Source organism: Panthera leo, chromosome E1 (genome assembly GCF_018350215.1).
Source record: "Panthera leo isolate Ple1 chromosome E1, P.leo_Ple1_pat1.1, whole genome shotgun sequence".
NCBI classification, from domain to species: domain Eukaryota; kingdom Metazoa; phylum Chordata; class Mammalia; order Carnivora; family Felidae; genus Panthera; species Panthera leo.
In genome coordinates, this window is record NC_056692.1 from 39,093,140 (window position 1) to 39,156,028 (window position 62,889).

At 49.4% G+C, this 62,889-nt stretch overlaps 1 protein-coding gene and 1 pseudogene across 1 annotated transcript; both read right to left on the minus strand.

Moving 5' to 3' along the window:
- Positions 1–23,192: 23,192 nt before the first annotated feature.
- On the minus strand, positions 23,193–35,954 carry CCR7 (C-C motif chemokine receptor 7). The gene is made up of 3 exons (XM_042915692.1): positions 35,862–35,954; positions 29,595–29,644; positions 23,193–26,654 (listed from the first exon to the last, which is right to left on the minus strand). The coding sequence occupies exons 1-3, from the start codon at positions 35,869–35,871 to the stop codon at positions 25,575–25,577; spliced, it is 1,140 nt and encodes a 379-aa protein (XP_042771626.1). The 5' UTR covers positions 35,872–35,954; the 3' UTR covers positions 23,193–25,574.
- An 11,072-nt stretch (positions 35,955–47,026) lies between these two features.
- Positions 47,027–47,887, minus strand: LOC122207005 (annotated as a pseudogene).
- Between the last annotated feature and the right edge of the window lie 15,002 nt (positions 47,888–62,889).

Sequence of the window (62,889 nt, forward strand, 5' to 3'; positions counted from 1 at the left end):
TTTAGTCGGTTAAGTGTTTGACTCTTGGTTTCAGCTCAGGTCATGATCTCACGGTTCATGAGTTCAAGCCCTGAGCCAGGCTCTGTGCTGACAGTATGGAGCTTGCTTGGGATTATCTCTTTCCCTCTCTTTTTATGCCTCTCTCTCTTTCTTTTTCAAAATAAATAAATAAAACTAAAAAGAGTTTTATTCATTCATTCATTCATTCATTCAAGCTATCTCTATGCCCAATGTGGGGCTCAAACTCACAACCTTGAGATCAAGAATTGCATACTCCACTGACTAAGCCAGCCAGGTGCCCCTAGATATTTTTCTATTTTAAAAACTTTTAAAATATTTATTCATTTATTGAAAGACAGAGAAAGAGAAATACAGAACAAGTGGGGGAGGGGCAGAGAGAGAGAGAGAGAGGAAGAGAGAATCTTAAGCAGGCTCCACACTCAGCATGGAGATCTCACACTTTGAGATCATGACCTGAGCTGAGATCAAGAGTCTGATGCTTAACTGACTGTGCCACCCAGGCACCCCTAGATTTTTTTTTTTAAATAAGCAATATTTTGACAATATTTTCTATGTGTTCTTTCATCATTGTTTTACGACCTTTGTGGCAGGTCATTCTGCTATCCAGTATTTGTTCTTATTCTTCCTTTGCTTGAAAGAAATCAATTTTGCCAAGTTAGAAATTAAATTTCACGGGTCCTCTTGCGGAGAGGTGGGGAAAGTGACCCAGTTCTGGCCAGTGAGAAAACACACATGTACTGAATGAAAAAAACGACCATTTTCTGGGTAAAAGGGACAGACTCAGCTGCCCTTTGGCCCTTCTCCCTTCCTCCTGCCTGGAACGTAGATAGCATGCCTAGACATGGAGTAGGAATCCTGTGAGCATGAAGACAAAAGCCACTTGCTAAGAAAGTGCAGCAGAAGGACAGAACGAGCCCTGGTCTGGGGCACATCACCTAGCTTTACACCAACCCAGGTCTGCTCACCTCTGCGTTTCCTGTTGGATAAGAAAAATATATCCCTTATTAGTTTAAGTTACCAATTGTTCAGATTTCTGTGGCTTCTCCCCCCTCCCACCCCCAGCAAATTCACCTTTCACTTGATCCAATCTTTAAACTCGGAGCTGCCTTCTGGAACACAGAGGTATTCAGATCCCTGAAAAGGTGTTCAGATCCTCTGGAACACAGAGGTATTGAGTGAATTGAGGGCTGTCATTAAGGGGGACAATGTTTTCCTCTCCCCATTCTCCCACCAGCCTATGAAACAGGAACTTACATCCTCTTGGAAGTATTGGGAAGAAACCTTTCGACTTTCTTGCCACCCCCTTCCTGGGTCCTCAGTGTGAGAGAAGCAGTGACCTCTTGGGTTGGTGGGGCAGGGAAAAGGTATCAAGTGTGCAATTGCTCAGCCTGTTCTTGGCTCTCGCTCTGGGACTGACCTGACTCCAAATGGCATGTTGCCCTCTCTGCTCCTGCGTCCTCCAGGCGCTGAGCACCAGGGCAGGCCCAGCCCCGGCCCGAGAGGACTTCAATAGTCCAGCTGCTCTGGTGTGAGTGGGTGGGTAGGGTCAAGTCAGGGGAGAAGGGAAAGGAAGCCCATTCGGGTCTTGGGTCTCAGCCACATCCTCCGATCCATCTGGACCAGAAATAAAGCCGACATTTTAATCCCTACTTGTCTCCTGTGACTATTTCTCAATTGGATCAGAACTTGGAAAATCGAGGGGTGTGATTAACTAGCACCCGCAAAACCCAACATCTGTTGCCTACGTAGCCCCAGTGGGAAAAGCCACAGTTAGATGAAAACAGTGGTTTCAAAGTTTGATAATTATTGGACAGTGCTTCTCTATACTTAATTGCGTATGTCTTTTGATCTCACTGTAGAACGTGTATCACTTTTTTTTTTTTCCCCAGAGTAAGAGGCTGGATTGAGAGCGACAAGCTTCTAGGTTATGCTACCACTTACTGGCTCTGCGGCTTGACTTTTCTGGGCTTCAGCTTTGTCAGTTATAAAACGAATGGGTTCGACTAGGTGATGGGTAGGAGCCAACCCAAGCGTTGATATTCTTTCATTCATTCACCGCAGTTTTATGGAGTACCTCACTGATATGTGTTGCACGTTGTGTCGGGAGGCTGGTTACCCAATATTGTACAAAAAAATTATGGCCCCACCATCTTGGGGTTTAGAATCTAGTAGGAGAGATAGACGTCAAATAAGCACATAGATAAGTGTGTAGTTATAAGTATCTCACTCTTAATTAATAAAATTTTAAGAAATAAGCACCTGGATCATACGCAGCACTCTTACTGGGTATCGCTTACCCACACTCAGGGAATGCCCTGCTGGTTGGTCCGACAGCCACACAAGGTGGTGTCACAAGTTTTGTAACTGTGTCAGAACCGCCGTGCTCAGGAAGACATGGCAGAGGAACTTCCAGAGGGCCAGGCTTTCAGATTAAAAAATGGTTAAACACTTTTTTTTTGAAAGTGACAAATTAATAACATGCTTGTTACAAAAATTCAAGCAGCACAGCAAAAAAATTGCAAAGAAAACCTCTTTCCTTCTCCCCCTCCAAACTCACTTGGAAATAGAAACAATGGGTAGATGTGTGCCCTTCCAGCAAGCTGCTCCCCAATTGTGTAGGCTCTAGGAAGGCAGGGATGGGACCCGCCTTATTCACTGCAGTATCCTAGTAGGTGCTCGGTAAATATTTGTTGAATGAGTTAACAAATAAGTAATAATTACACATAAAGGCTCAGACGTAGGTTTTGTAGAAGATCACAAAGAGGATCATGCCGTGCTTTATTTCATGTACCCTGGTTTTTTTGTTTTGTTTTGTTTTTACTCAAAAGTCCATAACGAACTTTCTTCCGTGTATCCATTTCTAATGTATGCACTGTCTTTGTTGTGGGTTGAATTGGGACCCCAAAAACGTATGTTGAAGTCTTAATCCCCGGTACCTGGGAATGTGACTTTATTTGGAAAGAGGATCTTGGCAAGGGGCGATTGAATGCAGATGAAGTCACACTTAATTAGGGTGACTGGTATCCTTATAAGAAGACGAGAGACAGAGATGCAGCGACGATGTCAAGTGATGACAGAGACAGAGGCCGGTGTGATGCAACCACAAGCCAAGGGGCACCAAGGATTGATGACCACCACTGGAAGCTAGGAAGAGGCGAAGAAGGATTCTGCTCAGAGTCCCAGAGGAAGCCTGGCCCTGCTGCCTCCTTGATTTTGGGTTTCTAGCTTTTAGAATTGTGAGACAATGAACTTCTCTTATTTTAAGCCACTTCGTTTGTGGTATTTGTTACAGCAAACCTAGGAAACCCAAGACACTCCTCTTGAAGGACATTTATGTTGCTTCTAATCTTGCATTATTATAATAGTGATGCTTGCTGCCATTTTCTGAGCAGTGTGGCTGGGGCCTGGCCTGTTTGGAGAGAGGAGCCCTAGAATTAATTCCTTTCTCCAGAAACTCCTTGGAACAATCATGGACTCCAGCCCGGGTGCCAGAGACTCAATTCATACTTGGCAGAGTTGCCAGATAAAATACAAGACGCCCGTGTCATATTTGAGACATACCTATTCTAAAAAGTTATTTGTTGCTTCCCTGAAATTCAAATTTAATGGGGGCATCTGTGTTTTTATTTGCTGAATCTGGCAACCCTAAATCTCGGGGCTGTGGGCCACCCACACTGTACCTGAAGGAACCCAAGGATCCCGATTTTCTGCAGGAATTCTGGAAGATCTCTGCCTGTCCTGGATCTCTGACTCTCCCCTGGCATCCTCAGTGTTCTCAGTGGAGCCCAGATGTCCTGTGGGGCCTGCCTCCCTCAGAACCAAGCTGAGTCTCCCTCCTGTCCACATCAAAGCAATCAGTGCTGCTTTGCTCTGCCCCACCTTTTTGGTGGCAGACTGTCCCCATCTCCCTCTGGCCTGCTCCCTCCCTTCCCCATTCACCCATGCTGTGGGAGCCTGTAACAGTGATGGCCAGGGTCTCCCAAACCTGCACTACATAACAAATCCCCCAGGGCTTGCTGAAAATGCTCTTCCAAGTTGAGTCAGCCTCAGAAATCTCCAGGGAAGCGTCCTGTCTCCAGCTTCCTCTAGACAGGTGGCTCTCTAAGTGTATACACTGGAGTATTTGTAGGATCAGATTTTTTTTTTTTTTTTTTTGGGTAGTTTGGTGACCAAATAACCTTAAGTAAGAAAATGGATTTAAACAGATTTGCACCTGCTCAAAGTTACTGCAGGAGTTTTCAAGATCTGCATAGAGGCAGAGGACGCAACTTTGCTCAAATCGACCGGACCACAGAACTCTTTTCCCAGGGAACATTTTGGGAAATGTCACTTTTAAGGATCCAGAGGAAAGTAGACATAACCAGATGGATATCAATATGATTTAGAGTCTAGAATTTATTTCGTTTTGGCATTTTGGGGGAATTCCTTCCCTTTTGGATATATCGTCAACTTAATGGAGACAAGTTTCATGGAGAGTAGATGACACAACTTAAAAACATGAAAGAACTTGTGTGCAAAGAATACTTTGAAACTTTGAAAAAACAGTCTGTGCTAAAGCTTTTAGGAGACTGATTAAAAATAAATGTCTAAATTCTTCGAAATGAGAAAAAAAAAAAAGAAATCTCTAGGGAGGGGACCTGGCCTAGTGTGGAGGCCCAAGGGAAGTCCCTGCAGGGAGGTGATGTCCAGGCTGAGGCTGAAGGTTCAGTAAGGGTTAGGCAGGTGAGGCTTTGGGGCAGGCCAGGGTCCGAGAGAGGCAAGATCACAAGCTCCTGCAGGGAGATGGGAGAGGCTGGCCTGTCTGAGACCGGGGAAGAGGCCGGTGTGGCTGGAGTGAGGAGGGCTGAGAAGAAAGGGGGGAGTTGAGCCTGAGAGAGATGAGGCCACCTCCGGCCAGGCCTTGTTGGCTTCTGCAAGTGTCTGGTTGCCCCATTCCCACACGACTGTCACCCTCCTTCCAAGTCTGGAATTCACTCATTAAGCCGGGCCTTTCTGCTAGGTGAGGTGGGAATCAGAGGCCATGAGCACCATGAACCTTAGCTCCATGGGGGCAGGGGACGCCCGCCCGCGGCCTATGAGAAATGGGTGTGGGAGTTTGCCGACACATTTAGAAAATCCCCACGTTAGACAAGTCATGTCGAAAATACTGTTTTTTGTTATTGAGAAGATACTATAAGTGTTCAAGTATGTGGTAGGCACACCACACGTCCTTGTGTATTCCCCTCCCTCTGAGTGTGGGCTGGACCTAGTGACTTGCTTCTAATGAATAAAACATGGCACACATGAGAGGATGTCACTTTTGAGGTCAGGCTATTCAGGACTGTGACTTTCATCCTGCTCGAACCCACTCTCTGTGACTCTTCTCTCTCACTCGCTCTGTTGAAGCCAGCTGCAGCCTTGGGGCTGCCCTATGGAGGAGCCCATGTGCCAAGGTGCCGAAGGAGCCCTCCGGCCAACTGGCGGTGAGGGAATCAAGGCCTCTGGCCCAGCAGCCCACGAGGAGCTGAATCCGGCCAACGACCGCGTGAGTGAGCTTTGGACGGTGCCTTCGTTGCGGCCCTCGAGAGACCCTGAGGTGGAGGACTCGGCTAAGCTGTACCTGGATTCACGACCTTCACCGTGACCTGCGGTTTAATAAAAGTTGGTGAAAGGCACTTCAGTTTTAGGGCAATTCGTAGCAGTAGGTGACTAATACAAAGTATGATTTGGAAAAGTACGACTGATTTGACAGCCATCCTTGTCACCATCCTAACGTATATATACATTCACGTAATTTGAACTCCTGGCGGGCAGGCTAATTTTGAAATCTCCTTTTTCCCCCCCATTTGTCAACAAGGGGGGCGATATCGTACATCAGGGTCTGTGGTCCGTGTATGTGTCTCCCGGGGTCCCACCAGAAAGCAGAAACCATACCAGTTACCTTCACAGAATTTATTTTATTATTCTTCTTTAAAATTAAAAAAATTTTATTTGTTTTTTGTTTATTTATTTATTTTGAGAGAGAGGGAGAGAAAGCACGAGCGGCAGAGGGGCAGACGGAGAGACAGAGAATCCCAAGCAGGCTCCATGCTGTCAGTGCAAAGCCTGACCTGAGCCAAAATCAAGATTCGAACACTCAACCAACTGAGCCACCCAGGTGCCCCTGTTATTATTATTTTTTTAAACCTTCACAGAATTTATGAAGAATCACATCACTTAATTCCATCACAGCCACGGTGTGAAAGTGAAAATCATCAATAACCAATAATCAAAATCACTCTCTGAAAATCTTCTAGATCATTAGGATCTGGGGCCTCAGAAACTCAAAAGCAGAGAATTCCTTCTTTATATTGTCGCTGTGTTTCAGCTTGTCTTTCATTTCCTTGGGGGCGGCGGAGGCTAAGAATCTATTTTGAACACCAGCAGAGATTTCTCTCCCTCTCCGTGTCTCTGATAAGCGTGGTTAGTTGAGTTAGCTAGTGGGGGGGGGGGGGGGTTGTGTGTTGGTGGTGACACAGCGGGTAGTAAAAGCATTCCCCATTCCTGTCACAGTTCTACAGCTGCAGTTTTCCAGGCCTGATTGCCCATTGTGTTGATGTCCCAGTTTACTAAACCACTTCCCTAGTCTGGTTCCCAGTTTTTGACCTTTAAAGAAAAGACTTCAGTGCACGCATTTATGCAGATAACACTGGGCTTCCGCTGGAATTATTTCCTTGGAATAAAGTCCCAGGAATGAGATTATTGGGTCAAAGGAAGAGAAACAGCTTCATGGGTGTTGCTGTGAGATGCTTTATTGCTTTCAAAGGAACTATGCCAACCAACGTCAACAGTTTAGAGCATGTGAAGGGATAGCTTCAGGGCAACAAGCAATTCACTCTTGGGAAATCAGTTCCCAGGCTCTTCCAAAACTACCTGAAAGGCCTCACAGACGAGGCAAATGGGGTGCAGTGTGGAGTCCTGGGCTGAGAAATAGGAGGTCTGGGGGCGCCTGGCCTGGGTGACTCGGTCAGTTAAGCGTCTGACCCGGCTCAGGTCATGATCTCGTGATTTGTGACTTTGAGGCCTGCGTCGGGCTCTGTGCTGACAGCTCGGAGCCTGCTTCAGATCCTCTGCGCCACCCCCCGCCACCCCCCACCGCCAATAAATAAACACGTAAAAAAACCTCTTAAGAAATAGGAAGTCTGAAGGTCTAATGCCGAGGGTACAGAGTAGTTAACAGTGTTGACTGTGGACAACGGGTCCTCAGTTCAAATTCTGACTTTGCCCCTTAATCTTTCTGAGACATGTGTTTTGTCACCTATAAAACAGGGATTATAGCAATACTGAGCCTTGCAGAGGTGAGGTGAGGATGAAATGGGTTATTACCTGCTGGGCGATTAGATCAGCACATGGGACATCACATGGTAAACACCGAGTAAATAGAACAATTGTTATTACCATTTCCATTATCTACTGACTGAGGCTCTATCCTCGTCTCTTGGCCTCATTTCTCCAGCGGCTGGTCATCTCTTCCTCCGGACTTCCACACGAGACCCCACCCAGGCCCTTCAGTTTTCCCTGCCGGTCGGGTCTCCTTGTCTCTGAGGCGAGAGTAGTCACCTTGGCTTTCAGGCGTTGAGTCCCAATGGTCTCTGGATGCCCCCTTGTGGCCAGCTGGCTTTCTCTTGCTCTCCTCCACTGAAGGGGAAAACCAGCCCTGCACTTGTGAGGGACCAGATGTGTGTGTATGGTGTGTGTGTGTGTGTGGTGGAGGAGGCTTCCATTTCTGCAGATAAAACAGGAAATAGCACGTCATGGCATCCTCCTTGCTAGCTAGAAAGGGGATGAGTCTCTATATGCTTATACCTACGCACGAATGGGAACTGCTTGTGCTGGCTTGCATGTGTGTACGTGAGCACTTGTGCGTACACTTGATATCACTCTTCTTGCCCCAGGGGTCTCATGGGATTCCATTGAGACTATCTGGTCTGAGAAACGAAAGCAATGTGCGGACATCATCAGGCCACTATTATGTATAAGAGCACCTATAACCACTCGGTTTATCCATTTGCTCAGGTGGACATTCAGTTCCACAGGTATTTACTGAGCGCCTACCACATGCCAGGTCTTCTGAGGTCTGGGGAGGCAACAGTGACAAAGACAGAATCTGTTTCTGCCCTCTCCCAATCTAGTGGGTGAGACACCCGTTGCAGTACAGGGAAGGGGTAGAGGCGCCAAGGAAGACTGCCTGGAGGAGGGGACACCTGAGCTGACCCGTGAAGCTGTGGGTGCTCTAGGCCCTCTGCAGCTTTGGGGCGGAGGGGTTTATACAAAGAACACTTGTGGGGGTTTTGAAGTGCCGATTTTAACCCCAGCTCACCGAGCTAGTCTTTTTCTTGGGGCCTGTTTCCTCCTGAGGTAAGCCAGTGGGCTGGCCATGATACCCACAGTTTCTGTCGACCTTGATGTTCTCTGATCTTTCATTCCATCAGCCTGAGGAATTCTCTTTCTTTCTACTTTTTGGTCATACGCCACCCCCTTCCCTGAAGAAATGAAAACCAGACTGAGTGAGAGAGGAACGGCAAAACACTGATACACTCACGTAGGACGCGTGCCTGCACATGTGCAGTGTGCATGTGCCCACGGGCACACGTGCGTGTGCATGTGCCCCTCCATTCCCACCTTGGCTCTGCCAGAACCCCCCGGGAGGGTCAGCAGTGATCTGACAAGAGAGAGGTGGAATGAAGGTGAGGCTTTCTCCTGGGCTCAGTGTGGAGGTGAGGGTCCAACAGACACGGCCCCTTCTACTTGGCCTGTTCGCTTAGCTTCCTGGAAACTGCTTCCAGGTCAGCCAAGTAAATACTCGCCGGGCAGGGTTTCTGCAGTGATCAGAGGTGACATATGGGCAGTGCCACCCCCCACCCACCCCCTGTTGTAGGACCTAGCAGGCTTTTGGAAAATAAGAACTAAAAAGCAGCTACATTTAACAATATCTAGGGTGGCTCACACACTTGGCCGTGCAGCGGAGAAAGGGTTGACTAGAACACCACCCTGACCCTCCCAGTGACAATAACCTCAGGGAGGATATCAGACAAGTGCCCAACTCACTATAGATGGCTCTGTTCTCTGGTTCCAGTTAGAATGAAGCTTATTAACTGGGTAACTTTGGCCAAGTTACTTAATCTTTCTAAGTGTTAGTTTTCTCATCTGTAAAATGGGGACTTAACAGCAACTCCCTCACAGAAGTGCTGGGAGCATGAACTGAGGTAATGAATGTGAAAGCACTTAATAGAGTTGCAGGCAGATAGTAGGTGCTCCATGCATTGGTAGCTGCTTGTATTGGTCACGACAGGCTAACTGGGTGTAACAAATAGGCCCAAGAATGTATAATGGCTGAGAGACGATTCGAGGTTTGGTTTTTGCTCCTAGGATGGTCTCGGGAGATACCAGGTTGGCCGTGGAGCTCATTGGGAGACCAGGTTGCTGCCAATTCCGCCATCTTCAACGTGTGGCTTCCAAGATTTCTTCGGCCATGGGCATCCAGGCAGTGGGTGGGGAAGAAAGTGTAGAGAAGGTACATCAGCCTCTTACCGCCTCGGCCCAGGGGCTCCACGTGTGCTCACATTCTATTGGTGAGTCTCGTGGCCTCATCTTAATGCCATGGGGGCCAGGAAATGTAGTTCTGGGCGGGCAGCCACTTCCCAGGGTCGACTCTGTGTACTACGGAAGGGGAGGCAGGACTCTCTGGGAAACAAAGATTTCTATTTCTGTTATTATTGCTCTTTCCATCCATAGCAGAGCGTAGTAAACATCGGGTGGGAGGTGAAAGCACAGGGGGAGCTTAGCAAAGGGGGTGATACATTCTGACTTCCGACATGTGTGTGTGTGTGTGTGTGTGTGTGTGTGTGTGGTGGTGGTGGTGGAATCTGAGGGGTCTTGAAGGAGAGGCAGGACAGCCACATAGGGGGAGGTGGAGAAAGCTCATGGAGGCCTAAGGGAATCACATGAACAGAGTCAAGAGGGAGGAAAGCTCAGGGAGGGGGAGGCGGAGGCGGGAAGGGGTGGAGAGGTGTGTTGGCAGCCCACGAGGAAGCCTGGAATGTCAAGATAAGGGGGTGGAAATGCAGAGTCACGCGTGGTCTTTCTGCAGTGGAGTCCAGGGGAGTAGGTGGTCATGGAGACAAAGGAGGGAGAGATGGGGGAGGAGGTGAGGAATTAGAAAGACAAAGGAGGTGGGGGAGGAAAGTCTGGGGTTCACAGAGGAGAGGCTGGAAGAAACAGAGGATAAGGGGGGAAGAGAAGGGGTCTTGGCCGACCACACCCTCAGGTCTCCCATTTGTCACCTGGCAGCCTCCCTTCTTGGAGGCCTGCCCACTTGGGGCCCAGCCCTCCACACCCTCCATGCAAGGGGAGGTTTTATCTCCTCTTTCTGCTTTGTTCTCTTTCCAGGAAGGAAGTGGCTCCAGATGCCGTGGGTGGGACATTCCTTGGCTCTGCTCACCGTTCCCAGATTTCTCCTGATTCCTGGTGACAGAGTTGGCACCTCTAACCAGTCTTGGAGAGGGGCAGAGCCTTGCTCAAGAACACCCTGCACCCCAGGAAATCCGAGTCTCGTTTTGAACCACCCTAGGTCTCTAGGTGCAAGACCTGTTTCCAGAGAGATGCCATGACAATTCTGTTCCACCCGGGCCTGCGAGGCACCTGCCACGTTCCCAGTGCTGTGTGGGGCACCAGGGAATTCGCACGGAGAAACCAGACAGGGTTTGCCCTGGGAGCTCGCAACAGACTGGGGCGAGGGGGAGTGGGGGATGAGCTATTCTTTGGAGAACTGTAAACCTGGTGGAGTAGACCCATGGGGAGCTACAGGAAGGGGAGTTCGCATTAAAGTGTTAGTTGGAGGAAGTGGCATTGGTAATGGGTCATGACAGAGACACGGGACTCGGACAGGTGAAGATGGCTGGGTGGGGATTTCAGGGGGAAGAAAGAGCCCAGCAAAGGTGGAGGGGAAGGGAAACGCAGGTCTCAGTGGGGGAACACAGACCAGTCCAGTTGAGCTGAAACCAAAGGGGTGATGGGGAGTCAGGGGGTATGGAGCAGGGTGGGGTTAGACAGAGGAGGGCTCGAATGTGAAGCTTGTGTTTCACCGAGAGGCAATGGGACCCTTGTGAGGTTTCTGAGCGGAGGAAGGACGAGGACATAACTGACAGCTTGCTCTTTGTGTGGAACACACCTTTCCAGCCGCCCTCACCCCGTGGTGAGACCGTCCACCTGCCTGCGGGTCAGGCCCCGAGCAGCGCTGACCACACTGAAGCGGCTAGAGGGCTTGCGCACGGGCAATTCGGCTTCCGGTCTCAAGAATCAAATCAGGCTCACATTTAAAGGACTGAGATCCTGGGGGAAGTATCAGCCCTGAGCGGAGAGGGAGCCAGAGAAGCCCGGGCTTGCCTCTTGGCTGCTGCAACCACCAGCTGTGGGACGTTCGGCACGTTGGTAAATCCCTCTGGGCCTCGGTTTCCTCAGAGTGACCTGAGCATAACAACACCTGTGGCTCACGGGTAAAATAAGATGGCCATCCTGGCTTACTTCAATAAATATTAGTTTTCTAAATATTGGGAATGGCACGGGTGGGGGAACTCTTCAGTACTGTGGCAGGCCAGCCTGGCAAAATGGCCCCTGCTCCTTTTCACCCTGTGCCTGCCCTGGTTGGGGGAGAGGAGGGTGCAGCTGGAACACCTGTGCCCTTCCCGGCCCCAGCTGGCTCCTCCCCTGGCTCTCCCACCTGGTAGGATGGGTAGGGCCCTGGGATCTGTGGCGTCCTGGGCGCTGTGACATCAGGCCAGCAGGAGCCCTCCAGCACCAGGGGCTGGGAATGAGACTACGTGGAGGAGGGGTGGCGGTGTCAGGATCTCTGGGCCCTATGCCCAATGCTGGCACAGCCACCAGGTCACCAGAGGGTGCCACTCAGGCTGGCTTGCCGGCTCCCTTTCCTTTTGTGAATTTTCTCCAGGAGGAGCGTTACAGAGAGGGGCTTCAGGATGGAGGTTCATTTTGCCAGTTTTTGTCCAAAGTCCATGAGGAGGGATGTGTTGGAGCTGTCCACCTCCTTTGGGTGGTCTCAGAGGCAGAGCAAACGGACTCATGATCCTGCCTCGCTAGACCTGGCTGGTCGTGGGGGAGTCCCCAGGTTAGACAGAACTTGGGTCTAATCCTGCCTCTGCCTCTTATTAGCTGGGTGACCTTGTGTGCATTATTAACCTCTTCCAGCCTCAATCTCCTTGACTATAAAATGAGAATAATAACAGTACCAACTCACAGCATTGGGAGAACCCAATGAGCTAATGGTTACACAGTCAGCACAGTGACCAATGCATATTAGGAGCCCCTGAAATACCAGTTTCCCTCCTTCCCTTCTTCTTACCTCTCTTCTTTCCATTCTGGGAAATTTCAAAGCTGCTTTGAAGGAAGAGCTCTGAGGCAGCCCCCTCCTCATAGAACCCCTCGAAATCCCAGGTCAGGAGACAGGGGCAAACTGGAAACTGGTGACTTCACCCCTAGGCACAGACCTCTGAGGTTTTGCCCTTGCAGGAGTGGCTGGCTGGAGTAGTGGGGGAGAGGAGTGGAAACGAGCTAGACCCCTGCTTTCCCAATCCTGAGACCAGGTCTCTTAAACTCTCACAGGCCACACGTCCCAACCCACCTCTGCCAGTAGCTAATTCACACTAAGATGTTAAGTGAATAAGTGAATCGATGATATTCACACCCTAGGGGCGTTGATAGCTGTTAAGGGCTTTCTGTTCAGCCAAACTGCCTTCTTAACCAACATGACTCCCCTCCCTGAACTCCGCTGGGGCTCTGGGGCTCGTCTGGAGTGCTGATTGCCTGCAGGGAGTGGAGGCCCAAGTTTTGGCTCTAGTCAACCGAGGAGGTTCAGAATAGAGCTAACCAGGGGACACAAGCCAAAGGGCAAGGGGTAGGCACACCTGGAGTGCTGGGTCACCTTTGTGACCATCAACTGTTGGAGAGTGGGCGAGCCGGAAGACTTTCAAAGGTTTGGTCAGACCAGACAACACCTTGCATGTGGCCCCCTGCCCACCACCGCTCCATGCTTCGAGACGGACAAAGTCTGGAAGGTGGAGAGAGTGGGGGGGATGAGAGGTAGGTTCGGGCATGGGGCTTCTGCCCATTGTCAGCACAGGCAGCCAGCACCCTCTGAGTCATGAGCACACCCACCTCACCTGACTTTTCTCTGGGGAAAGAAGGCAGTGGTGACTGAGGTGAGCTGGCCGCAGCCTCCCTGGGGCACAACACAACTCCCAGGAGACCTGGGCCTGGGCTGGGGAGTCAACTAGGGAGCTTGTCAAAACGCACATTCTGATTTCAGAGGTGTAAGGCCTGAACATCTGCGTTTCCTATAAGCTCCCAGGTGCTGCTGGTTCAGGACCACGCTTGAGTAGGAAAGATAGATAATGGGGAGTGGGGGTGCTGGGGACTCTCCAGGCCTGAGGCAAGTCCTTGCGGTGCTGGCTTGTGACCTCTGGTGTCTCCATTCTGACACCCTGCACAGCTAAGACCACATGGGGGTGGGTGGCCACAGTGCTGAGCTCGGCCACTCGACGGCTCTTCTCGATGCTGTTCCAGACTGACAGAGGAAAGCAGCTTCCCTTTGATGGGGACTAATAATAATAACAGCTGCCCACCACCAAGAACTAACCACGAGGAGACCATATCTCACTTATAAGCGGCAGAATTGGCCCTAAGATATTTTTGTTTGGGTCCGCGGGACTCTGGGTGTAGAGAAAGTGCAGGGACAGGACACAATTTTTTTTTTTTTTTTTTCCTTTGGCAGATATTTCCACTCAGGACCTCTCCGGACCTTTTGGGGGTCAGGGAACTTGTTAACAATTCCTTTGTCGGACCGTAGCATGGCGCTGAGCTGGGGGATCTGTGGGGGTGTGGTATATGGCCCCATCCTGCCTGAACTTAGCAACCCGGTGGGAAAGCTGACACCTCACAGAGGCTCAGACCATGTTAGAGGCAATGTCCCCCGCAGGGGAGGCACCTCAAACCGGCCGTGCTCATGAAGGAGGTCTCAGTGAGCTCAGGTAAACACCGAGTTTGTACCCCAGGAAGCTCCGGGTACAGGCACTTCAGTCTCTCCCCCTCTCTCTCAGGGCTGGGTTCCTGTCAAGGAGACAGAGAAAGTTTCCACTGTGTGGAACTTGCATGTGTGTGCAAGTGAGCGCCTGTGACACCACCCACATGGAAGTGCCCTGTTATCTTTTCTTTTTTGCAGAAAATCAGGTCAGTGGTTTGACTGTTGTCGTTAACCACATGATGCACTGAATAGGTAGCATGAATGGCCATGGCCTCCAAGCGCTGAGGGCAGAAGGGTGAGGCCAGGGTATGGGGCCACCGGGCCACGGGGGCCCCCAGAAAGCAACCACATGGCTACCAATCTGGGGGGGGCACGTTGCTGGCCGTGTCCCGTTTCCTCTCAACATTCCTCTCGCTCTGCTGGGGGCTTCGGCCGCCTGCCTGGGGTTGAAGCGTCCCGAGTGGACGCTGTTGAGTAATCGGGGAACCCGGCCTGCCGAGAGGCAGGCCATCAGTCGGTCCGTGGCCGGGCGCTCTGCAGGAGGGGTGGGCAGTGTGGAGAGCTCTGGGGTTGAAGCAGGGTGCAGTGGAGCTGTCCCCACAGGTAACAATAACAACAACAGCAGCAGCAGCAGCTGAGGGCTCTGGGGTGCAGAGCATTGTCACACGTTTCCTCACCCCACCCACGACACCCTTGGAAGGGGCAGGAGTAGGCGTTATTGTTATGTCCCAAGTTGCTGATGATGATGCTCAGAGAGAGAGAGTGTGAGGTCAAGGGCCTAGTTCAAAGGCATCCAAACTCCTGCCCTGGCTTCACACTCCCCTTCTGGGGCCCCTGAGGGTGCCTGGGCCATGCACCTGTTGCCTTTATAGGTGGTGGGAGGCAGAGGCCACAGCCGCCCTGGGCCAGGAGTCCAGGTGGGCTTAGCTGGGTCCTTTGGCTCTGGGTCTTTCCCAGGCTGTGGCCGTCTCAGGGCTTGACTTGGGAAGGACATGCCTCCCAGGCCCTAAGCCTGAATGGACAGGAGACAGAGAGCAGAGAATCGTCCCCCCACCCCTGCTCCATATAGTTCTCATCCTGGCTTTTAAGTTCCCCATTGCCTTGTCCACCAACCACAACCCCTCCAGCTCCCAAGTCCTTCTCTGCTCTGCTTTTGCTTTCGTGGCGGTTTCCTCAGAGGCTCAGACAATAGAGGCTGATGATCCAACCGCTGAGAGCACCACCTCCCCTCCCCCCTGCAGCCAGAAATCATCTGTTACCCATCGCTGGGGCCCAGGCTGCCAGACTGAGACCTTGTGCATCTCTCCTACTTCTTACTGGAAATGAGTCCCCCGTCCACCCCCGCCCCCCGCCCCCGTCCCCCACCCGGCCTCCCTGGGGAGGTTCGAGGACTCATCTCTCCCTCTCCTCCTCTGCTGGGCACCACTCCGCAGTGGGGAGGCAGGCAGAGGCTGGCGACTGCTGCCCCCAGAGACCCTTCCGGGAGAGGACCCTCATTGTGATGTCTCTGGGTCAGCTCAGCTGCCCTGGTCTGGACTCACACTCCGAGGAGCAGCTTGCCGTGAGGTTACGATGCTGACGTTGCACAGAAATGTGCTGGAAATTACAGAGTGCCTTGGAGGGAAAAACAAACTGGGGTTTCAGTTCCCATGGAAACGGCATCTATTTGTAGAGGAGCCTGCGTCAGCACCTGGACCCCGTGCTGGGGGGTGGGGGGTGGGGGCGGCCATAAGAGGGCAAGGTCATCTGTTTATGGTCTGAAACTCTTTCAGGACAGCACGTCTGAAAGGGCCCCCCTTACCTTTAGCCTTGACTAAGCTCTTCCCACACAGAGGCCCGTCTGCTGGGCATATCTCTGCAGCACAGGGGATTTTGGGTAGATTTTAAACTTATGAGTCAAGGGTGTGGGAAGACCCCAAATTCACCATTTATACATTTATTCCACAAATGTTTTTGACCTATTCTGTGCCAGGTACTGGGCTCGGCTGGCCAATCAGGAACTGGTCTGTATCAGCTCAGGTTGGTGGCTGAAGCCTCCTTTCCTGGAAGGAGCTGCAGTCATCAAGGAGCACGGTGGGCACCTGCTGAGGACTGACCACATGGTACAGGAGCACACAGGTGCACCCAAGCCACTGCCCTTGTTCTGCAACCAAAGCAAGAGACTTCTGTTCTCATGTGCCAAGGGGGGCTATTTCCCGCATCTTTTGGGGAAAAATTGCCCCTAAATGATCAAGCATGTACTCACATAAGAGGGGAGTATTCCAGTTACTGTGAAGGAAAGGGTGTCTTTTCCAAAGGTGTCGTTCAGGCTGAAGGGCTTTTTGTCTAGTGATTGCCAGGCCGAGGCCCTTGTTTTGTGTTAATTTCCCAGTTAGGTATCATTTAGCAAGCCAATACAAAAAGGCTTTATTTCCACACGACTTTACTGTCACAAAGAGCTCCTATCTTCCCTATGTCATTCAATGTAATTCTCCCAACAGCTGTAGGAAAGTTGTTGGAAAAACATCATGCCCATTTTCAGAGGGAGAAACAGAGGCTGTGGAGGGTAAGGCACTGGTCAAGGCTACACAGACAGTAAATGGTGAAACCAGAATGGGAATCGGGCACCAGATCCCTTGTTTTGCCCCACTCCTGCCTGTCAAGGGGTACCTGGTGACCAGACCGCCTCTACCCCTCCCTGGCTGACCTCCAACCTGCCTGAGGAATGGGAAAAGTCAGCTGTGTGTGAGAGAGACTGGGGGCGGGTGGGGAAGGACGCTCTGAATTTCGTCTCTTAGGGGCCGCATGGCAGAAAGACCACAGGCCCATCTTCCCCATCATTTCACTCATCAGTGCCTCAGTTTCCTTCTCCATAAATCGAGGGAGTGTGTGTGGGGATCTGAAGGATCTACACCCTTGTAAGAATTCTAATGAAATCAAGGTTCTTGGTGGTCATCACTCAGATGGCCGTTCCGCTCTTCGTGTGGGCGGGTGTAAGGGGGGCAGGGCCATGGCCCTCACTCTGCAACCAAAGCAAGTGACTTCTTCTCTCATGTGTCAAGGGAAATAGTTCCTTCATCTCTTAGGGGAAAAGAGGCACCCCTTGGAGCTGATTTGCTTCCCGGTTAACTCCTTGGTGTCTGGTAACACTGAACAGATTGCTGGGCCCTTAGGGTAGTGACAGAGTCTGGAACAACTTTAAGGAGGGAACATTAGGATTGGGGGCAGAAAGCAGAAAAGGAAGAAAATGTTCCAGGCCTCGAGGCCCTGCTTGGTTTGAGGGGGCGTGTGCAGTGGCATCAAAAGGGGCCTTAGGATGCTGAAGGTCTTTGAAGGGATGGTGGGTCATGGAATGTGTCTACCTGTCACGTCTGTGTCTGGCTAGGAAAGGAGGGGAGGGGAAGACAGGGAATAAACACGTCTGAACATCTGCCATTAATGAGGGGTCTGGAGTTTCTGAACCAAGGATCGGATTGCAAGGCCTGACAAGGAGACAAGATGTTGAAGCTTGGGAAGAATCCAGGAGGCGAGGCTGCGGGATCTGGGCGTACCTCATACCCCTCTGGTGTGGACATCGTTTTCTCCATTCCGAGGAGAAGGAAGCTGAGGCTGGGAAGTTGAGTGGCTTGCTCAAGGCCCTGGAGCTAGTGAGAAGAGGAGGTGGGGTTCCTGTGACTGCCTCTCCAGGGTGGGGTGGGGTTACTGTGCTTTCAGGGGCGGACAGTGCTGTTACTTTTTTGAGTCAAAGACCTTTTTTTCTTTTTTTTTTAAGTTTATTTATTTATTTTGAGAGAGAGAGTGTGTGTGTGTGTGTGAGCAGGGGAGGGGCAGAGAGAGAGAAAGAGGGAGAGAGAGAATCCCAGGCAGGTTCTGTGCCGTCAGTGCAGAGCCTGACGTGGGGCTCGAACTCACAAACCGTGAGATCATGACCTGAGCTGAAACCGGCTTACCCAACTGAGCCACCCAGGTGCCCCGAGTCCAAGGCCTTTTAAACTCGTATGGGACCACTGCTCTGGCTAACTTGCCTGGAGACTCCATTATTGTTCTTCTTGTTCTTTTTTGCTGTCTCTCTCCCTTCCACCCCATGTCCTGCTCCCTTCCCACTGATCCCTCCACTTCCCAATCTCTACTTTGCTTCTGGTCCCAGCTGCTGGCCTTGGGCTGATGAGAGAAGCCAGCTGTAGCTGTTGGGGAGGCTGGGGACAGGAGGAAATGCTTTCCCACCATGCCCCTTCCCCAAAGCTTTGTTCGGCTGTCTCTCAACGTTAAGGTGATTGAGCTGTACCAACAGGTGTGGGTGAACTGCAGGTGTCTGAGTGTTACTGGTGAGTGTCCATGGCCCCTCGGTCATGTGTGTGCTGCAGTGAGTGTGCATGGAGGATGAGGGGACTACTGCTCTATGTGGGAGTGTATGCACATATCTATACTTGTGTGTGTGTGTGCGCGTGTGGTGTATATAAATGCTTGTGTGTTTCTTAAACATATTGTGAATGTACATACTTTTGCGTGTACACCAGCAGGGTTCAGTGCAGAACTTGTACAGTCCAGTCCAGTGCAAAATGAGAACGCTGAGCCTCTTGCGCAAAAATTATTAAGAAGTTCAAGATAGAGACAGCTGAGCATTAAATCAAGTGTGGGCCCTTCTGAGCGCAGCTCTGTGGGACTGCACGGGTCTCAGGCCCGTGAAGCTGGTTGTGTATATGAGTGTGTGCAACTTGTATATGTGTATGTGCGTGCCGGTTGTGTGCAGGTGCGGTCTCGGGCATGAAATCGAAGCCTTTTGCTCACCGCCCCCAGGCCAGGCACCTCGGCAGCCGCTGGTGTCTATCAAAGGAAAGGTGTGTTTTATTTTTGGCACTTTTGGCGCCCTTTGCTGCCTGCTCCCATAGTGCCCCGGGAGGCTTTTGTTTTACTGCTTTGTTGGAAGGGTGACAAACACTTCCCTCCACCTGCTGCCACGGTGGCCCCACCAGAAACCACAGCTGGGGGTGGGGCAGCTTCCTCAGCCCCTCACCCACTCACTCTGTACCCCTTTCAGGCATCAGTGTGCCCAGAGCCCTGCCTGGCCGACCCCACCCAGGTGAGGAGCCACCACCGCATCAGAGCGGGAAGAAATGGTGGAAATCATTTGGTGCATCTCCCCCACCTCACAGTTAAGGAGATGAAGGCCCGGGGTGGGGGTGGGGGGAGCCACTCGCCGGTGTTGCCCAGTATGTCCGTGGCAGAGTCCAGACACTTGCCTCCTAGAGCCTGCAGCCCTGCAGGGCTGGCCTGTGGGGGAAGCTTGGGTGGGAAGCAGAGCCTGGAGGAGAGAAGGGGAGACCAAGCTTTCAAGGAGCAGCAAAGACCTGGTTGCCACAGGGCCCGTGGGGTCACATCCCCCTGGTGGATGGGGGCTGTATCTTTGTTATTTGGTTCTCCCTCCTCCCAGGTCAGAGCTTTGTGTCCAGCAGGTTTTGCCAAGTTTTGGCTGGCACATTTTGAGAATATTGGCACAAGGCCTGGCGCAAAGGAGGGGCTCCATGCATATTTGGTAATGACCGAGCAGCTATTTAGTTGGCTTGTGTAGTCAAGTGGCAAGAACACGGGCTTCGGAAGCCAGCTGGTCAAAGAACTGGTCAAGAACTAAGCCACTTAGTGAAGATTTATCACGTGGCAGCTGTGCGTTTTGGCCAAGTTACTTAACCTCTCTGAGCCTCAGATTCCCGGCTGTAAAATGGGACGCTAGCAGGGTTGCTTGAGGATTAAATGAGTTAAGGTTTGATGCTTAGTGCAGGTTTGATGCTAACACAATTGTGGTAAGGTTGTAGTTATTCTTATGGCTGTGTTACTTCAGGTAAGTCACACAGGCTTTCTGAACCTCAGCGTTTTCACCTGTTCTAAGAATTCAGCGGGAGGTGGTATACCCAGCAGTCCCTGGCACATCATAGGCACTCAGTAAATGTGAGCCTGTCTCCCCTCCTACGTGAGGTCTTTTCCACCTAGAGGCTCTGTGATTCCTGCAGTCACTTCTGTGATAGCCTCCCACCCTGTAATTATCCAGCCTCTGACTCAGAAGCTCCACCTCTGACAGGGACTGAAGGATTTCAGGCAGGTGTAGGCCTGTGTCTTGATCTGAAGGTGAAGTTGAAGGCAGAGGGGCCTCTCCCTGAACTCCCCAGGCTCAAAGCTTCCCATTGTTCTTCCTGCTCCCCTTTCCCTGGACCCCCAAGGCCAGAGGTTGCCAGAAATACCCCTTGGTAGCTGAGCATCCCTGAAATGGGGGTGTCCAAAGAAGGCAGGTGGCAGAAAGAGGTGTTAGTGCAGGCAAGATGGCAGGGTCCGGGGAGTTAGCTACCGGGGTGGGAGCCCAGGCTTCCACGCAAGAGACAGAGCTGGTGCCACCAGAGGTGACTCCTGGCCCCTGGCTGGACCATAGGCTCTGACCATGCCACAGAAAACACCTCCTGGGCCTGGGAAGAATGCTTCACTTGGCCTTCACACGTGACCATGTTCCTGTTTCAGTCACTTGAGTAGTTTGCATAAACCATAGAAGATAAATGTGCGTGCATTTCCAGGCCTCCTTTTAAACTCTGGGAAAGGGTCTGGGGCATTTCATCTGCAGTATCTGTTGAACTTCACCATGTCAGATATTTACTTGGGACTAATATAAACTACGCTGCCCTAAACAAGCTCTGACATAGGCACAAGAGAACGCCGGGGCAAGGCATGTTTCCTCACTTGCCCTCTTGCTAGGGGGATGGCTGTCTGACCTCTGGACCTATTGCACCCGGAGGGAATGAAACTGGCCAGAAACGGGCAAAGCCTGACCCCACCCTGCTCGTGCAGGCCGATGTTTATTTACACAGAGAGGAGCACCTGGAGGCCACACTGTGTAGTGGTTACTATTACACATAGAACAATCCAGCAAGTGGATTCCCTGGGGTTAGGAAACAATAGACAAAAAGAAGGTTATATTCATCTTCACAGCGAATGTGGGAGGAAGAGCAGTCTGAATTGGCCACGCACGCACCCAAGGAGGGGAGTCGTGGAGCAATCACGTGCCCTCGCTGCTGATTTTGGAGATCAGATGAGATTTGTTGGTCTAGAGCTGCTTTGGCTGAGCAAGGGGCCATGTAGCCTTTTCTACAGCAGACCCCTTGTCTGTGTCTCTTTCTAGGCCCCTGACAAGACAAATGGCTGAGCTGGGGGGTGGTGTGTGTGCACACGTGTGTGTACGTGTGTGTGTGCGCGTGTGTGATGAGGCTTCTCCTCCCTGCAGTGCCTCTCAAACATCTGCTCTCAGAGTGGAAGCTGGGAGGGCTGACACGGTTGTTCTTTTGATTTCAGGGAGAAGACACCCGCTTCTTTTTCTCCATAGGGTTTTTCTAGGGGCTCAGACTAGGGGAACTGGGCTGTTTCTAGCCTCCTCCTGGCAAAGAAGGCCATGAGCCCACCTGTGTCTAAGATTAATAGAGCTCCTTTCTCCTCACCTGTGATTGGGAGGTCCAGGGAAGCCGTGTGTGTGTGTGTGTGTGTGTGTGTGTGTGTGTGTGTGTGTGGTGGGAGGACATCTTTCCATCCACTGACAACACTCTCCAAGTCTGGTCCCTACCTGAGTAGTCCCTAGAATACACCCCTGCCCCACCTTCCCCCTGCCTTTTGCCCCCACTCAAAATTGCGCCCCTCTGCTCCCCATCTTATTCGCCTCAACTCCCACCCCCCGCCCCCATAGGCCTGTTTCTTCTCCCTCCAACTATTTACCTTCAATACAGACAAATAACTGAGAACGTGACCTCCAGAAAGGATCGTTTCTTAAAAAGATCAGTTGCCTGAATTCCTTTGGGCCTGCTGCCATCGTTCTTTTCTTTGTACCTCATTCTCCCAGACTCAATGGCAAGGACAGGAATGATTTAAGGGGGAGAGGGGAGAGTCTCCTTAAGGACCTGGCCACAGGACAGGAGGGCTGGAGCTTGTCAGGGCAGAGCTACGTGGTCTGGGATGAGGGTGGCAAACGCCAGGGTGGATGTGTAGGGCAGTGTGAGTGAGTGCAGGAGGTCCGGAGCAAGAGCTCTGGATGGAGCTTGGGAACCTGGGTTCAAGTTCTAGCATGGCCAAGAGCTCCTGAGAGACCCCAGGGGAGTCATTCACCTCTCAGAGCCTCAGTTGGCTCACCTGTACAATTGGTGGGAAGGACAGACTGACTAATCTTCAGCTTGTCTTCCAGCTTGATTTACAAATTGTATGAGGATGGAAATGGGGCTAAAGAATTGAATTTGGTTTCCTTGTGGTTAGCAACTTTTTTTTTAGTTACCGTGTCTTGAACATTTCTGAACGATTATCAACAACACTTCCGTAAGGATTTCTAAGCATTTTACATATATGAATTTTATTTGCTCCTCATGACAACCCTAGGAGGTAGGTGCAATGATTTTTGTTTCCATCACATGGATTAGGAAACCGAGGCATGGAGAGACTAAGACCAGTAGCGCAGCTGAGATTCAAGCCAGGCAGTCTGGCCGCAGAGGCTGGGTTCCTCACCGCCACATGCAGCATTCCAGGCACCGTGCTAAATGTTTGCCAAATCCTCTCCACTTTGCAGTTGAGAAATCTGAGATTCAGAGCAGTTGAGCAACAGTTGGAGGTCACACAGCTGGGAGGCAATAGAGTTGAGGTTCACAGTCAGCCAGTCTCCAGAGCCTCGGCTCTCCCCCATCCGCCTCCACAATCCTGCCAGATCCTCAGGCGCCCAAAGCAAGTTTATCCAGTATCCGTACATTGCAGTGTCTATTTAAGCAAGTCAGTTCCTCTCTCTGAGCCTCAGTTTCCCCATCTAGAGAGTGATTGGGGCTTGGGCCAGCTGGAGGCCCTCCCTGGAAACACCATTTTGGGGATCTTTGAGGCCCCTTGCAGCTCCGTGAAACCATGTAGAGGTGTGGTGCTTCTGGCTGGAAGGGCAGATTTGTGGCCTGGGTTTGCAGCCAGGGAAGCTGGGGGGCAAGGTGCTGGAGCTGGAAAGAAGGGGGAAGCTGTGGGAGACGGGGAGGGGCTGTGGGGGCCATGAACCTAGGAAGACGGCGCGGTTGTATGAAGCAGATGAGAGAGAGAGAGAGAGAAGCCCTTGGGGGAGTGCTCCCCAGTGAGTCTATTCTTTCTTCCTAGGGGTCCCCCAAAGTTCATTGAAGGCACATGAGGGTGCTGGGCAAGGAAACAGGGGCCAGGCCAGCAATGAGCTGAGATAGAGCAGTTTGGGGAATTAACTTTGCTGGGGTTTTGTAAATACTTGGAGATGTCCAGTTATTTTAGAAAAATGTATTTGAAGCTGAGGTGGCATGTTTGTGCGGTTGGACTGGCTTCCTGTTCACGACCGTTCCTTTACATTTCTCCCTTCAGGAACTGAGGCTGGGTTTCCTGCCTGTACCCTCGTTAGGATGTGCACACCAGTGGGCTCCACGCTCCTTTTGGGGTCCCACAGGCACTCTGGGGCTCCCCCTTTCTCCCCACACTCGTGCACACACATTTGCAGCTGCACCATTTAATATTTAATGCTGCTGCGGCAAGCACTGCCCCACGCTGACTGCGTCCTTGCCGGGTTCCTTTTTCCCAGGGCGCCGGTTCCCGGTGTGGAGGCCGGCTGACAAACAGTGCCCAGGGCATCCCACGGCGGAGGGTAATGTAATGTGCTTGTGAAATTGGACAATGGGCTTCATTACCAGACAGGCTTTTTTTCACTTTGTAAAGTTGATGGAATCACCTTTGTATAAATGTCACCCCCTTCCCCGCATCAGGCCCTCAAGTATTGGTGCTCAGGGCCCTTTAGATCCCTCCTCATACGTCACAGCTTGGGCTAACTTCCGCTCTGGCTTGGAGGGGTCAGGTTCTGGGCATCAGGGCACCCAGGGACATGGATATATGTGGAGGGCAGTGGCTGTTTCTTGATTCTTGCCCCTCCGTGGTGGGTAACCATACATTGGCTATTGCTGCAACAATGGTCAGTAGGGAGGGACGTGGGTGAACCTGGCTTTCAAGCAGCCAGCAAAGGGTAAGCCTATCACATGGGTCTCATCCCAAGCCCCCTTAATCCAGCATGCTGTGGTCTCTGTGCCCAGGGGGAGGCCCTCCCTGGAAACACCATTTTGGGGAACTTGAAGGGACTGACAAAGGGTCAGGGGCTTTGGTTCCAGGCTGAGTCGGGACAGATGAGCAGATCAGTGTGTCAATGTTCCTAAAGGTCAGGGAGAGCTCCCAGCCATTGAGGTTACAGGGACAACTTGGTTCTTTCCAAAGGTCAGCTCACACTCGTGTCTCTAGATCACTGCTGATGGTGCAGGCTTAGGTCCTCTCCCATGAGCTCTGGAAGGGCATTTGCAAGACAGGCACCTTGTGCCTCCCCTCCCCCTGCTTCTTTTAGTCTCTTGGGGCTGTGTCATTGGATGGGCTCAGGACATAGCTCGGCAGACCTCGTGGCTCCGAGCATCTCTGAGCAATGAAGACCGGGGCAAAGAGAGGAGTGGGGGTGGTCAGGTGGGAAGTGAGAGTTTGCAAAACAGGAACATGCCCATTTGTCATTTATCAAAAAATGTTCCCTTCTTTTAAAGCTGTTGTTTCCTCAAGGGAAAACTTGTATTTGTATGTGAGTAAACTGTGCTGGACAGGATGAGAGTTTTTTGTCCCCACGACTAAGAACAAAAAGCAGCTCATTGGTCTTTGGCAGCCAGCACTGTCACCACCCCGTGGCCCCTAACCCCTCTCCCTGCCCTCTCCTCCATCTGAGCAGAGCTGAGACCCGAGAAGGGCTGGCCACACGTCATCCTTGCCCCAGAGTCCTGGCTGGGAGCATGGCTTTGGCCAGGCAGAAGCGGCTGGCCTGACCTGCAAGAAACACCACACCCCTCCCCGAGGAGAGCCTGGGAGGGCAGCAGCCTGATGAGAGGTGGCAGGCGAGGGGCAAGTGTGCTTTGGGGGAGGCCTAGAGGCTGCCATTTCTTGCTGGCTCAGATGACAGTGGAAAAAGCGATGAAGGCAGAAAGTCGGAGTTGGGCCCACTGGCATCCTCTTCTCGCTGCCATGCCAAGCCTCCCCACCATCTCTGGTCTTGGAGACAAAGCCTTGTTTTCTGGAAGACCTTGTCTCAGCCCTTGAATCTCAGGGAGGATGTCATTCTAGGTCAGAAGGAGTTTCCTTCAGAGGACCCGCCGGGCCCCCTCCGCCAGCCTACCTGTCACCAACTACTTGTTTACCCCAAGAGTGTGGACCGTATTCCGACTTCCACTTTGGGTTTTTGGTTTGGGAGACAACAGCCTCGGTTTGGGAGTGTTGCAGGACTTGGTGTGGCTCATCGGCCACAACTCTTTGCAACCTTGGTGGAGGTAGCTAGGGCCGGGGTGAAGCCCGGGCTGCGGCACAGGCTTTCCCCACGAGATAAAACTTAATAGCCAGGACTGCTTTTCCCTCTGCAGTTTTTGGAGCCCAAGTCATCTGCTCCCTATCCCCAGCCCAGGGGCCCTGGGGGAGGTCCATCTAGTCCTGGCAGAGGAGCCTCCTACGGGGAGAAGGTGGTGGTGGTCTCAGCCTCCACACTCATGGAGGAGCGCCGGGTGTGGCGGCAGGAAGACCACTGACGGAGCCGCTCCTGGCTCAGGCAGCCCAAGTCCTTGAAGAGTTTGAAGAGATCGCTTCTGAACTTGACGCCAATGAAAGCGTATAAGAAAGGGTTGACGCAGCAGCGGACACAGGCCAGGCTGTAGGTGATGTCGTAGGCGATGTCGAGCTGCTTGCTGAGCTCACAGCTGCCGCTGCCGGTGATATTGAAGTTGGCCACCGTCTGGGCCAGGACCACCCCATTGTAGGGCAGCTGGAAGGCTATAAAGACCACGACCACAGCGATGATGACCTTGATGGCTTTGTTGCGCTCGAAGTTGCGTGCCTGGAGCAGGGTGCGGATGATGACGAGGTAGCAGAAGCTCATGGCCCCCAGGGGGATCAGAAAGCCCACCACCATCTGGGCCACCTGGATGGTGATCAGGGCTTCCACGTGCTCAGTGATGAGGGAGCACCGCAGTGCTTGTTCGCTGCTGCTCTTCTGGAGGCCGCTGTACATCAGCTCTGGGGTGGACAGCACCATGGCCAGCATCCAGATGCCCACACAGGAGAGCTTGCTGATGAAAAGGACGCGGGCACGGTGTCGGTGGGCCGACACGGCCTGGACAATGGCCACGTAGCGGTCGATGCTGATACAAAGAAGCAGCAACATGCCGCTGAAGAAGCTTATCTTGTAGATGCCAAAGATGATCTTGCAAATGTGGACGCCGAAGGCCCAGGACTTGGCCGCGCTGTATGCCCAGAAGGGAAGGGTCAGGAGGAAGAGGATGTCTGCCATGGCCAGGTTGAGCAGGTAGGTATCAGTCATGGTCTTGAGCCTCTTGAAATAGATGTAGGTCAGCACAACCAGCCCGTTGCCCAGCAGACCCATGAAACAGATGACGGAGTACATGACTGGCAGGAACCAGGCTTTAAAGTTCCGCACGTCTTTCTTGAAGCATACGGACTCATACAGCGTGTAGTCCACCGTGGTATTTTCTCCGATGTAATCATCTGTGACCTCATCTTGGCACAGGCACACCTGCGGGGACGGGAATAGGGCAACATGATCCAGCTTAGTGAAGTGGTTTCCAGCTCAGCTCAGCGAATCTGGCTGCCCTGGGATTGCCCCAGGGCAGTGGTTTCAACATGTGGCCCCCACCACTGGCATCATCAGCATCACCTGCAAATTCTCAAACCCTACTTGAGACAAACCATAATCTCAGAGGGCGGGGCTCTATGGATCTGGGCCACTTTCCAGGTGGTTCTTTGGTGTGAAACCAGTGCTTCCCAAATTTTAACACACATATGAATTACCCGGGGATCTTGTCAAAATGCATGTCCTGATTTAATAGGCTGGAACCCAAGATTCTGCATTTCTAATAGGTAGCAAGGGTCTGATCTTGCCATCTCTGAGACACTTGTCACTACATGCCCTGATGGGGGACTGGAAAGTGGGTTTTGGGGTCAGATGAGCCTTGGGACAGATAAACACACTTTATCTCTGGGCCTCAGTTTTCTCATCTGTGGAATGGACATGGGTACTATCTCCCTCACGTGGCTGTGGCGAGGGGCCTAACTTAGGTTCTGGCGCCTGGAAACTCCAGGAGAGTTGGGATGTGTGCCTTTCTTCTTGAGCCTCCTTTAGAATCTGCTAGAAATATTTTTTCCAGGGAGCCTACAAAATACTTGAGCTTTTAAGAGAAAATCCACCTTGGGGTTAAGGTTGAGGAGGGCCTAGAGCGAGAAGAGAGGAAAGCAAATGCTTGGTTGAGAGGCCTTGAAACCCTGGTGTGGGGTGAGCTGCTGTGACTTTGGGCGGTTAGGGACGCGAAGAATTCTATGAATCCCTGGGGCCCAAGGCACAGTGCCCGGCACGCGGTAGGGGCTCAGACAATGTGTGCCCAAGTGCACTCAACTGCACGGCTATGGCAGGAGTGGTTGATGCACCACTGGGCCATAGCCTCCTCAGCTGTGACGGAGTCCTTCCTGCACCTCAGGAAGAGAGTGTGGTTCTGTCTCCCTCTCCCTCTGTGCTACCCTCTTCCCCTACCTCTCTGTCTCTTTCTTCCTTGCAGTCTCTTCCGGCAGATCCCAATCAGCCAGGCTCAGCTGCTCAGGGCTTTTTTTAGCCTGTCTGCAGGGCAGGGTGAGGGTTCAGGCAGCCTGCTGTGATTTTATCAATGAAGGAGGACTCACGTCCGCCTGCCCCGTGCCTCAGCGCACAGCGATGGCTAAGCCTGTGCAGCCTGGCAGTGGGGCTGCAAGATCGCCTCAGGAAGCCCACGGTCCCTCCTCTGGGAAGTGGGCTCTGGGCAGCTCAACAGGATGGGGTTTGCATACAACTGGGGAGCTGGAGTGACTTTAGAGCTGAGGAAAGGGAGGCTCTTGGAGAGCCTCGCTCAAAGTTACATAGCAAGAGTGGAACCCAGTCTACTGACTTCCCCACATCCTGTCTCTGTCTTTCTTACTTCCGAATTCCGAATTTATCACTGTCCTGCTTGGGGACAGAACAAGGACAAACTAATGTCCAGGAGCCTTTTCTTTGGGCTTTGCTATCTTGAGCAAATATCAGTGACAACCCCCTTTCCCTCATGTGGGCATGATGGCAGCCTGGGAGTCCTGGAAGAGGCTGGTTGCTCTCAGCCACCCATGGTAAGGCCCAGGATTTTAAGTCCGGGGTCCCTGGACATAAGGGGGTACACCCAGCCTCTATGAAGCATGCTCCCCACCACCCTGTCCCGCCTTCTCTTTCTCCCCTTTATTACCTCCTGGCTCCAGGCCACCAGGCTTGATGCCTCTGTAGCCTTCAGCCCCACCACATCCTGCCCCATCTGAGCCACCCCCCTCCCCCCAAGGAAAGAGAAGAATGAGCCCCAGCTGTTTTGTCCCCTCCCCAACCTTCCAGGCTCCACTTGCAGCAACACAGCCCCTCCCGAGTCCTGGAAATGGGAAGCAAGAGGGGAGTGAGTGGTGATGAGGAGGGGGGCCAGGCTGTGGGCTGCAGCCCAAGCTCCAGGGGGCCTCTGGGATGGGGTTTTGGGAACAGCGCCCAGGTTGGGGCCTGCCTCTGGCCGGAGCTCTTGGAAAGCTGCCCCTCTGGCCTCCAGACCCGGGGAAGCGCCAAATTCTGAAGGACTGCCTCTCCAGTTCTGGCCTCAGCCTCCCCCTCCCCCTCCCCCTCCCCCTCCAAGAGAGCTCCCGCCCGAACAAATGGAAGAGAGTAGACTGTATGAGTTACAGTTTCTTCTAACTCTGGTACTTCACGGGGCCAGATTTCCTGTCTCCGTTTCTGGGATTGCGAAGCAGAACGTTGTAAACTGGGGGACTTTGCTCCTGCAGAGTTCAGGCCCCCATAAAGTATGTGCACCAACCCCCACCCCCAGTGTCCCAGGCCTCATCCTTTCTTCCCTCCCCATTAAGTGGGGCTCAAATGGGCCTCTTGACTTCACAGAAGGGACTGGGGCCTCCAGGGGAGGCTTCGGCTGGACACTGGGGGAGGGAGACAGCTTTGCGGTAACTGGATAGTAACCAGGCCACCAGACCAAGGGTTCTCTCAGCTCACATATGAAGTTTTACATGTGTGGCTATGCATACATATGCATAGACTCCAGTCACCTCACAGCCTTTGCTTTGTGCAGTTCCTTCCCACGAACTCAGATGGAGCCCACATTTCTGGATCCTGAATGGGGACAGTGGAAGTGGGGTGGGGGAGACAGTGGTGTCTTATTCCCTGACCCCATGTTTTCATTTAAATGGAGTAAAGGACATTCGTAGACCATCTGTGGCTTTGTAGGGTCACTTAGCAGATGGAGAGGGATGGCCATCAGCTTAAGGAATAACGAGTGGGTTTGTGTCTGGGTCTATTTTCTTCCAGCAAGTGCCCACCTCCTCCACCAGGACCCCAGGGATGGGAAGGGGGGGGGACTTGGGGAGGGGGTATGGAGGAGGGAACAGAGCTTTTCTCGGCCACAGATCTCACCTGGAAAATGACAAGGAGAGCCACCACCAGCACGCTTTTCATTGGTTTCCCTGTAGGAGACAAGGTGAGAAAGTTATTGCGTGGCAGGGCCAGGGATTTGTTATGAAAGAAAGCCTCTGGGAGGGGTGGGGGCACTGCTGGGAACTTTCATCACAAGCCCCAGGCACCACATTTGCCTGGAACATCAGAACCAGATTGTGCCTTGAAGCACCTGGCTGCCTGCCCAGCCTTGCCGCCCTCTCCTCCTCGTTCTCTACTCCGAGGTCCTGGGAAGGAGTGGGATCAGCGGGCAGTCCCTGCTCCCCACCCCCTTCTTGGTTCTTCAGGGTGTCTTCTGGAGTTGGAAAGTCCACTCTGGCCCATACCACCCCTCAAGGCTGAATTTTGATTGACCTTGACTCCTGGGTCTGAGCGGCCCCTCCCATTCCAGGTTATATGGGTAGCACAGCCCTGAGGTGGTGGTGGTCAGGGTGTGTGTGTGTGTGTGTGTGTGTGTGTGTGTGTGTGTGTCCTGCACCGTTCTGGTGCCAGTAGCCACTGGGGAGCATTTTTCCTACACCCAGGTGAGTGGGCAGCCCCAAATACAGCCCTGAGTGTCTTCTGGGTGAGGCCAGCTGAGGAAATAGGGTAATGTCACAGGGATGGGTGGAGGAGTGAGGTTATTTCCTGGCATCTCAAAGATGGGAAAGTGCTCTGGGGACCCATCTGCCTCCATAGCCTCTCATTCAAGTGACATTCATCAAGGCCAACTGGTGGTTTACTTTGCCTGTTCTCTCAGCCTGCTTTTAGAGCAGGGATCTCTTCCCTTTTACCCAGCGCAGACCCCAAATCAAGAAGGCACCAGGGAATTGTGTGTTGGTGAATGAATGAACGAATGAATGCCCTGCTTCCCCTTCTTCCAAGGGAGAGAGAGCACCAGGATGGCCTGAGGGGACACTGTCCTGTGACAGTGTGGTATGATGGGAGACTTCTCTGAAGTAACTACTTTTTTGGCTTGACTGAAGTGTGTGTATACATTCTCTCTTTAACTTCTTGCTAATCCGGGGCCTTGTGTGATGTGGGAAAGGGGAACGTGTTCAGCTGTGGGGAAGGGACCCGGTCTGGCCTGTCCAGAGTGTGCCCTGGGTACATTCTGGAAGCCAGGAGGCTCTCCTTGAGTCTGAGCAGCAGGCCGAGACCCTAGGTGAGCACAGGCCTGGTGTGCTGCAGTCAGAAGATGGACAGTTGGCTGCTCAGTTCGGCTTTGTAGAGGAGCTGAGGGGCTGGAGCGGGAGCTTACTTCCTCTGAGCCTGAGCAGGGAGGACAGTTCACAGGGTACTTTAGGTACAGATCACCTAACCTTCTGGGAGCACCCGGAGGGCAGGAATTGTGCTTTCTTGCCTTTGTAGCCCCCTCCCTATAATAACAGGACCCTCAGTTCCCAGCCAGAGCCTGGCCCACAGGACAGTCAATAACTGGGGTGCCACCAATGCATGCCCAGGCAGGACTTGCAGGCCGGTCGCACCTCCAGCCTCAGCAGGGACAGGGAAATGCTTCGGACTGTGCTTCAAGCACCTTCTGGAAGCTGGGGGCCCTCTTCCTGCAGCGAGGAATTCTGCTTCCAAGAGGGAGAGCACCGGAGTCTGTTTCCTTGGCCACAGCGCCACCTGCTGGAAGCCTCTCTGCATGACACCCAATTCACACACCGTGTGCTCTGATGGAGAGCCTAACGCGGGGGATTCTGGGCTTGGGGGTTCCTGAGTGAAGGAGGAAGGGCATCAGGCCACATAAGCAAATAGGTATTTCTCTCACGTCAAGCAAGTTATACGGCACACTACCGCTTAGACACGTCTTTCTGAGGCTGACCTCTGATGCCCACCCCGACCAGCTGTCCTCCGAAATCCTGAGGACCTCGCCATCCACCCCTAAGGAGGAAGCCCCCTTAGCTTAGTATGGCAGTCAAGACCCTCATGGTCTGCCTGCACCTGCCTTCCTGGCTGTCTTCTCTTTCTGAGGGTAGGCACCCACTAGCCGGTTGTCCCCAGCTTGCCCCCTTGTTCCCTGGTGGGGAACAGATTGTCATGCAACATCCTAGCCCCCCTCTCCCATCCGCTGAATTACCCGGAGGGGCCCTGCCCAAGCCCACGTCTTTACTTCAGCCACGCTCTCGTCAGGGTCCAACGCGCACAGCCCAGCCTCCACTGACTCATCTTGGCGTGAAGCGCTCGAGGTTTCTTTAAACACGTACAAATATTTCGTTACTCTAGAGAAAGCTCGTTTTGACTGTCAGTGAGAACTGAGAAACCTCAAAGGTTTGATTAAGTCACAACGGGTGAGATACAAGGAGCAAGAGGTGTCTCTATTTTACTCCATCAACCCCTTCTCCTCCTGGGCCCTGTCCCATTCCTTTGCTCACCGGTGGAGGGGAAGAGAAACGGGGCGGGACCAGGGTGTGTGTGTGTGTGTGTGTGTAGATGATTTCTCATTCCAGGTGTGTTGGAAATGGCGGATGAGCAAGGATTTGTAGAACAAAAATAGGCCGTTTTCAAGAAAGGTTATCAAATGGGAATTTAGGGGAACTCTGTGGTGGGACAGGAGCCTGGTCAACGGCCATGAGTCAGATTGCTTCTGTCTGGCACAAAGTCATAAAGCAATGGACCCTGAGCACCAGCTTGGGTGAGGTCACTGACGTTGGGAATCTCAGGGGTTGAGAAGTGGGTGACTTACATGTTGGGTATTTTCTGAGTTCTTGAGTTTCTAGTAATAATCATAATGGAAAGAAAATTCCCTAGAACTCCAACCTGAGCCCCCAGCAAGGGAAACTGCCTCCCTGTCTGGGAGGAGGAGACTGCTGGTCAGTTACTCCCCCAAATCCTGAACTTCCATCTCCACATTTTCCGGGCCCTCCAGGCTGCCCAGAGAATTATAGCTGCCCATCAGCTGCCCCCCGCAAAGCCCCTGCAGACTTTTTCCTCTCTGGAATTCCTCACCTGCTGACACTTTTTTTTTTTTTTTTTTTTTTTTTTTACAGGGGGCAGGGCTGGAGGGAGAGGAGGCAGTGGAGAAGGGGAGGGAAGAAGCAAGGAAGCAGTAAGGAAATTTGGAGAGAAGGTGGGAGAACTGGGGGGGGGGGTGCCCTTCAGGCAGTAGGCAGGGCTGTTGAACCCTGCAGTCACTGTGATATCAACTGTTTTATCCAGTGATATCATTCAGATCCCACTGAGCTCTCAGTCCACACCAAACCCTTCCCAGGTCTGATAATTTCATCCTCACAGAAGACCTGACATAGGTATTCCTGGTATCCCCATCTGGCACTGAGGAAACTGAAGCACAGCGAGATTGGTAATTTTCCGAGTCACACGGTCAGCTAGTAGTGGAGTTGGGCTTTGAATCCTTCCATCTCCAGAAACCACACTCCTAACCCCTCTTTTGTTCTTCCCTTTCGTCTTTGTGTATGTCTCCCTTGTAACATCCTGTGAGCGATGTCTTGCGATGTTCATACTATATTCCCAAAAATAGAGGCCCAGAGAGGTTAAGCCACTTGCCTGGGGCCACACAGCTTCTAAGAGACTGATCTGAGATTAGAATGGAACTCTCACGACTGCATCCCATTACATTTCTGATGAACCCACTGTGTATAGGGACCTCCATGGGGCAGGATGGGAAACCTCACTTTCCCATATCTTACGGGTCATCCAGTTCTGTTGTTTCTATCCCCCTAACATCGCAGAACTGGCCCCACATCTGCCCTGACATAAGGGCATTTGACTTATTGGCCTCTGATGAAAATTGGATTTGTTATCCCTGCCATATCCCGCATCCCTTGTTCCTCCTTGTCTGGTTTGGTGACGCTTACCCACCTTTCAAAACCCAACTGAAATGCCCCTCTGACCCATGCTCACTATTCTTTTCTTTGAGCTTCCCAAGTGCCTCACGCTCGCCCCATCAGCTTTGTATCTCGCTCTGTCTCAGTGGCTTGTTGACATATGTGTCTCTCACTCCACGAGACTTGTCATGCCCCAATTCGCCCATCAGTGATAGCCGATGGAAAGAAGGTGCCAAACCAAGAGGAGAGATTTCTCCAACAGCCCCCTCAGGCTGTACCATTCCCACCCCCACCCCCACCCCCACCCGGCCAGGCCCCAAAAGGCCGGGAAGCGTTGGCCCTGAGTTCCTTCAATACCCCTCTGCCACCATTTCAGGTCAAGCTATGAGAGAGAAGTCTCTGATGGACTCATTTTTTTCTTCTCTGCTTTGGAGAATTCTGAGGTCTTAAGTTTCCTCCCTCGAAGGTGGGGAGGATGCTTGGAGTGGGGGGTGCTCATTCAAATCGTGAATCAAAGACCAGTTCAGTCCTGCTTCAGTGTTTTCATTTTGTGTAACAGAAACTCTGTCTCCTCGCCCACCTCTTGCTCCCTGCTGGGCAGATGAAGAGAGAAAAACAGATCCTCTGTGGCCCACACGCCTTAACCAACCGTCCAGAGTCCGTTCTGAGCAACGCTTCTCTCAGTGGCTTCCCTTCTTACCAGCATTTCAGGCTTGGCCGTTGGGGCTCTCTCTTGAGTTGAGTGAGGCAGGCAAGAACATCCCTTTCTCCTAAACCAGAGGTTGCCCTCCTTCCCCCCATCAAAGCCTGTGAGACTAGCTCCCCAAACCTAGGTTGGGGAGGGGTGGGGGACCCTCAGTGGTGGACTAGAGAGCTGGTTCTCACAGGCCCAGGGAGCTAGTTGTGTACATCCTTCCCTGACTCTGTGCTCAGCCATTTCATCCCTTGAAATTGTCTAAGGCTTGAAATTAACCATGGCGGGAGAATTTACACAATGGAAATTGGCAAGAACTACCAATCACAGCCTTTCCTCCTAGGGGGATGGGGGGGGGAGCAGGTTTTCCAACATTTCCCATCACACCACTGGGACCCTGCTTGGTTTCCTTCACAGAGGTCACACAGAGAGTCAGGGACCGCTTCTTAGGGGGTGATGCCTGCGTTTTGTGATTATGGTAAGTGGTGGGGGTCTGGGGAGTGGGATTAGCGAGCAGGCTGGTGGCAGGAGAGGAGGTTGGAAGAGATTTTTAAAAACTAAAATCAACTCAGAGTTCTTGATGTCATTCATTCATTCCACAGATACTTTCTGCTCACACCCCCAAAGCACCTGTGATGGAGAGGTAAAGATCAGACCCCACCTTCCCAGGAGCCCCAGGTGGTGGGGTGGGTGGCTACTTTAACCCCTTTACAGCTGATCGCTCTGTCCGCCCAGGGTTCCGGGCAGGTGTGGGGGAGGTAGAGTAAAGGCAAGAAGCTGTGGTGTGGTGGGAGGAGTATGAGGACAGCACCAGTGAACCTTCACTTTTTAAAGCCAACCTCTTGCGGCTTTGAGGCCGCCGTGGTGCTTCGCTTGCTGGTGAGAATGAACCATCCAGGAACCTGGCCTTTGTAGCCTCAGCCGGGTCTGACTTCACAGCTGAGATTTACAAATGGGGTGTCTGGAGCTGGACGTACCCCTCAAAACCCTCTCAAGAGCTTCGTTCCCTCTAGTTAAGACTGAGGTTAGACCAGAGGACAGGCTTTTTAAAGGGAAAACTCATCTGCCAGGGCAGAAAAAGCAATGAAGTGACACAGAGGCTGTGCTGGAGGCCTGGGCTCTGACTTCAAACTGAATGCCCCATTGCGGTCCCATCTCCCATAGCCCACCCAGCCTTTAACCTGCAAGAGGCGGCGGCAAAGCCAGAGAGGTGGGCAGCCGGCTTGCATTTGCACCGCCTATACCACTGGCACAAGGCATCATCTCCTATTTACTCCTCCTCGCAACCCTGAGGTAACAGAGCTTCTGATCCCTGGTTAGCAGGTGATAAAGGTGGAAATCAGAGGGAAGGCGGGAAGCGGAGGGGCCCAGAGCCCTCTGGGGAGACTTTGTCCCTGATGGAACAGGTCCTAGAGAGCCTCACCCATCACCCCAAGCTGAGATGAGAACAGGTGCCGTCCAGATCACCACCAACCCTAGCCCTGCAGCCTTCTCCCGTCCCTACTGTTCTAGAAAGACACAACCTCACTCTGCCTTGTCTTTCCTAGTACCGATGGTTACCCCCTTCCCCAGGTCTGACAGGTGCATCCACCATGCCTGGGAGAACAGGGTGGCACTCTCTGGGAGCAGACACCAAATTCAGAACCTGATTCCTCAGGAGGCTCCTCCATACCTTCCATCCCCCTCCTCCACCTCCATTCCACCAAGTCAGGCTGGATGTCAGAGTGACCCCAGTACTGCTTTTTCTCACATAGGAGGCTCACTCACCCAGGTCCATGACACTCTCTGGGCGGCTGAAACCACACAGGAAGGCTGTGCCGGGTCTTGAGCTCTCACTGTCTGGGGAGGAAGTGCTTTTAAGTTGTGAGAGCAGCCACCCTCTTCTCTGCCCCTCCTACCCCCGCTCCTCCCTCCAATCCGGCCTCAACCCTATAGTGCTTTCTGGAACCAAGGGGAATGAGAAGGTGACAGTGATAGCCCACTCACTGGTCATAGGATCATGAATCATCAGGTTATTTATATTCAAAAAGCCCCCTGTATAGTCCAACAGACAGATCCCAGCCCAAGGCAGGAGAATAAGGGCCAGTTATAGATTTGACACGTGTTTACAGACTGAATCTCACGGGCCAGAGAATCAGAGGTGAGTGAGGGGTTATCTCCATCCTTCCTCTGCCCTGCTCAGTGTCACAGGGAACTACATTTCCCAAACAATTTTGCCTCCCAGCTTCTTGGATAGGTTTGGCCAATGGGAGGCATTGAATGAATGAGAGACATGGTCAGAATGTTTCTTTCTTCTTTCTCTTCTCTTCCTTTCCTTTTTTCTGACACCTTTATTGAGCTATAACCCACATATAAATTTAAGATTCACTCTTTTTGGTTTTGTAGATTCACAGAGTTGTGCAACCTTTACCACAATCAATTTTAGAACATTTTATATCACTTTCCCCTGCAACCCTCCCCCTATTCATTAGCAATGACTCCCCATCTCCCCTCTACCTTTGCCCCCTGCCCCTGGTAACCGCCAATCTTTCTATCTCTATACATCTGTCTATTGTGGGCATGTCACATAAATAGAATTATATAATATGTGGCCTTTATATCTGGCTTCTTTCACTTAGCATAATATTTTCCGGGTTCATCCATGTTATAGCATGTCTCATTTCCTCATTGCTTCTTATGGCCCAATAATATTCCATCGTATGGATATACCACATTGTGTTTATTCATCATCAGTTGGACACTTGGGTTGTTTCTACTTTTTGTTTTTTATGAATAATGCTGCTATGAACATTCATTTACAAGTTTTTGTGTAGGGCATATGCTCTTATTTCTCTTGGGTACAGACCTAGGAGTGAAATTGTGAGGTCATATGGCAATTCCAGGTTTAACATTTTGAGGAGCTGTCAAACTATTTCCCAAAGTGGCCTCATGATGTTACAGTCTCATAAGTTCTATATGAAGGTTACACATCCTTGGCAACACCTGTTATTGTCTTTTGAATTCTAGTCATCTAGTGGTTATGAAATGGTATCTCATTGTGGTTTTGATTTGCATTACCCTAATGGTGTTGATCATTTCTATATTTCTTTGGAGAAATGCCTATTTAAATCATTTGCCCAGTTTTGAATTGGGTTATTTGTTTTTTTATTGTGAGTTGTAATAGTTCTTCATTATTCTGGGTATAAGTCCTTTATCAGACATAGGACTCATAAATATTTTCTTCCAATGTGGTAGATTGTCTTTTCATGTTCTTTTTTTTTTTTTAAGTTTATTTATCTATTTTGAGAGAGAGAGAGAGAAAAAAAGAGAGTATGTGTGTGTGTGTGTGGGGGGGGGGGGACAGGGGAGGGGCAGAGAGAGAGAGAGGAAGAGAGAGAAAATCCCAAGTAGGCTCTGCAATGTCAGAGTGGTGGCTGACACAGGGATCACACCCATGAACCATCAGATCATGACATGAACCCAAATCAAGAGTTGGATACTTAACTGACTAAGCCACCCAGGTGCCCCTGTCTTTCACCTCTAACATAAAATTTTTTAATTTTAGGTCCCAATTCATTTATTTTATTTCATCACTTGTGCTTTTGGTATTCTATCTAAAAAACCACCGCCTAATTCAAGTTCAAGATTTAACTTGTTCCTATGTTTTCTTCCGACAGGTCTATACTTCTAGCTCTGACATTTAACTCTGATCCATTTTGAGTTAATTTCTATATATCATGTTCTCCTCTATTCCCAATTTGTTGGAGTTTGTTAAATGCTCTCTCTGTTTCCACCTTGGTTTTTGTTTTTTTTTTGTCTTTTATTCTATTAAATATGGTGTATTATGTAGGTTGATTTTTGTATGTTGAACCAGCCTTGGATACCTGGGATAAATTATTGGGTTATGGTGTATAATGTTTTTTTTTTTTTTTTCAAAAAAAATGTTAAGTTTACTTATTTATTTTGAGAGAGAGAGAAAGAGAGAAAGGAGAGAGCAGGAGTGCAGTGAGAGAGGGAGAGAGAAAATCCTAAGCAGGCTCCTCGATGTCAGCACAGAACCCACGGTGGGGATTGATCTCATGAACTGGGAGATCTTGACTTGAACTGGGATCAAGAGTGGGATGCTTAACTGACTGAGCCACCCAAGAGCCCCTAATCTTTGTTATATGCTGCTGAATTGGGGTGTTAACATTTTGTTGAGGATTTTTGCATATATGTTTATAAGGGATAAAGGTCTGTAGTCTTATTTTCTTGTGATGTTTTTGTGTGGTTTGGGTATCAGGGTAAGTCTAATTAGAGATCTGTCAATTTTTTAAATCTCTTCAGTATACCAGTTTTTGGTTTTATTGATTTTCCCTACTTTTTTGTATTCTCTATTTCATTTGGTTACATTCTTGTCTTTATTCTTTCTTTCCTTCTACTTGATTCAGTTTTAGTTTGGTCTTCTTTCTCTGATTTTTCAAGGTGAGAGCTAGGTTCTTTATATGAAATCTTTCTTCTTTTTTTCCCCAATATAGTCATTTATAGCTATAAATTTCCAAGCACTGACTTAGCTGCATCCCATAGGTTTTGATATGTTGTATTTTCATTAGAAGCATTTTCTAATTTCCTTTGTGAGTTCTTTGGTCCACTGATTATTTACAAGTGTGTTATTTAATTTCCACGTATCTGTGGATTCTGAAATTTTCCTTCTGTTATTGACTGTTTTTTTAAAAATTATTTAATGTTTATTTATTTTTGAGAGAGAGACAGAGCACGAGTGGGGGAGGGGCAGAGAGAGAGAGGGAGACACAGAATCCAAAGCAGGCCCCAGGCTCTGAGCTGTCAGCACAGAGCCCAATGTGGGGCTTGAACTCATGAACCATGATGTCATGACCTGAGCTGAAGTTGGATGCTCAACTGACTGAGCCACGCAGGTGCCCCATTCCTTCTGTTACTGATTGTGATCAGAGACTATCATTTGCGTGGTCTTAGTTCTTTTATTTTTTTTAAATATTTTTATATGTGTAGTTTTTTTTTAATGTTTATTTATTTTGAGAGAGAGCAAGAGAGCAGGGAAGAGGCAGAGAGAGAGGAAGAGAGAGAATACCAAGCAGGCTCCACACTGTCAGCACAGAGCCCAACACAGGGCTCAAACTCACAAACCATGAGATTATGACCTGAGCTGAAATCAAGAGTCAGACCTTAGCCAACTGAGCCACCCAGGCACCCTGATCTTAATTCTTTAAAATTTGTTGAGATTCATTTTATAGCCTAACATATGGTCTATTTGGAGAATGTTCCATGTGCACCCGAGAAGAATATGTACTCTGCTGTTGTTGAGTGAAGCAGTCTATGGACATCTGTTGGGTTCAGTTGATTTATAGTTGGTCAAGTTTTCTGCTTCCTTATTGATCTACTGCCTAGTTTTTTAATCCGTTATTGAAAGGAGGGTTTTGAAATCTCCGACCATGATTGTTGAATTGAGTATTTCTCCCTTTGATTCTGTCAGTGTTTGCTTTATGTGTTTTGGGGCTCTGTTTTTTAACTGAATATATGTGTATTTGTTATATCTTCTTGATGGATTGATCCCTATATCATTACAAAATGTTCTTCTTTGTCTCTATAATCATTTTTTTCTTAAAGTCTGTTTCGTCTGATATTAGTATAGCCTTTCAAACTCATTTGTGGGTGTTGTTTGCATGGTATGGCTTTTTCCATCACTAGGGTGTTTCCTTCTCTGCTTCCAGTGGTGTCCCCAGCAGTGGCTTCATGTCTGTGATCCTACAGTCCATCAGCCAGCCCCTGCTGCTGTGGTGCCGGCATCTGATGAGTACCCCCACCTTGGCTGCAGCTCCTGCCCTAGTTTCTGGGCTTTGGTAATACTACTTTCTTCCTGTGTCCCTCCAGCCACAGGGATGCTGGAAACTTTCTACTGTTATTAATCTCTGGGCAGCCTCACCATCCCTTGTTTGACTTCTCAGCTCTTCCATCACCTGGATAACTAGCCCCCCATATTAAATTGATTTTGTTTTAAATATCTAGAATGGGTCTTGCTTGTTTCAACCCTGACTGATACAAGGTCATTCCTGTCCCCAAAGAGTTTAAGGTACAGAAGTTAAGGTTAGATTATACCCCTGTTCCCTACAGTTATAACCAAAACCAAGCATGAAATGATGCTTTACCTAAAATAAGGGGGAAAAAAATCCAAGATTTCACAGAGCAGATGGGCAAGTAGATAGAATAGGATTTCTTCTCCCCAGACATATGAACATTCTTTTGGGGTATAGTGCAGTGGGCTTAGCTCCCTGTATGACCTTGGGCAAATTGCCTCCCCTCTCTGGGCCTCAGTTTTCTCAAGTGCAAAGTGAGGAGACTGGGCTGCCTAGAAGATGCCTAAACTTTGGCATCTGAGACTCTGAAGTGCAAGACTTTTTTTTTTTTTTATGGCATCCTGCTTATTGTTTAACTACTCCCTGTTATTCCAAATCCCTAAATGGAAGCATGAGAAGACCTCATTGAACTTTTCCTCCAACCCAAAGGTTTTGGCTACTCTCATTGGCATCTGGAACCCATTTGTTTTTAGGGATATGGGCAATCTCTTGAACCAGGTGGAGAGGATCCTCAGGGGTTATATCTGGGCAGGGTGTTGGTAAGGAACGTCAGGACAACTTCAGTTTGGAATTATTCCGGAAGCTTCCTCCTGGAGCCCTTTTCCGTGTGCCAGATGCTTCTAAGAAAAAATAAATTCAGAGGCAGAAGATCTGTGTTCTAGTCTTGCTTCTGCCATAAGTTACTATGTGACTTTGCTCAAGTCAGTTCCTCTCTCTGGTTCTTGGCTGCCCATCTAAAAAGTTACGGGATTAGACATAATCTCCAGACTCTCCATAAGCTCCAGACTCTCTTTTCAGGCTATTCCTTGTTATCCTTAGGGATTTTCTTGGTTCTCTCACTGGTATAGGCCACCATGGAAAGTCCGCAAGTACACTGGGAAGGACTAGAGAATTTTGTGGCAGATACGCCACGTTTTTGGGGGTAGAGAGATAATGGGCTGCTACTGATTCTGGTCTCCTTAGTAGCTTCTGCCTGATGCTAAGTGGTGGTGCTCACTTCAAAGCCTTTTCCTCCTCTCACTGTACTGCCAAGCCCCTCCAGCTCTGGCTACGTGGATGTGGCATGTTGTGGCCTGGGAGCCTTCAGTTTCAGTTTCTTAGCTGGTCTCTGAGTGAGACGTTGGGGATTCCCTAGTATTTTCAACACTGATTATGAGCTTTCCCTCATAATCCCTCATGAGTGTTAGCATGCAGTCAGTGACTATTTACTGTGAATACACTCTTTATGGGAGGTGCAGTGTAGGAAGAACTCAGTATGACTTTCCAAGTCCCATCCCATCCTTGGAGACTCAGGATGGCCCACCTCCTCTGCCCTTTCTTCTCGGCACTTCCATAGCACTTTAGTTTGGTGACACCCAAACTGGTATATACGGCCATGGCACGGGAACTATTTTCTATTCTGGAATAGACTCTATGCTTCTTGAAAACAAAATTGTGCTGGGTACTTTTCTGGGTCGTCTTTGCATTGTCTCAAACAATGCTGTGATTTAAACAACAACAACAACAACAACAACAACAACAACAGATTTTTTATGTAGTTTGGTATAATTCAATAGTAGTTCAATAATGGGTCCCACAGTGATATCCTCCATCATGGAGGGTTCTGTCTCATCGCACTTGTTATGGAGCATGTGATGCACGTTGAGCAAGAGACTTGAAGCCAGCTTCTTGAGACTGTTGCCTCTTTCCCTCTGGAGAATCTTAGAAGTCAAAGCAGAGACTCCAGAAGTAAAGCCCCTTACTGATGCTTAGGGGCTCGTGGGAGTGGCCACGATCATGTTCAAACTGTGCCACGGATGTGCTTAGTCTTATAAACTGAAGGAGAGGTCTTTCAGCTTATGTTCTCCATTTGGAGTGCCATGAATACTCCAAAGTGTCCATACAAAGGACATGTCCATAACAGAAGCAGACACATAGTGCTTGCTTATATCCAGGGCATCTTAGGACCACTAGGTCTTTGGTCTTTTAAAGACTGATTGCCGGGGCACCTGGATGGCTCAGTCAGCTAAGTGTCTGACTTCAACTTAGATCATGATCTCACGGTCCGTGAGTTCGAGTCCCACATCAGGCTCTGTGCTGACAGCTCAGAGCCTGGAGCCTGCTTCAGATTCTGTGTCTCCCTCTCTCTCTGCCCCTCTCCCACTCGCACTCTGTCTCTCTCTCTCTCATAAATAAAATAAACACATAAAAAAACTAAAAAAAAATAAAGACTATTGCCTTACAGAAATGGAGGCTGTTCAACACTGAATTCCTAATAAACGGGTGCCTGATACACATTTAATTGGTCGCTAAAGCGACTTTCTTAAGATGCCAGCACTTCCTGCACTTTTTTCTTGGGAATTCCCTTTTCTCCTCTTAAATTTACTTTGTTGGGAGTTGACTATAGATAGTGGTCTCAGCAGCAGCTTGAATGGGACCTATATTGTGGCAGAGCAGAGAACACTTTGGTCCCGGGAAATAGGCCCTAGGACATCTGTTTTGGTTCTGCAGTGACTTCCTTTTCATTCATTTTACAAATATTTGACAAGCATGTACGTGTCAGGCATGGCTGTGGAGTCTACAGAGATGAACACCCGTGGTCCCTGGCCTTTCCTAGCCCACTTGGGGCACAGTGGATGTAGCAGTCAGCTCAAGCTGACAAAATACCATACATTGGGTGGTTTAAACAACAGAAAGTTATTTCCGCACAGTTCTGGAGCCTGGAAGTCCCAGATCAGGGTCCAGGAGAGTCAGCGTCTCTTTCTAGCTTGCAGATGGCTACCTTCTCACTATGTCCTCACATAGCCTTTTCTCAGTGTGTGCAAAGGGGCGGGAAGAGAGGGAGAGGGAGAAGGAGGGAGAAAGTGAGGCCTCTGATATCTCTTATAAAGACATTAATCCTATTGGATCAGGGTCCCACTCTTACGACCTTATTTAACCTTAATTACTGCCTTAGAGGCTCCACCTTCAAATGCAGTCACCCTTGGGGTTAGGGCTTCAACATATGGGTTTTGGAGACACACAAACACTTATTCCATAATAGTGGGGAAGATGGAAAAATAAAGAGGCAGTTAACCCATAAGCACTAAAAGTACAAAAATGTGCATGACAAGGCATACATTAAACTCAATATAGGAAGGGAAGAGGTTGCAAATGGAGAGGTGTCTAGGAATATGATTGTATTATTCGTTATACCTTTACATATTTAAATATTTCAGAATATTTTAAAAATAATGGAAGACAAAATATAGTACAATGTTGTAGGAACGAATGGAGTAGGGGTGGGGCAAGCCCAGGAAGCCACTAGAGCACACAGGAAGGGAATCAGGAAGGCCATGAAAAAAGTGCCATCAAAGAGGAGTCGGAGTGACCCAGGGGAAGGAAGGAAGGTAGTGGTGAGTGATCAGTAGCAAGTGCCAAGGCCAGAAGTGTCGCCCAGCAGACCTTGAACAGGTTGCTTATTTTCTCAACATCTCTCAGTTTGGGAGTTCAGGACACAGGGAGAGCCACACTGTTTAACTTGGCCTTCTTGCAGGGAACACGTAGCCTGTGGATCAGGTTTCTGGCCTTCGTTACCTGAGCGATGGGTAAGTTGTGTTTGGCACGTGAGACATCTTTTGCTTTCGCTGTATCTTTGGAGCGAACGAGTCTCTCTCTGCTGTTGTGATGTGTCAATAGATGGTGTGCAAAGCATTTCCTAGAGTTGACTGTTCCTCACGACTCTGCTTGTCCATTTGTTCATCCATCCATTCACCTGGCATCCATTTACTGAGCCCCTACTCAGCCAGGTGTTGAGTCAAGTGCTAGGACTTGAAGGCCCGATAAACCACAGTTAACTAATGACCAAAGAGCATGCCAACTAATGGGAAGTAATAAGTCTCTGCATATGCATGGAGCTTGCATATTTCTAAGCACATTCCTATATCTTATCCCTGTAACCTCCAGGGCTACTCTGTTCGCTATGTTTCAGTTTTCTGATTGAGGAAACTGAGACTTCCAAGAGAGAAAGTGACTTGACCTTTGATTCCAAGCTAAGGGGCTTTTCCCATCATGCCAGACTGACGCTAGGCATGACCTGACATACATGAAAGACAGGTCCTGGCTGTCCCCCTCCTTGCCTGGAAAAGATGCCCTCATACTACACTTTCTGCACCCTGTCTTATTCTCCGAGGATGTGCGTACTGCTTTTGGGGAAGTCCTGCCCATGAGCAAAGGTTTCTAAGAAGGAGCAGGGAGCAGGATCTGCAAGAAACTTTTGTAGTTATTCAGTTCAACCACTGAATATATATATATATATATATATATATATATATATATATATATATGAATATACCTTAGCTGAGTTGTCTCTGTCTGCAAAGCCCTGAACGTGGTCTTGCTGTTTCTTACCAATTCTCGGACCCACCTTGTATCCTTTTGATGAACTCCTTTTTCGGAATCAATTGGTTAGAGTTGTGCTTTCCAATTAAGAAGGTAGGCTGCTAGACTTTGTAAAGAGTGACATACTATCTACTGATCTGATCCACCAAGTTTTCTCAAGTGAAACGTGGTCCGTGTGCTAATTCTGACAACAAACTGGGAAAATACTGATTTTTCAAGATTAGTTTTTAAAGGCCTAGGTTAGACTAACCGGTCTACTCAGGTATATTATATAGGACATGCAGAATAGATGATATTGGCTGAGTACAAAATCCAGAAGAAATTAAAATATACCAAAGGCATGTCTGAAAACAGTATTTAAAAGTCTGGATTTTCCCTCTTCGCTGAAATCTCAAAAATGTTAATAAAAACACATTTATCTTTGTCAGGCTGAGGCGTCAGCTGAAACATGAGACCAGAAGACAAGTTGGGAAGAGTTCAGGAGCAGTAAAGACTGAGCAGGAGTGTGGTAGGAAACATGTGGTAGGCAACCCTGATGGGCAGTATAGTTGAAAGTTCCTAAGGGGCGCCTGGGTGGCTTGGTCGGTTAAGCGTCCGACTTCGGCTCAGGTCATGATCTCACAGTCCGTGAGTTCGAGCCCCGCGTCGGGCTCTGTGCTGACAGCTCAGAGCCTGGAGCCTGTTTCAGATTCTGTGTCTCCCTCTCTCTCTGCCCCTCCCCTGTTCATGCTCTGCCTCTCTCTGTCTCAAAAATAAACGTTTTAAAAAAAAAAAAAAAAAAAAAAGAAAGTTCTTAAGAGAGTAAATCTTAAGAGGTCTTACCACCAGAAAAAATTTTTTTCATTTCTTTTTGTATCTACGAGATGATAGATGTTAACAAACTGTGGCAATCATTTCACAATATGTGTAAATCAAAGTCATTGTGCTGTGTACCTTGAACTTAATACAGTGTTTGTTATGTCCATTATGTCTCAGTAAAAATGGAAAACGTAAAAAAATAAAAAAAAAAAATACAAAGGAATAATAGCTTACCATAAACTCACCCCCCCCCCCCATTACCATCAGAAAGAACAGGGTGAGTCTTGAAAAGGGCAAGAAAGAACAGAGATCTTCTCTAGAAGGTCTGATCTGGAGAGACCTACCAGAAGGAAGCATGCCCAGAGTCCCTTGGAGGGAGCCAGATCTGCAGAAACTCAGTCCTGCCTTTCCTGCAGCTGGAGCCCTGGTCAAAGCACCAATTTCCTGACTCTCCCGAGTGTCCTCTGGCTTCCAGTCCCTCTGGGCAAGTAGATCAAGTCCACGATCATATCTCTTAGCCCTCCCCCAGCTCCAATCCCTGTTTTAGTTTACTTGGGAACAATCTACTCCCATGTGAAGCCAAGCAGAGTGGGCCTCCGTCAGTGCTGGGTAACTTGGTTAGTTAGATTTAGGGCTCCAACCAGACAGGGACGCCCCAAATTTGAGAAACGTTCTGCTTTGAACTTACCTAGAATTTTGTAACCCAAAAATCTAAAGAAGCAGCTCTCTTAATTCCAGCATATGTGTGTGTGTGTGTGTGTGTGTGTGTGTGTGTGTGTGTTGGTTGGTCAGTGTTACAGATTACATTTGGAGAGCGGCTATAATCTTTTTAGGGTTTAGGGCCTTTTAAGGTCTGTATCAGGCCTTGGGCCACCACGAAGGGCAGGAGCAAGAGGTATGAGGTGAAGAGCTGTCAGGCTGCAGGAGGAAGGAGGCGGCTGTCCAGGAGGAAGAAAGGGAAGGAGGGCCAGGCACAGGCTAGCAGGAGGCTTCAGGTCACCCTGACACCTGTTGCCACGGCCCAGTGGCGGTTTCCTGCTGCTTGTCGGGACACGCGTGCACGGAGAACACAATGGGTTTGCCTTAACAAGAAGATGCTTCCTGTTTTGCCACCTGGGTTCAGTGCCGAGAGGAAGAGTTTATAGGTCTGTGTTTTTCACGTCGCCAAGCTCTGTGAGGGAAGGAGTGGGGGCAGGTGAGGATGGGGGTCTGAGGAAAGGTGAAAGGGAAAGCAAGGGAGCAGTTGTTCTAGAATTGCTCAGAGAAACCTCATGCCGTTCTAGTTTCAGCCCGTGGGGAGAAGGGATGGCCACACTATGCCAACTGTCCCAACAGCTCCGTGCCAGAGCCCCTGTGTGTGGCGGAGGGCTGCCCAGAATCCCCTTGGCTCTTTTTGTTCCTTAGTGAGAACCTGGTGATGACTTCTGCAGTGACCTTTATCTCGGGGAGGTGGTGAGGGCGACTGGAAACTCGGGCTAAAATAGCCTCTGTGGTGAAAGCAGGGGCCGGAAATGGTGAGGTTGATCTTAAGGCGAGTGGTGGGTGAGAAATCCACAGTGCCAACTCCCCACCCCCCAGACCGAGCCCACCATTGGGCTAATCCTACATATTTCACAATGGAGTCTGTACATGTTATTAGTTAATTAATTAATTAAGGTGTGTGAGAGGGTAAGCTTTATTTCTACTCTCAGACTCTTACAACTTTCCATAAAGTCTTCATCGTTACCTCAGACATGGCAGAATATAATAAATGATCCACCTCTGTGCATGACACATTGAATTTTAATGTCCACCTCCTCTCGGGGAAGGGAGGTCACACTACACACTTTTGGAGACACCCCAAAGGTTTTCTGGCACTTTGGTACAGAGAGGATTTGGTCCGAGTTCTTGCTGGCTTAGGATACTTAAAGGTGCGTAAAGTTTGGTTGCTCGACCCCCCTGGGCTGCAGTGGGGCAGAAGGTGGACAAGGAGGTGGTCTGGAGCAGATAGGTGGACCATGGATGTGGGCTCAAGTTCTTGTTGACAGAGGTAGTTGATCCTGGGTGGCTGACGGGGTGGCTGAGGGCAGCCTGAGGGCCCAGGCTGGGTAAATGCTGCTTTGGTTGCCTTCGTCTGCCCCATCCACCAGCTCACTGCTCTGGAACCACAGCTGGATCTCCGTCTGGGCCCCCTCCATGGAGTCACTGGTGTGGCTGATGTGGATGCTGAAGTCCCCTCTGATGGTGTCGGGGGCAGTCTCTGCTGAGTCACTGTGTCCTATCAGGGCCCTGGAGGACCAGACCACGTCGAGGCCTTCCCAGACCATGGCTTCCACCAGCCGGAGCTCACGTAGCTGAGGAGGGCTCATTAGAAGGGCTTTGTCTGCAGGTCACGACAGTGCTTGGCAAGGACTCTGGTGCCTGTAGCATCTTCATCCCCACCCGGCTTGAAGCCCCTCTTCTCAAAGCACAGGATCACATCCCCAACAAGCCGCTGCTGCATCCCACCTGACTTCACCGCAGTCAGGGTCCACTCCTGGGTCCAGGAGGACCCTCCCGAGTTGGGGCATATGAACAGGCTCAGGCCCAGGGCCTAGAGCCACTCAGCAGTCCCCACGGCACATTCCAAGAAGCTGCCCGTGATCTCTCACCTGCGGGCTGCTGGCTCAGTGCCTGGAGTTTGTATATGTTAGTTATTAGAAAGCCCAGTGTCTTTATGCTTGTTTAGCTCAAGACCATCTGTTGTGGTGGGAGAGTTTGGAGTTCCAGTCTCAGCCTGGCCTGCCAAGTTTCCAGGAGCCCCTCTCTTGCTTCCTCCTCTGGGGACTGAACCAGATGACCTTGGATGTCCTCTCTGGCCTCACGGTTGGGGATTCCATTGATCATCTCCAGGAGGGGCTGTGGCGTTCAGAGAAGCTCTGTTTAAGCACATTTCGGAAATCCTAGTAGAGCATTGGTGAGAAAAAAAAACACAGGAGGAGTCTTGAAACCATCCTTCTCACACAGTTGTTTAGGGAGACCATGTCTGCTTTTTTCTCCTCTTGTGCATGCAAAGCCCTTCTCGACACAGCTCATTCACCAGCCCTGGCCTCAGTCTCCAACCCCAACCTGTACCCAGCCTTTCTGGGCCAACTTTGAGTTCTCCCAAAGCACTATGCACTTCTCAAGGAGAGAAGTCCCTTTCTTCCCCTGCTAGACTCTAACTTGTTATTTAAGACTCAACTCAAACAGCCCTCGGCTCCTGAGGAATTTCTGATGTCTCAAGCCCACAGCATGCCGTTCGCACCTGATGCCCACACCATGCTGTTCACACTGCTGTGATGGCACCCTCAGTCTAATATTTATCCTAGGCATGTATGCATCTTTCTCCATCAGGGTACAACTAAGTGGCACCTTATTTATTTCTTAGATGTTTATTTCACAGCACCTGGCATATTTTTGGTGTTCAACTAGTGGATGTTAAGTCACACCGAAGGGTTTTTCTGTTGAATTGACCCCAAACAGGATTCACCTAGAGCTCATGAAATAGTGGCCACTCTGGTACAACAGGGAGGAGATGGGTGGAGGAGGGAAGCTTAATGTGCCTATCTCTCCCTAATTGCATGGCCACCTGCCCCTGCTCCTTACAGGTCAGTGTCAGCTTTGGCTTCTGAGTAAAACTCATAGGGTCTGTACTCTGGGAAGGCTGGTAAGGCAGGGCCATTAATTTCAAGGATCTTACCTACCGTTTGAGGAAGGAAGGGAGCTAATACTTATTCGGACTCTGCGGCATGCCAGACCCTGCATCACCTCATTCGATCTCACAATAATCCTGCGAGGTAAGTATTCTGCTGCCCATTCTGCAGATGAGGAAATAGAAACTCAGAGAAGTTAAGGACTTTCCCAAAGGGGACTCACAGCCAGTAGCCGAGAGCAAGGAATGGAACTCCCCCATCCATCCTCTTTCCCCTCTACACTCCACCACCGAAAGCCCCAGAGTGGACCGCCTCTACTGCCAACACGTCAGCAAAAATGTAAGCCCCTTACGGTCTGGGTGTTCACACCTACTCACTTCGAAATCAGTCTTCATTGCATTTCTGATTGGCAGAGAGTAGGTCACGTGCTCATGTCCTAGCTTCAAGGGAGCCTGGGAATTTGAGTTCTTGACTTCTTCCTGGGGAGGCAGGACCTTAACAAGGGAATTTCCTCCAGAAAAGGAAGGCTATCCGTAAGATGATGGGCATCTACGAATGTGACAGATGTTCGTGACACTGACTCATGCTAAATGTCACACTGAAAGAAGTTATTTTGAGTGCCTGAACATATTTCTCTTCCTGCTCCTTTCTTAAAATGTGGTTTGACGAAAGAACGTTTATTACATAATTTTTTGGGATATAATTTACGTATAGTAAAGTTCACCTAGTTTAGTGCCCACGTCTAGGGGTTTTTATAAATGCATACAGTTGTGTAACCACTGCCACAAGGGAGACACAGTATGTAACAGTTTCATCATCCCCTATAGCTCTCAGAGCAAAGATTTTTTAAGCAGAGAACAAAAATAGAGCTGAAGAGATTCTATGTGTAACTATCAACATATGCACATCAGAATCTCCCCCTCCTTGGCTCCTGCCCTGGGGGTAGAGAAAGACAAAGATTACTGCAAATAGACTGAAATGGTCAAAAGTATAATTTCCTTTCAAATGTCAGGTTTAGGGCTTAGCAATAGAAGAAGGATGAGGTTAACTGTCGTGGTGCCAGCTCACGGCATGAATTCCTGCTTCGTAGGACAGGCACACAGTGCCTTGACCACATGCAGTGCTTTCCGCAGACCCGGGTAGAGGAAGGCCCATTTCTGGCCTTCTGACGGCCCTCCTCCCTGTCGGGCAAATGAGGGGCGCGTGGTGGGTCTGTGTCCCCACTTCCGCGTCACGCTCCAGGTCACAGCATCCAGAAACTCCCAGGTTTACGAGGTGGCCAAAGGCTGGCAGTATGTGTAGGTGGTGGTGTAGACATAGCTTAGATGTGCAGGCAGGGGCGGAGAAAGAGAAAAGGGGAGTGGACTGCAGGCCTGAGCTGAGGGCTGGGAGGGAAGGTCTCCATGGAGTCTGAGAACTCTAAATTGGAACACGGCCTTTTAGGTCATTATAAAATACATTTTTCATTATGGAAACATAGATTTTCAAACTAGGATAGAACCTATGTTATTTAACAGTTTATTGGCTTGATCTATAACATAAATATCTGGGCATGTGGTATGTAGGCCTCCATTGCTTGGTACTCTTGCCTGGGCCCTGCAGATGTTTGAGGCAGGCCTGAAGGAATCCATTCAGCTTCCTCAGAGATAGTTACCAAAGGTTTCTGTGGGCCCTGCTCCCTGGTGGTAGCCTTGTTCCTCTCTCCCTGGGAGGTAAGAGAGGAAGAGAACGAGCAGTTTTTAGACATCAACTATGTGCTGGGATCTGACCTGGGCCCAACTACCCTGACAAGTGGGTATATCATTGCCAATTTATAGATAAGGTAATGGAGGCTTAGTGACGTGTAAATGCCTCCAGGGTGCAAGCCGGGATTCCAGCCTGGATCCAGCTGCGGTGCCCCATGGTACTAGAGAGTTGTACCTCACTTCTGTTCTCCTTAACACTAGGATTTGTATGGGGCAAGCAGTCAGTCACTTGGATGGGTTGGAATCAGGCCTGTGCCGCTGCTTTGAGGGGGGAGGAAAAAAAAAACAACCTTATGTTTCCAGAACCTTCCCTGGGTTGACCCTATTTTTGTTCCCAAGCATAAAAGGGCAAGGTACAGGTAGCTAGGGCAGAGAGAGTGCAAACACTCAGGTCAAGGAGATATGTGGGAGTTGGCTGTGAACAAGAGAAAAGAAGGGAGGCGGGAAGGGTTTGGCACAAAAACCCTGGGTTTTGAGTCATTCCTGATTTCAAATCCAGGTTCCACTACTAACTGATTGATTTTGACAGTCATATAACTACCTGGAACCTTGATTTCAATACCTGCGAAGGTACGATCGCTCGCAGAGTTTCCTCTGTCTCTGGAAGGACGACACAAAACAGAACCAGGAAGGTACCAGGCCTGAAGCAGGTTCTCCACAGGGCTCGGTCCCCCACAACTCCTTCCCCTTGTTGACTGAATCACTGAACTCATTTTGGCATCTTGTAGGTTTCTACAGCTGAGAAATCTAAAAATAAACTTGAATATGGTGGGTTTAGCCTTGAGGTCACTGGCAGGCACTTCTGCGTAAATAGCAGAAGTGAAAAAAAAAAAAAAGGCCATTTCATTTCTAGTATTTGGAACCTGAGTAAAAGAACTCCTATCATGTGGGCGACTCATAGTAGAGGGGCGGGGGCTTTGAGGGGGCAGGTTTGGTATTTTTTCTTTGTTGTTTTTGTTTTTGTTCTGCGTTGATGTGTGGGACTCTCCAGGGACATGTATCACAGAGCTATAAGGAGAAGGGGCAGGTGGGAAATTTGATTCTGTTCCTGACGTTATAGGACAGATCTGAGGAAAGGGGAGTGTAGGTCATTGGATGGAAAAGGGGATCTCACATTCAAAGGTCCTGTGGCTGTCATGCCCTTCATACCTCTGGCTTCAGGTCACGGTTGGGCAAGTTTCTTAATTCCTTTTTCGTGAGCTTCTGAAGAAAGGCCATCTTTGGGGACTTGCCTTATTCCTGAAATGCCAGTATGTCTGAGACTTTAAGGTTTAAAGTGTGTGTGTGTGTGTGTGTGTGTGTGTGCCACAGAGACTCATAAAAAGAGAAAGCGAGAGGCTGGCTTACTTGGCAATTGTCCACATTGATGGGAGTTATAGGTTCTTCATCTCATTGTTATTTTTAACAGAATGCTTTCCCACCCCTCAAATCTAATGGTCATGATTCCTACAATCCATGTTTTATAGGCTCAGTGAGATGAAGTGAATTCTCCCATGGTCTTAAGTGGAAGAGCCAGAACTTGGACTGGCTGCCTTCCTCTTTACACGGGGCTGGCATGGGCCATCCCAAGAAGAGTGTACAGGGTGGGCTCGGGGCCTGAGGCCCGGGGAATCCAAGTCACTCAGACTTTTGCCCTGCGACCTGGAATGCTCTGACTCATTTTTAAAATGGACATAATGACATTATATGTCAGTGTTGCTTTAAAAAAAAAAGGGGGGGAATAATCCAAATAAAAACATACCATACCATGCTTGATAGTGCATTGATCTAGAATTCTCTGAAGGTGACTGTGGACAAACAAGTCATCTCCTATTCCCATTGCGAATAGCTGGAGGGAAGGGATTTAAGTGTCAATACGAGGCTGTGGGATGATGGATCTAAGGGGGAGCTTCCTGATTGCAGGGAGTTGTGAGAGCCACCGAAGCATGGAAGTGACACCTTTCCAGTCCCTGAGCCTCCAGCACCTTTTGGTGTCTGCCAAGTACCATCACCTCTCACCACCTGTTGGTGCCTGTATTCATCCGTCTTGAGCCAGCTCAAATGCATCCCAACCCCCACACCAGACTTCCCCACATCATCATGAAGAATTTCGAGCTTTTCTTCCCTGCTCCGCAGCATGGCTTTCCTACCTGTATTTAGCATCCATGTTCTCCTTGACTTAAAGCCAAGCCCTTGAATTCCTCCCTGCCCCGAGTGCTCAGAGGGCAGGTAGGTGTTCCATTCATCCTTATCTCCAATACCTAAGGCAGTACCTTAGGTATGCCTTACTTCACGCCAAACTTCACTGTGAGTTGCCTGTGGGTGGTTTTTTTTTTTTTTTTTTTCAACCTGGTTAAATTTGAGAACTCAATCCCCAGTGCTAGCATGCATAAAAATAAGTACCCTCATGCTCTGTTGGTAAGAATGTAAACAGGTTTGACAGGAGAGTCATTTGAATTACTTTGAATCTGGTATGCCTCTTGACTGTATTGTTTTCTTTTCTCTTTCCTTCCCCTCCCCCCCCATCTTCTTAAGGGGTTAGTGAATGGCTTTTCATAAAGATACTGCTATTGTTATGTTCCTAGCGATTTTTTTTTAAACAATAGCAAAAATGGGACCAATATTCATATGGATTTGGATAAAAAAGTTGTGGTTTATACATGTGATAGAATACCAGGTAGCCATGACAATCTATGGTACATGAATGGGTATTAACCAAGTAAGCAAAGTGCCAAAAATCCATCACAAAATAGGAAGCATGGTATGGCCCCAATTTTGAACAAAACATAAGGCTGTATCCACGGGAAAGTGGGAGGATTTACATCCAAATGTTTTAATTCTTTTTTGAGGTGGTGGGATTTTAGGGGATTTTAACTTTCTCCTTTTTATTTTTCTGAATTTTCTCCATTTCCTACATGTTCCTATTACATTCAGAGCATGGCAAAACATCTTCAAGTGCTTGAGTTGATCCCCTAAGTAAACGCCTTGGTCCTCGAATTCTGAATACTGCAGAAACGAAATCAAATGTAGGAAGTTAGGGTTGGAGGGGCTGCTGCAAGTTCTCTGGGCCAAGAGGTTCTCAGACTTGGCTGCATATTAGAGTTGCCCGTGGAGCCTTCAAAACTCTGCTGCTTGGTCCACACCCTCTGCCAATAAATCAGAATCACCTGGGGGTGCATCCGGGCATCAGAGTGTTACATTTGCCCATATGATTCTAATGTGCAGCTTTGAGAGCCGCTTCTGTTGAGTCGCACTGTCCCACGTGGCAGCCACCAGCCTCATGTAGCTATTTAAATTTAATTAAGTAAAACTAAAAATCAGTTCTTTAGTCACACTAGCCATGTTTTTTTTTTAATTAAAATTTTTTTTTAGTATTTATTTTTGAGAGAGAGGGAGAGTCAGAGCGTGAGCAGGGGAAGGGCAGAGAGAGGGAGAATCTGAAGCAGACTCCAGGGCTCTGAGTTGTCAGCACAGAACCCAACGCGGGGCTCAAACCCACGACCCGTGAGATCATGACCTGGGCTGAAGTTGGATGCTTAACCCACTGAACCACCTAGGCGCCCCACACCAGCCACATTTTAAGTGCTCGGTAGCCACATGTGGTTAGAGGCTACCATATTGGACAGCACAGCTCTACAGCTATCCTTCAGTTTTCAGGACAGGAGATCAGAAAGGCCTCTTTCTTGGAGGCCTGATGCTCATGGAAAGAGAAAGTCCCTATCCTTGGCTGTTCCAGGGCTGCCCGGGCCATCAATAATCCTGTGCCTAGAAAGTTCCTTATGCTTTCTTGTGTCTACCCCATCCTCCACCTTGAGCATGGGGAAACTTTCTGCCACATGTTTATTTTCAAGGGCTCGACAGGCCCAGGCCCTTCCGACCTGTTCAGCCGGGTCAGGCCAGCAGGCGAGCTGTTTACATGGAATCCAAGTGCTCAGCGGAGAGTAGAACAGGGCTGTGTTTTCCACGGCTGCTGAGAAAGGTGAGTGAGCTGAGGCAGAATAACAAAAAGCCACTTCAAAAACATGCCAGAAAAAGTCAGAAAGCAGACACAATCAGAGGTTTGAGAGGCACACACTCCCCCCACCCCCTCCAAACCCTGAAAGAGAGCAAAAACAAGTCACGGGGGAGCCTCTAGCCCTGATGGTTTCGAGACGGTCGCGGTTGCTGACTTGAGAACGGGCCTGTCCCAGCAGTTCTGTGAGGGGCCGGGAGCTGAGACTGTGGGGGCTCAGAAACTTCACCTGAGTTCTGAGAACATTGTGGCCTGGGAGGTGGGACAGTCCCTGAGCACTTGAAGCTCTGGGAAGACAGAGGTGTGTGGGAATGGCAGGGCCAGGCTGTCTGGGTAAGAGTGTTTTAACCCAGATACTGGTAATCTGTTAGGAAGCAGAATCCCACAGGGTCCTGAGCTTTGGGAACTTACCACCTGGGAGGGTGAGGTCCCCATGGACATAGTTCATTGTGGAATTCAAAGCTTAAGGCCACCTATGTCCAGGAAGCCCTCCTTTAGGACCTGACACGAGGACCCAACCACAGAAACACCAAATCAGAAAGGGAAACCTGATTCTCCCCTCCCCACTCCCATTTCCCAAACTACTGTAGGCCAGTGAAGTACAGTGAAGGGAGCCTGGGAGTTGGAGACTTGGGCTCAAGTCGCAAGCACTGTCATTCCCTTGCCATGTGAGTTGGGTAGATCAGTTTACCTCTTGGACCTGAGCTTCTTGACCTGTAAATTGTAGGGTTGGTGTCGCCCAATAGTTCTCAACCCAGGTTACGTATTGGAAAAACCTGGTGAGATTTGAGCTGTTCTGAGATACAGAAATTTTCAAAGCCCCTTAGATGATTCCAGTGTGACCAAGATTGAGAACCACTGGTTTATCCGGTACATCTCAAATGTAGCATAGGAGACCGTAGGAGCCATTGGGTTAAAATTCAGATCCTGATTCCATAGGCCTGGCGTAGGTTATGAGAGTCTGCATTTCCAACAAGCTCACAGGGGATGCCCACGGGCCACACTTGGTAGTAGCAAGTCTATCTTTTAAAAAAAAAATTTTTTTTTTTAGCATTTATTCATTTTTGAGAGAGAGAGAGAGAGACAGAGCATGAGCAGGGGAGGGGCAAAGAGAGAGGGAGACACAGAATTGGAAGCAGGCTCCAGGCTCCAAGCTGTCAGCACAGAGCCCAATGTGGGGCTCGAACTCATGAACTGTGAGATCATGACCTGAGCCGAAGTCGATTGCTCAACCGACTGATCCACCCAGGAGCCCTGCAAGTCTATCTTTAATGTCCACTTGTCTCTAACTACCAGTGATTCAATCTATGTTGTATTTTGGGAACTGGCACGGGTTGCCTATTTCTGCCAATAGACACCATCACTTCTAGGTTTTTTTCTTTTCTCTCCCTCTCTCACAAGAATCAATGAAATTCTCACTTTTCATTTGAATTCTGACAGATTTGAGTCAAACACGTCTCTTCCCTTCAAGGGCAGAAGATGAAAGATAAAGCCAGGTGGTGATGTGAGTTCCAGGGGGCGGGCAGAGTCCATTTTGCTGGGGCAGGGGCAGCAGGTGGAAAGATACCAGGTAGCTGATAATAACAGGCATTGAGACCCCACTTCTGCTGGGCACTGTTCAAGTGCTTTTTACAAGTTGTCTCACTCCTCACAACAATTTTACGATAAGTACTGATAGGGCCCTTGTTTATACACGAGGAAGCTGAAGCTTAAAGAGAAGCAGAGACTTTTCCTAGCAAGGAGCAGTCCGGGAGTTGAACTTAGGTGTCTGTGTTGACTACTAGTCCATGTAGAGCAGGGGTAGTATTTCAGCTCCATGCCTGGACAGACCTAACCAAACCCAACCAGACCTGATCAGACTTGACCAGACTCAACTAAGACCTGACCAGATCTGACCAGACCTGACTAGATCCAACCAGATCCAATCAGACTCAGCCAGACGCAACCAGACCTGACCAGATCTGACCAGAGTCAATTAGACCCGGCCTCTTGGCATCAAGTTGTTGGCAGGGAGAGGGTTGGGAAGGGGTTTGCATAAGTCTAGTCTACCTAAGCAACCTCTCCACTCACCTTCCATACCTCCCCAACCAGAAAAGGGGAGGTGGTAACAGTTTTCCACCCCCTGCTGCTGGGGCCAGGCCTCAGGGCCCTTGCGTGGAGTTTGGCACCTAGATTCACATCTTTCCCCCGCTTGGCTGCCTGTCCCTGCATAATTCTCTGCTGCCTGGATATTTTTCTACTTGTATCATCTTCTTTTCTCCAGGGGAACAGGCAGTGTGTTTAGCTTTGTGACTGTTTTATCTTCCTTTTGTAGGCTTGTCCCTTCCTAGGAGCCTAGAGTAAGGCTTACCCCCAGCCCACTCCAAATAGTGCCACAGAGAAGATCATCTGGGCAACCAACATTACTGCACACTCTAAATGTCTCAGATTCTACTGGGTTCTTAGCCAAAATGGTAGCCAACAACCCAACCCAATAGTTTTTCCAACTTGACTCAACCCAGGCTTGTCTTACTTCCTGATATCAGGGATATGGGACTGGAGTGGGGGTGAGGGGGTGAGAAAGAAAAAAGGGAGACTTTCTTATTGCCCTAGTAGGTCTTGAGACGTTGGAGACAAGGACTTTGTCTTTTCATTTTTGTATCCCCAGTATAGAACATGGTGCCAGGCAGATAAATGTATAATGTTTGTCAGATAAACGAATGACGGTGATAAGGGGGCCTCATTGCACCAAATGACTGGCAGCACTGATAGCTTGTCCTGCTTGACAGGAGAATCATCTGGCATAGACAGAGCTTGCGAAGGCCCCGGAACCACGTGGGCACAGTTACTGAGAAATCTCTCTCTTTCACCACATCTTCTCAGATTCTGCAGAAGCTCAGGAAAGTGAGGTTTCCTTACAGAGCCCCAGCCCCTTGATACACTGGGTGCATTGCAGAATGCTAACATTGAGAGCAATTAGGAGAGGCCAGGCACTACTTAGGCAGCCCTGGGATTATAGGATGAGGGAATGAGGGGACCCCTCTCTTCTTTACCTTCTGCAGAAGGGGGTCATAATATTCTCAAAACTGGGTTTGGATATCTAAACTTGGAGGCTGGGATGAAAAAGGTAGCATGTTCAATCCACATGGAAGAAATTTTCTCTGCAGATAGTTTTTCTGCTACCAAGAAAGAAAGAAAGAAAGAAAGAAAGAACAAAAGAGAGAAAGAAAGAAAATAAAGAGAAAGAGAGAAAGAAAGAAAATAAAGACCCAAAGAAAAGAAAAAAGGAAGAAAGAAAGAAAGAAAGAAAGAACAAAAGAGAGAGAGAAAGAAAGAAAAGAAGGAAAGAAAGGAAGGAAGGAAGAAAAAAGGAAAATACAGAGAAATCAGATACATGCCAAGGTGCTAAATGTGGATATGAATCTAAAGTGACTTTGCATTGGCCCCAGCCAGGGAAATGTTCCCATTTATTCAGTTTGTGCAAGAAAATGTTCTCAAGTCAACTCCTTAAGACTCTGTCTTGTGTCTTGAGCCTTACAAGAAATAAGCCAATGAGAAGTATGCCCCCACTGTTCAGGTACCTGTTCTGGTAAGAGTGGGTCCAGCAAGAGGGGCAGAAGTTAGGAGAGGGTCCCTAACCAGACCCTCTGGATTCACATGGGTGCTACTGTTGGGTTCACGTTATTGCTGTAGACCCAACTCTTTTCCTCTGGTTTTCCTGGGGGACTGTGAGGTTAATCCACTTATACCATCTTCTCTGAAAGCATCATCCAGTCCAGGGGCATGAAAACTGGTGATTGGTGCTATTTCTATCCCCTCCTTCAATAAATAGCTGGTTTTCTTTATTTAAATTTTTTTAAATTTTATTTATTTTTGATAGAGAGAGACAGAACACAAGTGGGGGAGGGGCAGAGAGAGAAGGAGACACAGAATCAAAGCAGGCTCCAGGCTCTGAGCTGTCAGCACAGAGCCCGACGTGGGGCTCAAACTCACAAATTACAAGATCATGACCTGAGCTAAAGTCAGACGCTCAACCAGCTGAGCCACCCAGGCGCCCCTGCTTTTCTTTATTTTAATTGCCAGGGTTAGAGTTTTTGATTGTGTGGAACCATGAGGTGGGCCTGGGAGAATGGATTAACATTTCTTTCATTTAACAAACATCTCTCCTGGAGTGTCCATCCACTCCCATGACTTTTATCTGTATGTTGCTGACTTTTAAACCTATGTCTTTGTTTTGACCTCTCTCCTTAACATTAAGCTTACATTTCTTCTTCTTTTTTTAAGTTTATTTATTTATTTTGAGAGAGAGAGAGAGAGAGAGAGAGAGAGATTGAGCAGGGGGAGGGGCAGAGAGAGAGGGAGAGAGAGAATCCTAAGCAGGCTCTGCACTGTCAGCACAGAGTCCGATGTGGGCCTCAAACTCTGAACCGTGAGATCATGACCTGAGCTGAAACCAAGAGCCGGTTGCTCAACCAACTGAGCCACCCAGGTGCCCCTAAAATCACCTTTCTAACAAAAGAAAAAAGAAAAGAGAGAGAGAAAGAATGGAAATTGCATGTAAATGATTGCTGTTAGCTTACAGAAGTCATTCTGCAATACATAGTCAGTGACTCCATTTCCAGGTGCAGAGGCTGAGGCCACGAGACTGGCTAGATTTGCCTAAAATCTCAATAGAAAATTCGTGGCAGTGCCTCTGTTCTGAGATTCACCTGCATCAGAAACAAACCAGGTTCCCCAAAGGGGGGGGGGGGGGGAGGAAGAAAATTCATGGCAGAATTGGGAGCAGGGCTTCCCCACTCAAAGCCCTGGGTAGAGCCTTAAAATCAGGGCAATGGAATTGATGCGTGTCATCTTGAGTCCCTATTATTAGGCACAGTCTGCCTTCCCCAGGGAAGGGAGCTCTCCTTTGTCTTCCTCTCCCCTGCACCTCCCAGCCCAGTGGAGGGCACATGCTGGGGGGCTCAAGGGGGATGTAGGGAGTTGAAGCTGGTGGTTAAATCTGACTCGTGAAACTCAGTCGTAAACAGCATTAAGTGAGGCAGCCTGACCCCTCCCCATCCTTTCCACTCAACCGTGTCCAAGGGGCTTAGCTCAAATCACCCCATTTGTAAGAAGACCTTCCAGAAGAACTTAGTCTCTGGTGTTTGAAACAGTTCCTGCCCGTTCCCCTCATTGAACACCTTCTCGATGTGCTAATTTATGTGGGGAAGGGGGAGTGTGGCATATTGGTTTCAAGCGTGGGCCGTGGCTATGAAACCCGTGGTTAAGCCCCAACTCCACCACTTTCCAGTCCTGTGATCTCAGGCAACCCCTCTGAGCCTCAGTTTCCTTATCTATAAAATGGGTCAAGTCATAATTCCTCCCTTCTAGGCTTTGTTGTGAGGATTATTTGGGACAAGTCACACGGCCTGTGCAGTGCGTTGCCAGGCACTCGGTACATTCTGGCTGCTATTGTCACAAGTTTCCACAACGAAATGTGTTGTTCTTCCACCTTCTTGGAGGATGGTTACCTGTCCTGTGAACGGGGGGGAAATAATAGGCAATCTTAGTGGATCGTCATGACAACGAAACCAGAGGATACAAATGCTGTGTGAACTTTCTAGGTTTGGGTGTGACGTGTGACTGCCCCCAAGGTTACACAGCTGGCACCAAGTGGCGCCCTCCTGGAACCGCCACACCCTCCCCCAGCGGGGACACACACCTACACGCAGACACAAACGGGCCCAGGGCCACAGCCGCCCCCCCCCCCCCCCCCCCCGGAAAGGGGAAAGCTCTCGGCGGTCTGACCCCTACTGGCGGCCTGGGGAAGTTGTTCTTTCGTCCGGGGATCCGAGCTGGCCCTGGCTGCGGGGAAGCAGAGGGAGTGAGGCGTGGGCCTCGCTAGCCCTCAAGAAGCTTCCGGCCTGGCCTGGCCTAGCCCGGGAGAAGTGTCAACAAGTGTGACTCTAAATGAGGCCAGAGGACACAAAAGTGATGGCGACAGAAAGGTGGAAAGAGGGGCAGTTTGGGGGTGAGAGGAGGTTTGGGGGCAGGGCTGGCATTTGAGCTGGTCTTTGGAAGACCGGTAGTGTGTTAAGTTAGTTGGGCTGCTAATTTGATCTTAATTCCCTCTTAAAAATTTTTTTTCTTAATGTTTATTTATCTTTGAGAGAGAGAGAGAGAGAGAGAAAGAGCATGAGCAGGGGAGGGGCAGACACAGAATCCGAAGCAGGCTCCAGGCTCTGAATCATTAGCACAGAGCCTGATGTAGGTCTTAAACCCATGATCTATGAGATCATGACCTGAGCCAAAATCAGATGCTTAACAGACTGAGCCACCTGGGCACCCCTGACCTTAATCCCCTCTTTAAAGGTCCTGTCTCCAAATCCATTCTGAGGTAGTAGAGATTAGGACTTCAACATATTAACTTGGGGCAGGGCACAATGCAGCCAATAGCAAGTGGGATGTTTGCTATTATATTCGTTCAATTGCAAAAGTAAAATGTGAAATGCTGAGAAGTATGGAAAGGAAATAAACCACTAAGAGATGACCATATCTGCTCAATCTTTTTTTTTTTTTCCTAAGTAGGCTTCACACCCAGCCCAGAGCCCAAACTCGGGGCGCCAACTCACAACCATGAGATTACGACCTGGGCCGAAACCAAGAGTTGGACGCTTCACCGACTGAACCACCCAGGCACGTGTCTGTCCAATCTTTTTTTTTAAATAAAAGAAGGGATGCCTGGGGGGCTCAGTTAAGTGTCTGACTTTGGCTCAGGTCATGATCTCACAGTTTGTGGGTTTGAGCCCTGTGTCGGGCTCTGTGCTGCTGGCTTAGAGCCTGGAGTCTGCCTTGGATTCTGTGTCTCCCTGTCTCTCTACCCCTCCCCAGCTCGAGTTCTGTCTCTCTCTCTCTCTCTCTAAAAAATAAATACACACTAAAAAACTAAAAAAAAAAAAAAAAAAAGAATATATGCTTTTCAAAAATAGGTATATAACACCTGTTGTTTTGTAATTGCTATTTTCATTTAACAAATACATCATGAACTTTCCTCCTTGTAATTAACTATTCTTTCACAACGTCACTTTAAATGGCTGTATATTGGGGCACCTGGGTGGCTCACTCCGTTAAGTGTCTGACTCTTGATTTCTGCTCAGGTCATGATCTTGTGGTTCATGAGTTCGAGCCCCAAGTTGGGGCACTGACAGTGCAGAGCCTGCTTGGGATTCTCTCTCTTCCCCCTCTCTCTCCCCTCCCCTACTTGCTTTTTTCCCTCTCTTTCAAAAATAAGTAAATAAACTTAAAAATAAATGAAAAAACAAATCTATGTCTAAAAAAATAAATGGCTGCATATTGGTTCATTATAAGGATGTATCCACTGTATTCAAGCAGTGGGAGGTGGGATTTTGATCAGCCAAGCCGGGTAGAGAAGTAGATTTGTGGGAGGGAATGATATGAGCTCCAAGAGCATAGTGTTGGTTACATTTCAGCAGAGTGGAACTAGCCAGAAGAGTTCCCAGAATCAGGTAGATTACATTTACATGTATGTGTAATTTTTTTGGGTGGGGGTAGACTGTGGATGTGACAGTGCTATTTCTTCTGAGAATTCCTGAGGGGTCCCGAGAATTGAGCCAGCTGTACAATTTGTGTCTGACTAATCAGGATCTCAATGACACCCCATAAGGCAACCGAAATTCAATATTTGACTCTACAGAGTGAGACTGAACTTAAACACCTACAAGTTTTAATTGAGATGCTACTTTTTTTTTTATATGAGTGACTCTTAGTGATGAGTGACTATTGTTTTTCCCATTTCTCCTTCCCTTCTCTCCCTCCCAACTGTTTATTCCTGATGAGAGAAATCTTTGATAACACGAAGCAAAATGACAGGGACTTAATGATAAAAATTTGTTTGTCTTGTTTCACACTGAAGACTCTGAAGGGTCCAAAGGGGAAGTTCAGGGTGGACGAGGAGGGCCTCTTGGGGAGACAGGTGTCAGGAAGCACATCTCCAGGATGCCCACCCACTGTGGATTTTAAACAACTCAAAGGGCCATTCAATAGAGAAATAATGCTTAGCCCTGTTAATTTCAATACCCGAGCCTTTTAAATTATGTTATAAAGCCCACATGCTGTTAGGTTTCATGTTTTTCTATCATGCAAGTGGGAGATGAGGAAATGGGAATGGCTTTGTAGATGATTTGATAGAGAAACTGACAG

Coding starts and splice junctions, on each gene's coding strand:
- CCR7 (XM_042915692.1), bottom strand. Junction 26,655..29,594: donor CTCTCCTTGTCATTTTCCAG/GTGAGATCTGTG, acceptor CCGTCCCCGCAG/GTGTGCCTGTGCCAAGATGA.